The 72,089-nt window shown below is 39.5% G+C and overlaps 1 protein-coding gene across 1 annotated transcript; it reads right to left on the bottom strand.

Moving 5' to 3' along the window:
* Nucleotides 1–25,087: 25,087 nt before the first annotated feature.
* LOC118689563 (vitellogenin-1-like) lies at nt 25,088–68,317 on the bottom strand. Its single transcript, XM_036387903.1, is given in 37 exon segments — nt 25,088–25,394; nt 28,426–28,587; nt 29,774–29,933; nt 30,039–30,133; nt 30,714–30,811; nt 31,207–31,393; nt 32,093–32,228; nt 33,486–33,624; nt 34,144–34,286; nt 35,437–35,643; nt 36,643–36,840; nt 37,701–37,757; nt 37,840–38,096; nt 38,397–38,817; nt 39,452–39,621; nt 40,491–40,710; nt 42,242–42,386; nt 47,298–47,483; nt 47,596–47,689; nt 47,777–47,966; nt 48,220–48,339; nt 48,424–48,483; nt 48,485–48,526; nt 48,610–48,734; nt 53,031–53,128; nt 53,208–53,425; nt 55,467–55,685; nt 57,232–57,354; nt 58,428–58,593; nt 58,694–58,851; nt 58,957–59,107; nt 61,766–61,917; nt 62,599–62,760; nt 64,876–65,127; nt 67,571–67,722; nt 67,947–67,967; nt 68,278–68,317. Coding segments are annotated over 37 exon segments (5,643 nt in total). The 3' UTR covers nt 25,088–25,275.
* Nucleotides 68,318–72,089: the final 3,772 nt, after the last annotated feature.

The following is a 72,089-nucleotide window of genomic DNA, read 5'->3' as shown; positions in this document are numbered from 1 at the left end:
TGTGGGGAGCTTTGCCCAGCAGCAGCTCCTCAGTAAAGGTGCAGTTGGCTTTGTGTGAGCATGGTGTGATAGCACAGCCCTGGTGTGGTAGCACAGCCCCGGTGTGATAGCACAGCCCCGGGGTGATAGCACAGCCATGGTGTGGTAGCACAAGATTAATTCACTGTGGTAGCACAGCCCCGGTGTGATAGCACAGCCCTGGTGTGGTAGCACAGCCCCGGTGTGATAGCACAGCCCCGGTGTGATAGCACAGCCCCGGTGTGGTAGCACAGCCATGGTGTGGTAGCACAGCCCCGGTGTGGTAGCACAGCCCCGGTGTGGTAGCACAGCCCTGGTGTGGTAGCACAGCCTGGCTCCTGGACACTGCCCAGGGGAACAACCCCCACCTGTACAGCAGGGAAATGAGAGCAGCACCAGCACCATGGCACAGTGTCCCTGGAGGGGGTGTCCCTATCCCTTCCCAGCTCTTTCTGTGCAGGGCTGCAGCTCCGGTGCTTTCACAGTGCCCTCTGCTGCAGGAATCACAGCAGAGCCCTCGGGCTGCTCTGCATCAGCTGGGAAAGAAGGCACAGCTCAGGAAGGCAGACCCCAGCACCGAAGTGTGTCCATGTGCAAAGAAATCCCTGACACAGTAGGGGATTAATGTGTGGCATTTAAATTTATTTAAGAATTTTTATTTTTTAAAAAAGCAGAAAGATTTCTTGTTAGATTGCACAAGTATAGAATACTTACTAGAGATATTGTGATTTTTCTTGTAATGCTGAATCACTGAGGGTCTTAGAGAAGGAGAACAGAGCCATGTAGGAAGTGCACTGGATATATGTATATAATTTGTGTGCACAGCATGCTTTCTCATGTTCTTGAATGGTCTGGTAAGGAATAAAAAAAAGGAACCCTTAAGAAATTCAGATTAGAATTGGTTCAAATAAATTAGTTTCTTCTGCTGAAAGCACAAATATTGAGATAGATATGCATATATGCAAAGTTGATTGATTTCTTTCTTTACTCCTGTAACAATCAAGATCCTTCAATTGCAAAACACCTGGATCCAAACTTGCTTGGGGCTCTGCCAGCACAGGTATGTGTGAGGAATTGAGGGGGCATTTGGACACATTTCTGCAGCTTTTGGAGGGGTAAAGGTAATTAACTCTGAGGTCAATTTGCACAACTTGGCTTCAGGGCTTTCTTCTATCTAGTTGAAGTTTTCCCCAGAAGATGAAGAAACCTGATTTCCATTTTCTAAGGGAACCTGTGCAGAGGAAGGAGGAATCAATGACCCTGCTTAGGGCAGCAGCCACATCTGACACCCCTTGGGTATTGGGGAGCTTGTTGTGAATGGGCTGTGCTGCTGGGCTTTGTGTCTTGGCCAGGAGAGTCAAGGCAAGAGTCTGAGCCCCCTTTCTGACCACATCAACAGGATTATTAATTTCCTTCTGCTTTTTCACTGCACTGGAAGGGTGGCAGCATGTGAGTACTTCACCCACTTGTTCTTTTCAATTTCTGAGAGCATTTGTAGTAAGTGTTGAGCACACAAAATTATAGCTCTGTAGTGGGTGAGAAAGCTGCTTGCTGCAATCAAAGTGAGACAGACTCTTGACAGCAGACTTTGGTGCTTGCACAGAAGAACAGAATAAATGAGAAATGTTAGGAATGATTCTGACGACATCCCCAAAGCTTTGGGTGAATCTTGCCAGACCTCAGACCAGATGTTTAACCCTCCCATCTTCTTATGACATTGCCTCTTGTTAAGAAAGTGTACCCACATAAAAAAATACAGGGTTTTTCCATCTGGGACTGTGCTGAGACATTTCAGTGTTTGGTCTGTTCTTTGTACTTGCATTTCCTTCCTCCTTGTAGGGAATAATTGCCCCTTTGCAAAAAAATACAGCTGAACATCTCTGTACTACTATATTCTACGCCCTCTAATGAAAGCCTCAGAATATTTTCATATTAATAGTAAAGAACAACGAGTATGGACATGTTCCTTACTATTGAAATGTTAGCAAAGTTAGGAAAAATTAACGCAGTCCAACTCATGAATGAGGCCTCATCAAATTAATTGCTGAAATCTGGTTAACACAGGTTGATATTTTTGATTGTGCCACAGCTGGCTCGTATTTTACATAAGTATATTGTTCAGAAAGGGTTAGTGCAACTGATTAATAGTTAATAGTTACTTTTGCAAAAGCAGACCATAATGTTATTTATTACAAATAACATACAGGCAAGCAAATCACTATTAGCAGTGTATATCTGTACCTGGTGTTATATATTGGTTTGCTTTTAGCTCTCTGGAACTCAAGAGTATTCATGTGTAAAACCTGCTCTTGATATTTTAATTAATTAGTTTATCTAAACCAGTAATAGAAAGTGGAACCCATGGCTTTGGTGATGTCTGGTTTATTATTATCCTGCTACCTTTTTGGCAAACAATGCACAAATTTCATGCTGTAATAACTCCCCTTGGATTAGCTAAGGAGCAGAAGGAAGGGAAATGAGAAAGGATATAGAATGAGTGCTATGTTTGCAACTTGTGTTCACTTTTTTGTCCCCTGTGACAGTATAGATTTGATGTAATATTTAAATACAATCAAAGCAAAGTCATTGATACAATTTCTTTCTTGTGCCATGATCTATTTAGGCTGAATTCTGTTGACAGCTGAGTAACACTGTTACCTGCCAGTGTGATTACAGCAGTGTCCGCCTTCATTTTCAAATCCAATTTGCATTTAATAAAATGAAAGATGAAAGCAACCTGGCTGAAAGTGCATCATCAGCACCAGCTTGCTGAATAATGGATTTGAAAGACTGGAAAGAAGTCACCAAACTAGTTACAACGTTGGAGCGAATCTAGGTCAGAGAAACTTCAGCATGACTTATTGCAAGCCCATGACATAAATCATCCAGGAGAGGCCAGGGAAGACCAGCTCCTGAGCTTATTTATTGTAGAAAAGATTGGCATTAATGAGCTGGAGGAGCAGGACGCATCCATCTGGGCTCAAAACACCAGCATGTCCTTCAAGGCTGTCCGAAAACACTATAGCCAGTGTGTCCAGCAAGACCCTGAGCTCCAAACCAAGGGGGAGTTTCCTGCTGGCTGCAGTGTCATCCCAAGGTACCCCTGTCTCTCCTGTGCAGCCCTGGGGAGCCCCACGGAGCTGGGGGGGCTGAGCTGTGGCTGCAGGGCTCAGCTGCTGCCCTGGCTGGGGCTGGGTGCTGCAGCTGCTGCTGCTGTCACAGCTGGGCTCCTCTGGCTTCAGCTGCCTTCACCATCCTGTCCTGGCTCTGATGGTGTTGCTGTGGTGCTGTGAGGGTGGTGGGGCTGCAGCTTACTGCTTGTGGCAGTGTTACACATTGTGATGAAACAAAAATCAGCCCTTTGTGAAAATCAGCCCATTCTTGTACTGTGGTTCTTTCTAGGCACCGGCAGAAAAAATGTTTCAGCTTTGGTTCGTGTGGGTTGAATTATTGCTGTTTGCTGCCTTTGAGCAGAGAGGATTGAAAGTTTGTGGGCTTAGGACTAGCCTTGATTAAGGACTTTTTTCTCCTCTGGGATATAAATATTTAGTGCTCAGTTGGACAGGGATGTTTTCCAGCGCAGCTCAGTTTTCAGCATGATTTCCATTTCAGCTTCCATTTCTAAATCACAAAATTTTGCACTAATGATTCTGGATGCACAAGAATGGAATTAGTTGGATTGTGGGAGATTGGATATCATGACAACGTACATATGTTATTTTCTTTCCTTTATCTGCTTTGCTTGTAAGGGCTGTTATCTAACTGTCATTTTCCTGGCTGGATTTCCTGTTTTATACTTCTTGTCCCAGAGTATTTATTTCTCTTTTGTCTGCACCCAGTACTTGTAAGTGTCTTAATTTTGTTTTTTCTTGACATGCTCCTGTGATGCTTTATTTCATAAAAAAGTACACCTGGCAGGGAAGCTTTTTTTAGCCCATCAGTTCTCAAGAGTGTTTATAGAATAAAAAACTTCCTGATGTTTCTGAAGGCGTAAATGTGTTCAGCCACACCTAACATTCACAATTGCAAGTTATTTTAGTTTTTTTTTCCAGGAAATGATAATTATACAACAGTAAGTTCTTTCAAGTTTTGCTATTACATGTATTGCAAGGCATGGAGGAAGCTCTTTGCTTTCAAAAATTTATGTATCTTAAAAGGGCTATGACTTTGCTTGGTTATTATTGCTGGCACAGTCCCTATAATGCTTGTAATTTTAATAAGATTTTAAAAGTTAAGCTGTATAAAACATGCTTCTGAAGCAAGGAGAGAGGACTTGAATATACCTAAGCAGTGAAGATGGCAGAAAACCTGCATAAATCTTACTGGGAGCTGATGTAACTGGAACCAGGATGTCAAAACTTTCAAGGGCCTGACAGCTATCAGCAGGACCTTAAGTGGGGGGAAGCTTTTGTTCAGTAGAGCTGATGAACAGCTCACTGGTGTTAATAGGACACTTTTCAAGCAGTTCGAATTTTTGGACTTTGAATCAGGTCTAACATTCTCATTGAAAGTGTGATATTGCAATCCTTCTGTTGTCATCAGAATGACACCTTCTTCAGAGGAGATTATTTTCTTTTGGAAAGGGAGGGAGCCATGAAGGAAATAATTGATAGTCTTAAATGCTGTACTTTGAAAATTCAGGTTCTCTTTATAATCCTTACAGAATGAGAAAAATTACTAGCAACTGCACAATACCTACAGCAGACCTGATAATGGAGTAATTATTTTACAGAAGAGCACATTCTTTATTGCAAAGATGAGCATTTAATTCTACCTATACACAGCTTTGCAATAAAGGCAATAATTTCCAACAGAACATGTATGATTAAATGAGCAACTTGGTATAGAGTTGTCAATCTTGAATGTTCTGGTAGCGAGGAAAGAACAAGGACACCTTGTCTGTGATTATTGTTATTGGTGTGGGGGTGGACAGCAAGATCTTAAAAACAGTGTCTCAACTCACCTTAGGTGTATCCTTTAGATCCACAAAAGAGAATGGGGGATGAGGGGAATAAAAAAGCTAAAATGACTGCCTGCTTGCTGCTCGACAAACCAGTCCCTAGAAAAATGAAGTAGAAGCGTAAGATGGGCAAAATGCATTATCTATGCCTGAGCAGAATAATATGGAAGTAGTGAGAAAAAAATTAGTACAACTTAAAGTTTAGGAGAATAACATTATCTAAATTTACAGTGCCTTGAAGGAAATAAAGATATTTTAATATCTTTATTTTCCCCATTTTTAATCTGTGGGATTTTTTTTAATTAGTAAGAATTGGAAAAGTGAAGTTCTAATTATTTTTTTAAATATGCAGGAAATTATATTGTTATTTCTAAAGGTACATATGCGTGGATTAGTAACTTAAAAATGATTTTATTTTTTGCTTAAACTGATAATTGCATTAGTGGTTCATAATCTATTAATGAGAATGTAACTTTCATGTACTTTGGTTAGAAGACATGCTGCAAAGCAGAAAAAAAGCATTAGAGACGTGCAGTACAACCCTCAGTGTGCTTGCAAAATACATGAATGTAATGCTGTGGACCTGAAAGCAAATTTTTAGGAACAAGCATTTGAACTTCACAATTTATATCAATGCTGTGTCTCTGGAGAGCTGTGGGTCACAGCAGCAGGAACTGCTGTGCCTGCTCAAACTGCAGACCTGGGAACATCGGGAAGGTGACCAGGGCAGTGTTTCAGGGTAAGCAGCGTTTGCGTGCCCAGCACTGCACCCATCACCACACTACAGAAGGGAAAGGGAGTTCATTTTCTCATCCTTTAGATTTTACATTGTGTGGCATGAATTCTGATGAGCTTTTGCCTGTATGTTGTGTAACCAGTGGAACTATCTGCAACGTTTCAGTTTGTTGATGTTCTGTGGCATTGAATTCCTTGAATTGCACAGACTGCATTTGCATGAATTTTTGGCTTCTAACTTTTCTGTTATTTCTTACCTTGAACATTGTTTTGGGAAGAAAAAGGAGTGTGATCTCTGTTTTCTGAGCCCTGCTGCAGCAAGAGTTGTTTTATGGCAACAAAGAACCTGCAGAGAACTAGGACAGGAATGCATTTGTTGGTGAGCACACAACGGTAGCAAAACACCAGGGGCTGTGAGCACTTTGAATTTGCTCGTTTGTTGATCTGCTGTTGCTTGTGTGCTGTCCTCTTTGCTGAGAGAGGTGGGATCTGAATGCTTGGGGCTCTTCATCCTCCTGAGGGTCTCTTGACTTTTGAGGTGTTTGTACTTTGCTGCTTATGCTTACCCAGCTACTTGTAAGTGAGGTGCCAATGAACATGTGAAGGGACTCTGTGTTCTGTATATACTGAGTAAGAAGAGGTTTCTTAGTATCAGGTGTTTTTATGTAAGGTTTTCTTGTACAACCTGAGAACATTTGCTATGGGACATATTTTATTATAAAATGACTGTACAGATAATACTGATCTCTATTTAAAAGAACCCAAGCTATGCAATAGCATTGGGCTGGACTGGGCTGTATGTAAATACATTATCTCCCAGCTACCAAACTGGTGAATCCAGGTAATGGATACCTTTGTTCTTTCTTTGCAACTGGTAACAATGAAAACCACCTCATTTTGGCATCCTGCTATTAATTCTGTTATTTTCTGCCCCTTAAAGCTGCTGGTGTTTTCATTTCTGTATTGAAACTTACAGACCAAAGGGAAGTTCAGGATAGAGCCCAGCCCTCTCTGACTCCCTCCTGTTCATAGAAATGTATAGATAAATGCTATAGAGCTGTGGATTTGAGGTTTAAGGAAATCTAAGCCTCCACAGTAGGAAAAAGTAGCCCGTAACAAGAATATTTACCCCAAATCAGAGTCCAAAGCTGCAGACCAGATTGAGAGTGTTCACCCTTAGATTTGTAAATTTTTTTTCAACACAGATATGAAAGAAAACAAGTGGCATCCAGAGGAACTTCTCAATCCTTTTTTAATGGGGACTACAAGGTATGTAGGAGAGGAAGGCAAGGGAGTCTCAGCAAACCTGACGTCTTTAAAAACAAAATGGGTGAGCCAAGTCTATATAGATATTATATAGATGTGGAAAGGCTTGCATTTAAATTTCATACTGGTTAAATGCTGTAATAAATACACAAGAATGGGCTATGAACCCTTGAATTTTGTTAGTTCAAAATCTACTTACATGTTTTAGTGTGTATATATGCAAAGAATTGGTGATTGGGTCATTAATGTTACTGCTAGACATTTTGAGCCATCTCAGCTTTTCTGCATCCCATTCTCTGATTGGCTAAAATCGTAGTGAAAATCCATCCTTTCTCCAGTGATAGTTTTAAGAAGTGATGGGACATAATGAAACTGGCATCTCCCAGTTTGTGCAGAGTGGATGAAGACGCTTCTTTAGAAGCAAATATTGCATGAAGAAATACAACTTTGCAAAGAAGTAACCCCTATAAGAAACATTTTCAAGAAACACACAATGAGGTCTATCACTGAATAGCTGAACCCAGTGCTTGTGTTTATGAAATCATGCTTTATTTGTGAGAACCACAGTGATGACAGAGAGCAGGCACAAATCTCCATGGGGAACACTGGTGAGAGTGTAACCCCAGCCCTTTCTCTCCATCTGTAAGCTAGGGGACACACTTTCAAGTGACAGTAACACAAGAAATTAAAACATTCCCTTGACATCAGAGACAATAATTCAGTCTTTGTTTCCAGATGAAAGCACAGGCACTTGCTTGTCACTGCGACAGAAGTAATTTCAAAACAACAAGTGTTAGGGAGCACTCTGTGGGCTATGATGAACTACAGGTTTATTGCCCTTTATATATTTTGTATCATTTTTATTCTGCCTGGATTTACGTTACTCAGGGAATATTGGAAAGATTCTTTTAAAGTATCTGGGCCTGAGAGGAGATAATGTTGTATATATTTGATATAAAGTATAAGGATCCCACCACATGAAGATTTATTTTTAGCATACAGGTAGGTGTATTCAAAGAGACATTTTGATAATACAGAATAAGAGATGTGAAAACAGCCTGACCCTCTAGTCAGGATTTAGCAATCTGGGCTATGCATACCCGGCCAATAAAGAGTAATAACCTTGTTTGTGGGATGTTTTCTTGCATGGCTGAACAGCAGAGATTTATTCTGGCAAAGCTGTCAGTATGGAAAGAGCAAAGGGCAAAAGCAGGGTGTGATAGAAAAATAATTCAAACAAGAAAACCAACACCTGGTTTGAGTTGGGTCAACCCATATTCTAGTTTTGACACCCATGCACAAAGAGGAAAAGGCAACTTGGCTCAAAAAATGCAGAGATAAAACTGATGAGCTCCCTAAGGGAGGAGGTTTGCTGAAATTCCACAATTCAAGAGGTTTTTGTAGACATAAAAATGTCAGTACAACAGTCTGCTGTATGATCAGTCTTTACAGAAACTGTTACTTAAAACATGTCTATAAAATTTTATAAATAATGCAAAATATTAGTAAGGATGGAGATATGATTTTACTCATTCAGGGCTGACTAGTCTAGCAGTTTTTGATGCCTTTTTAATGCTTAATAGATGCAGAAAAAATAATTCCAAAGATAAAAAAAATCCTTGAGACTAGCTAAAGATTTGTCTTGTGTTTCTTTTCTTTAATCAGAAAAACAGAGATAAAACCAGTTTCTTTTACTCATTTGCCTTGTTTTTTCCAACTCTGGGCCTTGAATTTCAAGAACCAAGATTTCTTCTCAGGCATCTCCCTGACCTCAGTAGCCCTGACCTCAGGCTGGTGTTTCCAAGCACTGCAGCTAAAATGATAACAATATTAATGTTACCAGTAACAGGCATGGCATCTGACGTAGGAATAGATCTGTAAATTTTTTTTTCACTTTCATTCATGTTCAAGAGAAAAGAAGTATTTCTGAATTACTGGAATGTAATTTTTTATCTCTTCTTAATAAGAAGAGTGTCCATGGTTACCTCACTGCTGCCAATAAAGTCAAGTGTTGTTATCAAGGTCTGATTGTTAGCAGTCATACATTATAAAACTGATGGTGTTTATAGATGTTTTATTAGTCAAAATTATATTCCAGCTGAAAGGTTTGCTAAAGATGAAATTCCATTTCATTTTACATTAAACAGGAAAGAGTGCAAAGGAAAAAATATCTTATTAGAGACAATGCACTGTATGCAAGTTTATAAATTTGACCCTCATTTTGGAAACGAGTCTCTAATCTTGCTGTGCAAGCAGCACATGCTGCACAATAATAGCACAGCCATAACATCAGGTTTTAAAGCCTGCACATTCAGTGTGACAGACTTCCTTGGAAATGATCTAAATCTTGTGGAATGTGAGTCAAAGGCAGGTTAATGTTGAAAACCTCTCATGACCCACTTTGAATGTTGCACTGCTCTATCTCCAGGCAAGTGTCTGACATGGACACAAATTGTGTGGCAGAGAGTCCTTGCAGCAGCTACTCTGGACTGTGGCTGGGAAAGTGGCTTCTCTTGGGAACTAACTAAAGTAGATCCATGTTCTCTTAGGAGGTAATTTAGTTGTCTTTGATGCTGGAATTTTAGGTTCTTCCCCATTCCTAAGAAGTTCCAAGTTCCTCGAAGGCCAAATGCATCTATGCCCAAACTGCTTCAGTCAGATGGGATATTCCATCAGGTAGATGGGATATTGCACAGGCTGAAATGGGGGCTAATTCTCCAAGGACATACAAGATGTTTTGTGCTTCCAGTCAAGGCATGTAACTCTTGGTTGTCCTGATAGCCCAGAGGATCAGTAGTGCTCAGGGATGGGACTCCTGGAAGCTGCGGTGCCCAGAGCTGCTTCAGAAAGCCAGGGGGCAATGTCCTTTCCCCCAGACAGGCACTTTGGGTGGGAGGCAGAAAGCTTTGCACGCCTCAAGCTGCACCCAGGGAGGAAGAATGAAGCAGTGCCTCTTGCATACTCCCTGATCTTGTGTTGCTGACCTGCAAATGCAGCTGTCCAGAAAATCTCATCCCTGTTGTAGAAAGGGTAAGCGTGTTAGAAAAGACAAGGGCACATGAATTATAGCATACTATCAATTTTCAAATAATCTTTAGTCAAAAATCCTCGAGGATATTTATTCTAAAATCCTTTCAGTTATTCATTCCTGGATAGGGGATTCTCAATTTTGCTTTCTTTTTACTACAACTGAATTAAATATCACTTGAAACAGGGGGTATGATGCCCCAATTAAATGGATGACTGCTGTAATCATAGAACACATTTGAAATTAAACATAAAGGTTTCCTGTTCCAGGTGCAGGCAGTGCCATGGGTACCAAGGATGTGTACAGTCCCAAGGACTAATGCATAAGGGCAGTGCAGCTGCAGTAGTTACATCAATATTACTATTACACATAACTTCTCTCTGACCCAGGGAATACAATAGCTTGTACTTCAGTGAAATGAAGAAAGCATGTCTGCACTGTGCCATGGAGGGGCAGTGCAGAGACATTCAAGCTGCTGCAGAACTGAAATAATATCATTGCACTAGCACGTTGCAAATAACGTCTGCCAAGAGGACTGGCATCATTATCTAACCTAGTGATTATGGAGCTTGGCCAAGAGTGATGTATTCCTGGTCCCAGTCTCACTGTCCTTGATTATTTCTGGCTTGTATTTGTTTTTTAATCCAGATGCCATCTGACATTGGATATTTGAACATCCCAGGGAGCAGAAGCTGAGTCCCACGTCTCTTCTACTCAAATCCAGGTTTGTCCTCCTTTACAGGCTCTGCATTTTCCCCCAGGAAGTAGAAGCCATAGTTTCAGCCCTCCTCAGCAGGGAAAAGCCTGGAATTCAGGTCCACCACTTCCTGAGCAAATACTCTATTCGGGTATTATGCAAAAGGCCACGTCTGTGAATAAAAACTTGGCATACATTAAGATTACTCAAAGCATACCAAATAAATCAGGCTCTTCAGGAGGGACAGCTAGTTTGTAAATCCCAAGCAGCCTTTGTTGACAGAGAAGTGCTTAGATTGTCAGCTCAGCTTGGATTTTTCAGAAATCTAGTGCAAAATCCCTTTGTGTCTTCAGTTTTCATTACCCCCTGAGCTGTGAGGCTCAGGGTTCGTGTTTGGCATTCAGGATGAGGTGCTTTGCCTGTCCTGTGCACCTCTAGCAGCTGCACCCAGAGCTCCTTCCCTGTAAAAGGATTTGTGGCCAAAGAGCAGCAGTGCAGTGAGAGCAGGAGCAGAGCTGTTAGAGGGGAAGGCACCCAGTGAATCAAAATTCAGAACAGGAGACTGGTGAATGTATCAAGAGGGAAAGCACAAACAGATCCCCAGTCAGCTTACATGTTCAAAAGCTGCTTTTTTAAAAAAAAGGGGAAAAAAGGTTATAGATGGAACAAAGAGGTTAATTTAAAAAGAATTGTATAAGCCCAAATTTTAATTCAGTTTTGAAAGGAAGCAGCCTTTTACTGCACACTTGAGCAGTTAAAGTCTCACCCTTGTTAGCTTCCCAAAAAGTGATGCTTATTGCTTTCAAACAGCACTCAGAACAACTATCCAGAGGCTGTGGCCCATACCTAAGCAGCCAGATAGCTTAATAACAAGAGACAGCAAGTTCTTTTGTGCAGCTATACTGCACTTGGCTAACTGCTCAGGATGTCCTGAAAGATGATGTCTAATGTCAACAACATTTGTGTCTTGGTTCTTGTCTCAGACATGTGAAATTAGAAAGCCTGAAATGTCTGTCCTGGGTGCTCAGAAACTTCTTACTACTCTGGCATCTTTTCCCAGACAGTATTCATTCTCCAACTGAGTTACACTTTGGTTTATACACACTAAATCTATTTATGTGCTCATAGGATAAGGAGTGCCAGGGCTTATTTGCATTTGTGGTTTATAAAACCTGAACATGATTTCCTGAATGTGTGACAGTGCCCTGTATTGTCTTCTGATATGCTCTGAAAAACAACTTTTAGCCTATTCCTAAGACTGCTTACATTATTGTAAAGTTGTTGAGTTACCTCTAACAGAGCCAGCAGCTCACTACTGATTTTTCATTCCCTTGTGAGATGGTAAAGCCACTCTTTTTCTCAGCTGCATTAGTTGTCTCACTGCAGATAACTCGGCCCAGATTTACATAGGTGGTGGATGTCACAGCTGCACGTCCCAGTGGCAGCAAAAGGCACCCAGGAGTGCTCAGTGCTTGCTGAAAAATGACACTATTCAGATTTCAAATTTACCACTGCAAATTAGAGGAGTGGAAAGTATGAGGCAATGAAGGATGGGATTTATTTGCATTCTCCTGATTCCTGTATGCTGGTGTGACTAATAAATATATTTTGAGATCCCCTGAGTCTTAGTGAGAATGTAATTTTTTTTCCTTGGTCTTAACAAGGAAAGGAAGAAAATGATGGATGAAATTGGATGTCACAAATTTTATTTAAACATGCTGTCATCGATTTGCATTTTATTTCTTGGTCCAACTGGAGTAGGAAAATCCTGCTTTTTCAGCTCTCCAAGTTCTCCAGGAGTACCCCCTAAAGAGCTGATAAAACAAGTATGACAACTCAAGATAAATAATTGCTCCTGGCTAATTGTTTCCAAACTACAAATGCAGTCACATAGTCAAAAATCATCGTGGCCAGTTCATGGAACAGCTGTTTCATATAGAAATGCTGTGATTCATTTTGTATTCCTGTCCATTATGTGCTCTTGGTGAATTTAGTGCAATTATGTGTAGCAAAAGGTTATTATTTTTTTGAGGAAGGCACTGTAAGCTGCCATTTTCCAGAGCTGTATTTCTGTGCTGTATTATCCTCTCTATGAGAAGCAGCCAGAAGGTGTGTCAGAAAGACATTATCTTCAAAAACACATGAAAGGTGTCAGTCTGATTTTAACACAGTTTTGTGCAATTTATATTTGTTTTCTGTCACATTAACTGTTAACTGCCCTGTTTGGTAAAGATGCATGCTGATAGGAAAAAAATCCAAATGAGAAATGGCAGGATTTTCTAAAGAAAATTGCTTGAGAGAAATTTTACTGGGCTGTTCCTTCTGTTGCAACAAATAAACAAACTGCCATACCAATAGAAGGGATTCTGCCCAAATTTGGCTCTCCACCCATGGGAATGGATGTGGAACTGAAGCCACAGTGATCCTGTCTGCTAATTTTCTTGGGTGTTTGCTCTGTTATCTCACTTTCCTTCCTATAAAATGGGATATTAATTCTTCTTTCGTTCAGAGAATTAGTTGGGGTTTTGTGCAGTCCTTTGGTACTATTAATGAAGGATTTCCTCTGCAATTTAACTCATCTCTCCCTCTTTGCACAGACAATCCTCACTACACCAGGAACCTTTCTTTGCAGAGTCATATTTGCTGTTTTTCATTAGGAACTGATGAATGTAAAGCTGAGATTTTCCCTGAGAATCTGGAAGTGAAGCTGAAATCACCTCAGTGAAAAGTGAGCCAGCGTGGTGAGTTTTATATTCCTAAATTAGCACTGAAGAGAAGGGGAAAACTTAAGAAGTAATTTCACAGAAAAGCCTCAGTGTGCTGGTGAGTAGGAAAATAAAGTATTCTTCACCCATGAATCATGCTCACTCCTGGGGAGGAGAGATAGATACTTATTGCTCTTGCCATTTACCCTCTAGCCAGCTGTCTGAAGAAGAGTCATGCACCCATAGCCACATGTTGAAAATATCTTCTCTGCTCTCTTGAGTTGTTATAATGGTTAGAACAGAGAAGAATTGTGAAGGACTTCATTATTCTTCCCATTTAATTTTGTAGGATGCCCTTTGGTGCTTCTGCTCTGCGGTAGAGCAGAGTCATTCTGATTGATGTATACACCTGGTGGACACCAAAGTAAGGCTACCATTACTAAGAAATACTGACTTTGAAGTCATGAATTACAAAAAGAAGAAAGAAAGCAGTAAGAACATTTTGAAAATATGAAGTAGCAATGCTTACTAATTTAGCAGACAGAGCACAGAAGGAGAACACCAAAAAGCAAATAACGCCCCCTTAAAGTATGGGACTCTAGTGCTGGCAAGCACCAGTTCAGCCCTATCTCCCATGGATACAGTTGGATGCAGCAGCAGGAGTGTTATTTTCTCCCTGCATGATATGAGTCACTTCCACAGGAGACAATATGCAATCCTAAGAGCCAAGCACTAGGTGTTTCATATTTGCTGAATCTCTTGCTTTGAGTCATTGATTTCTTCACATCGAATCTCATCTCTGGCCCAGTTAGTGAGCCATTAAGTGAGGACTCTACTGTGTTGATGAAATAATAATTCTGTTTACAGAGTGCCTTCTCACCAAGGCACTGTAGGTGCAGCACACTGTCTGCTTAATTCACACTCTTTTAATAATTAAAGCTTTTCTACCTAATGCCTTTGTGAAAAACTGAATTCTTGTGTGAGCTTCAACCAGAAGCAATTGCAGAGAGACTTCCTGGGGAGCAGTTCCTAGAAGGTTGCCCATTTGTTTGGTGCCAGAGCAGACTTTCCTCTAGAATGAGGAAAACATTTCTTTCTTTTGAGGAAGGTGCTCAGGCCTTGTACTCAAGCACATCAGCTGAGGAGAACACAGTTCTACTCCATTTCTGCCATGCTTTTGTCCCATTAGGGATCGCCATACTCTGGATGCATAAGTTGTGTGACAAGTCAAAGTCTTTTTTCACCTTCTAAAAAGTTAAGATATGCTGAAATGATATTCATATTCTCAAAGAATAAATTGTCTTCTGTTAGCAGAGAAAAAAGACAAACTTGGGAAAAGTAAGAGCCAGCATGACTTGCTGCATCCAGCCCAATCCAGAACAGCAGGAGTTTACCCACCCAGCTGAGGAGAAGGAAAAAAAAATCCTGTTCATATGTTTTTGGGCAATCACCTTCTACAAAACTCCCTCTATTTTATTTTTCTTTAATTCTCATGCATAATTAGAGAAAGAAGAAGACAGGAGTGAGGTATGCTGGCTGCTAGTGATGTGCTGTCTCATCCCCTAACACCTGCACGCCACTGGCTTAGATGTGAGCAGTTCCTCATGTTCCACTTAAGATTCCATGGGGGCACTTGCAAAACCTGTCCAGAGCTTTTCTTTCCTGGGCCACAAAAGCACATCTTTGTATGCTTGGTGCATCTAATCCAGAAGGGAATAAGGTTTAGTTACAAAGGCAAAAATTTTGCTTTACCCTTAAGGGCTTGTGTCTCCTTTTTTTCCCTTCTGTGGACATTCATGAAGTTTTTGTAAAAAGAGACATTAGGGCTCTGTACCTACTTTGCGTGGGTGTAAAAATGGCACACAAAAAGAAGGATGTAAAGGATCACAGGTCATAGTCCTGAAGTGGCATTATTTGTGATTTGCATCTGTAGGCCTGCTCTTGGGCTAATACTGGGTGATTAATTAGATGCAGTGGCTGGATATAGCTCTGAAGTGACTATTTACAGGGGGATAGCTGAGAAACCAGTATGAAACATGGTGACTCACACCTGGCTGACATGACTTCCCTTAACCTGTGGGAAGGGCTCCCAGAAGCTGAAGCTCTTGTAGCAAAATTTAGACTTCAGGTCCCATTACTGCTTGTTTTTGAAGTATGCTTTGAACAGGAAGAAAACCTAGCAGGGAACAGATGATAGTCCATGTTGGCAGGAATAAATTAATTTGTTTCTTACACTTGTGTGAACATTGGCTTCAGGAAGCAGTGTCTGTTCCACTGCCATGGCATGTCCTTGGTGGCCATGGGAGGGGACCACTGACATGCTCAATAGGTTAAGCTCATTAAGCTGAAACATCTTGAAAGTGCCCAGCTTTTTTTTTTTTTTAATGTTCTTGTATTTCTGTTCTCTCTCCTTATATTTGGAAGGTCTCTGGCTTAGGGATGGTGCAGAAAGAGTAATTTCAATTCCTGTTGTGTTGTCCTAAACCGTTTCTGTGAAGGCAATAGGCTGCAGTAGTGGATGAATAGTTCTGGTGGCATTAGCCCACCTGTGAAGTGTTTCCTTAAAGCTACTGGGTGTCCTGGTGTCTGGCTGCTGCCAGAGGGCTGGAGCTCAAGTGGGAAGGGTCACCAGACCCCCAGGAAAGGTGTTGGTTGAAAGCAAATGTCATCAGCCAAACTGCACCCATGTGGCCCCATTGCTGGTGTGAAGGCAGGGGAGCAGCCAACACTTACAGTCTCCTCAAAAAATGCCTTTGAAAATATTTTCCTAAGATTTTTATTTTACTTCTATCACAAAAACCAAGGCTACAAGATAGTTTGAGAGCTCTTTAAGATAAATCCTTTTGTGCCTTTCCTACAGATGCAGGTAATTGCAGAGAGATTTGGGATCTGTCTAAGTCAGATCCTGCCCATTAAAAAATAGATCTCAGTGCTGGATTTGACATGCAGTGTTGACATCCTTCTTTTATAGTAAGTCAGATGATATGTTTAGCAGACAGCTACTTTGACAACTTTCCTTCTCAGAAGCTAAAGGAAGAAAATGCTGAAAATTTCCTGTAGCTTTTGACATTTTATGTGCTTGCTGAGCTAATCTTTGTAAAATCTTGATGTTGGGAGGTCACTTACTGATACCAGAGGCAAATGCAACTCCAGAGACTTCATTTCATTGCAGTTAGGGAGCTGGACCTCCTGTTAACAAAAAATATTGCCTTGCTTACGTTAAAGGGAAAACAGACTCACCACTTCTGAACTCTGATACCAATTCTGCAGGATCTTTCTAAACCTTCCATTTCCTTCCATTAGAAAAATTACCCGCACAAATCTTTCAAGAAATTATCAAATGAATACTATTTCCTCTTCACAGTTTAAATGACATCTTGAATGATTTCCTACACAGTTTTCTTTACTTTTTCCTCTCACTTTGCTGCATTACCTTCTCTATCCTGAATAGTTGAATAGCTAAACACCCATATTATGTGATAATGACTAACTCCACCTACAGACCCTGAAGCCATTATGAAGAAATATTGAACAAGAATTGAGCTGCCTCTATGCTCATTCAGAATGAGATGAAAGCCAGACAAGAGCCTTGTAGAGGAAGTCAGTCTGGATGTTTCATTGTATCACCTTCTGCATTAATAGGAAACACCTAGAGTGGGATCTCTAAAAGTTTTCTGGAAGCCTTTTGACTGGTTACTGTTAATATATTTTTTTCAAAATAATTCTTTTCCATAGGGTGTAAAATATCTAGATTGTTTTCGTTTGTATTGGTTTGAAGAACAACAATGCATATACCATATTTTTATTTGAATATATGAGGAGAATGTTTTGCTTGCTTGCAGTTATAAATATTTTAGGGACATGTGTAGTAAAGTGTCCATGTGTTTTGGGAGAGTTCCAACCATGAATATTTTTAGTGTATCTGACATCTGTGTCTCTGGTAGAAGATACCATCACAGTATCCTTGCTGAAGGTACAGTGGGCAAAGAGGCTTCTTCTCACAAAATCAGCCATAATGAAAACTGATTATATATTAATGTAAGGGATTTCTTTTGTTAAATGGCTTGGCCATGTTTGCCCTCTAGTGGCAGTGAGTTTGCAGCTGATGGACCCCCAGAAGTGGCCAAGAGGAGCAGAGAACATCACTGATGGATTTTATTTAACTCTGTTGTTTGTTTTGTGGTTCTGTTTATCAGCTTCTGCTGTGAGCACACAAGTGTACAGGGAAGGCTTCCTCTCACCTAGAGGTCAGGGTGAAGTGTGAGTAAACCTATTTCCTGCTGCTCCATTCCCTCAAGGGTAAAGCCTTTGAGAAGATCCCCAGGTCTCTTATCAAGGAGGTAAATGCAGCAGCAGCTGGTAGGAGCAGAGGGGGCTGCAGTTTGCTTTCCTGAGGGTTTGCTATAGGAATCTGTTCAGCATGTTGAGAAACACTTGGTTATGTAGTGCTTTCCTGACAACCCTGCTTATTGACTAACAAGGGAAAAATAAGCCCTATAAATAGCATAATGCAGAGCTCAGGCAAAGAGAAGAACTTAAAGTAGGAAAGGTCTTTTCATAGAAAAAAAATCTTCTGTGGATGGAAGAGGGTAATGAAACCCAGTAGCTGTGAAATTGCTGTGTGATCACCAAGCAAGAAAAGCGCTTGGTTTGTCATTCAGAAAAATTATTGCAGTTTTCAGTCTTGAGACATTAGAATAGCAAGGCAGATTCTGGCACAGATTTCCTTTCTAATATACTGTTTTAAAAGATCTATCAACATTTTTGCAGCAGAAGAAACTTTTTTTTCCTTTCTTCCTTCAGTGCATATTGATGGAGGAAAACAGCAAGGCTCATGTTTTCAGTCTTAGTGCAACTATAGAGGAAATGGTTGACATTTAAGGATGCTGTAATGAGGAAATTACCAGGTATTCTCCTGAGGGGCTGACTCTGGGTGATCCCACTCCATCTGTATTCCTTGCACCTATGACTCAGGGCCATTGGTTTTTAAAAAGCACTATTTATTACTTCTTGATTGCCTTAGGATGAAGTGCTTGTAGAATGGTGGAAGTGTAATGAGAGCCTTATTGGATGAGAGACTTCCCAAGCTAAAATATGAGTTTTGGCAGCTTGGCTAAACAAACACATTTCCAGCTAGCAGTTGTGAAAATCTCACACTGTCTCCAGCCCAGAGGTTATGCAAATGTAAGCTGTTGTGGCACTGCTTGTCTCTTCTGCTCCATATGGAGCTGCAGTTAAAAGGGGACTTGATGACTGGAACAATGGTGAAGAGATGGACACAATTACAGGAAATATTTCTATTGCTGTTATGGGGCTATTCAGGCATAGAGTCCTGATCACTGATTTCAGAACAAATCTGATGCATATACAAATAATTTAAAAAACTCCTTTAAAGTGAGATTTTTAGGGAGAGACAAGCTCAGGAAGAGCAAAAACTTACACATTTCAATTACTCTTTGGTACCATGCTGAAAACATGCAGCAGATGAATGAAGGTGACATTCAAATGTTTGTACTATAAAGGAGTTACCCCTAGAATTGATAATAGAAGCTGTGTAAGAAATGAGAAATCCTTCTTAATTATTTTTATATTTGCATTGACATGATATAGAACCATACCATACTCTGAGCTGTGATTCTGCTTGGCCAGGACAGGGTTTACTCTGTAGGTGTTTATGTAAAGCTGTAGATTTGGTAGGACATGGAGCACAGAGCTTTGCCTGTGCCTATAACCTAAACCATGACCTTTAATTCAGCCAGTTTGTGCCTAATCATTAAGAGCAAGCTGAAACGGGACACCAAATGATGTGCAAAAATGTAGTGCTTTGAGCTTCAGATCCTTTGAGAAATATAAATGAAATAAATTCATCCCAGCACTTCTGAAAAGGCCCTTTGTCCGCTGCCTGAGTGAAGGGGGTGAGGCAGAGAGCAGCCTGCAGGTGCTGCATGAAGAAGCCGCTCCCAGGGCACTTTGGGGCTGTCCCTGCGCGCCTCGCTCTGCGCAGGGGGGATTTCAGCATCCCAGAATTTCTCATGAGTGGAGCAATCCATTTTGTCGACCCACCAGCTGGCCAAGAGGTGTGGGCAGTGCCAGCTTCCCTGTCTGCCTGGTGCTAACCAGCTGGCCCTGGGCATGCAGAGGAGCCTGCAGAGCCAAGCTGCAGGCAGGAGGCAGCGCAGGGGAGCCGCTGCTGGCTGCGCTCGGAGCTGGCAGCCCTGCCCGGCCGGGAAGCAGTGAAATCCGTATGGCTGCAGCTGGGGAGCTGAGCACTTGGCAAAGGGGACAGCCTGCCTGCCAGATTTATTTTGGTCTGTCAGGCAAGGTCACCAATTAATTCCTCTGGAGCATTTCAGTTTGGTTGCATTAGGATTTTCCAATGTGAAGCTGTAGTGCTGTAGAGACTGATGCCCAGCTTCACAGAGGAAAGAAAAAGACTTAGATACAATGCAGGTGCTTATACTCAAGACTGAAATCCTTAATACTCCCTTCTATACCTTTAAATAGTGAAGTCTTTCACTGCCTAATTTTCACAAGCTGTAGAGCTCTCCAGCATCCTCAAAAGCAACCTTGCCTTTGCTCAGAAATGGTGGAAAATGCGCAGGGCTCAGCCCTTTCTCACACCTATGAAATGGAAAGTGTCACACAACTTGCTCTTTCCTCTGTATTCCACCTGTGATTATGCTCATGCCTATTTTCATTCCTTGATTTAACAGGTTGAGCAATCATCAGAGATATGAGCCTCCTTCCCTGGCCCACCCTCCCCAACTGTGTTCCAGAGCAGGCAATGCATGTGCCAAAACCTAGAAGGTGATTTCAGGTATGGAAACTGTTCCCAGGGAGCCCAGGGCCCCATGAAATGGGGTGTGTATGGTGACATCTTCAGCATTTCCTGTTCAAGTCTTGGTAGGGATTGGGCTGGAGGGAAAGATGCCTTAGATTCCACTGAAGTGCTTTATCTCCTTAATAAGGGAAGTGAGTACATTGCTCTGGGATGAGCACTGTGCTCTGGCTCAGACACAGGAAAGTCACAGAGACTCAGAATGCCAGAGGAAACGGGGGCACCATGACTCATGGTGTAGATCAAAAGGAAGTGGTGTTATTTCTCAAAGGTGAAATATTCAGAGATGTGTCTGCATTGAGGCTGCAGTAATGTAGGCAGGTTAATGCCACTGTGAGACAAGCACTTCTCTGCCACTTCTAGCCCCACCCTGAGCCCCTGTTAATCTCTTATGCCCATAGTGAATCTAATCTGTATATCATCCCCCAAATCATGAACAGATCTTGAATAGTACTAGTTTTGTTTTGACCACAGAAGCAGGAATCTGAGTAGAATTCTAGCATGTTAGCTTATTCAGCCCAAATTCTTGGCTCTCTTTTTTTTTTCTTTTTTTTTCTGTAATTATCTTTTTTATCAGCTGGCAAAAAACAAAGCGTCAAAGCAGCTCTAATTAGAGTAAATTCTCAACCACATAAGAGACAGATATGACCACAGTTACATTAGGCATTTAAATATTGTTTCTTATAATGTCTATAAGGAATGTTTGGTTTCTTTTTCTCTGAATGTTAAGAAGATACGTGAAGGTTAGGTGCCTGTATGTGTCCTGACCAGACCAGTGGACTCATAAATAGGGAAGGGAAACTGGGACTGCAGGAAGAGACAGGCTACAGATAATGAAGGGAAAGCTCTGTGATAGATCTGTCAACATAGATAATTCCTGCTTGTCAAACCCCATCTGAAAGGCAACTTAGAATTATTAGGCCATAGAAGTGTTTCCTGTGAATTACAGCTAAGTGAACTGCAAGTGAAAAAAAAGGGATAACCAGATTTTTTCTGTACTTTAAGCATTTTCAGGTACTAAAATAACAGCCTTCTTACACTGATTCAGGATGAACTGTAAGTACTATTTTTGAGCAGCCTTGGATTTTCTAAGTAAACTGTTCTTCCAGTATTGCTTACAGTATAATTATTGCCTATCCAGCAATACCAGAAATAAGAATGTCTTATGCAATGCCTTTTTCCTCTGGGGACAATGTAAAATGGTATTCAGAATAGTATCAAACTGTAATGTACTTACAGGAAAAAAAAAATCACATAGTAAGCAAGTGTGGAGATAATAGGGAAAAACACCCCACCCCAAACCTTTAATGGAATTTATGTAAAACTACCAGGAATATATCAGACCTATAAAAAAAAACCTCAAGGAAAAACATTTAAGCCATTGTAACTAAATAAAAAAAAAGCCAGTAGATGGCATGAGAGACCTTGAGATTCAACATAAAACTCAGACGGTCACTAAAAGCTACTCCTGCAACCTTCTGAGCTGTCTCTGGTTTTAGCCCTAACTACTGTATTTGCTGGATTCCTGAGGTTTCTTATTCATCAGCTGCACTTAGATCTGCACACTACATTTATTTTTAGGGACAACTGAAGTTCATTTAATAACTCATTCAAACATGCTGAGTAAAAGCCTGGCTCTGTTGAGTTTAACCATTGGTTTCAGTGGGGTTAGAATTGAGGATGTTTTTTTTAATGCTCACACTGTGGAGCTGGCATTTCATTTCCAGCAAGGGTCTGGTATTAGTGGTTTTGTCCTTTCCTATCAGTGCTGCTCCTTTCTCTGGAGCAGAATGATCCTGCTTTCCTGAGACTCACTGTGTCATTTAAAATTAGTGAATCAAAAGAGCCAGGTCTGGTGGACAAAAGGTTTGTTGTCTTTGTCTAGGACACAAAAGTCTGTGTCTCCAATAGCCTTTTTGTCTATCTGTCTGTAATAGTATCATTCAATTCTAGGCTTTTAGGAATAATCCACTAAGGTATAACCAAAACTGACCATGAACAAATTAAGTGTATTGTTTTGATTTTTTCCAAATGTATAGTTATTTTACAGTTGGATGAATCTGAAAATGAAAACCTTCAACTTAGCAATAAAATATACTCATGTGGTTGGGAGATCTAGTGGAAAAATTTACTTTTCATTTCTAGAATCACTGAAGAACTTGCAAAAGACATATGGGACTATAAATTCATAAGCATTTCTGACTCCATCAAGTAGGTAAGTAGTCATATCTTTCTGATGCAGAAAATGAGACACAGAAGTCCCCAGCCTCATGCAAAACCACATTACAGAGCTGCAAGGGCAGGATTAGGATGCAGGCCTGGCTTATGCTTAAGTCTGCATCTTTTTTCTGACACTTAAAAAGAAAGCAATACTAGAGTACCGTAATTGCAAGATTATATTACTTGGTTACTGCAGTAAAGTCCAGAATTCATTAATACATACAATTGAGGAGCGCTAGGAATGAAAAGTGGAATGCATGAAAGCTCAGCCTGTGTAGTATGCATTTTAATACTCAGTTGGGTACATAGTTTTGGCTTGCTTTATAAGATAGGACAGGCATGATTTCCAAATGAGGTTTAAATCTGGACTGCAGATATTCTCCCAGATGGGTTGGAAATGTCTGTGTGGTGCATTAGAAATTCCAGAAGGGCCTTTTCACACTTGTACTGCTAATGTTCTTAATTCCTTTGGCAAAATGAGCTGGTTCTCAGTCCTGCTTTGCTGTGCACACTACCAACCTCATGCTTTTCTAATGTTCATTACATTGTGATTTTACAGCTGCAGTGAAGCCTTTCAGGCAGTCAAAGGCATTCAGCTGTCCCAGCAAGAGGGCACTAAGGAACAGGAGCTGGCCAGAAAGGAAAGCTGCCCCTTGGAAGTGGAAATGGGAGCTGTGTCCCACCCATGCCCTGTGCAGAGCAGAGAAAGGTCTGCGCCTGGGCTTTACCTGCTTTCCCCCAGGGTCAGCCTGCACCCCAGCCCAGGCTGCAGTACTGGTGGGGTGATGGTGAGTGAATTCCCAGGAGCAGAATTTCTTCTCTTACTAATGGCTCTTTGCTGTTACTAAGGCCCTGTTTTAGTAGTTGAGCATGAAACTTCATTTTTCTTCTCCCCCTACTACCTTTGTCTTATCTGAAGTGGTTGACTGGCAAAAGTTTCTTTTTTGTAAACAAGAGGATTAAAGAGAGAGGTGTTGGATTAAAGATGACAGTCTGATCCTGTGAAAGTCAATGTCAAATCTCCCATAAGCCACAGTGAAAACAATACCAGCAAGAAAAGAGCTCTCCAGGTGTAAGACTAGTGTGATTTTAAGGGAAAGTGGAATGCAATATTCTTCATCTCCCCTCTTGTTTGAGGTATCTGTTTTGCAATCTAGCTCTTCCGATGAGTTAGGAAAACACAGCTTTTGTACAATTTGTGAATGCTTTATTAAAAATAAAAACACAGGGCAAGGATTCATGTTACTGGTCTTAGTTTGGATATCCATGCATGAAGAAAAGCTGTTGAATAGAGCACTGGGTATTTGCATATATTCTCAAACACAATGCACAGACAAAGGCTGGGGGAGGAGAAAGAGGCAGGTAACTGCCTTTTGCCTTTGTAGGTTATCCCCAGGAGAGAGGCTTGGGGCAGAAGCAAATAGCCTTTCCCCAGAGTATGCATCAGGCATCTGCTTTGAACAAACTTGTAATGGCTTACTCTGGAAGTAATGATATTATGGCTGTATATGGAGAAAAACTGGGCCTTTTCTGAGAGTTGGTGGCAAGCTGCAACTCTAGAGAGAGTAAAAGGAGTACCTCCTTACATTACTCACGCTTCTGCTCTTGAAAGAAAAGCACTGTGAAGTGTTATGCTGTAATTGTTCAACTATTTAGCCTTCAATAATTTTTCTGATAGATCAGTTTTTAGTTAGAAAGAAAAGCATTTTCTTTAATGACACTTTCCTGCCAGGGTTTGGGTTCAGCTGTGCCTTGCCCATGCTAAGGCTTCTCTTGGAAAAGTGTGCTGGCTGCTATTGACTGCTGTGGAAAACATGGCATGGTTCAGTGCACGGCTGATTTGTGACACAGGGTGAAGAGATGCCATTGCTTGGGGGTTTGAAGGTGCCTCCTATTCCTGGTCCCCTGGGTGGGAGGGAATTACCTTTCTGCACAGTGAAAGCTAGCAGATTGACTCTTCACTGGTTAAACACAGTCTGGCTGCCCTGCTTGTATTTTATTTTAGCTTTATGGTGCTATTGATCTTACATATCTTTCTATATATTGCTTTCCGGAGTATTTGGAATGCTACTTGATGTATTATTGTTCCCTGAAGTTTTTGAAGCCATCATTTTCATAAATATACAATAGGAGATGGTAAAGCAAAAAAAAAAAAGTTCCTATTCACACTTTTAGTTAGTTCATGAAGCAACAGCACATCCATTGAAATTTAAATGAAAATGGGGACTGTGTCACACACTATAGCTCTCTGGAAAGCTACAGTGGGAGTCTAGCAGTCCAATTCATTCCTTTGTAGAATGTACTAAGGCTAATGGTCTTGCTGGGAGTAAAATATATTTTTTTGCAGAGCGGTTCCAGGAACAGACGTTGCTCTTTACCAGAACACATAAAAGAAAACAAATGCTTACTGTGTCTTTAGTATGCTAAATATGAAATTCTTTGCACAATGGAATGTTAGCAGTAGCCGTAATCATGTTTTCCTTTCATCACCTAGTGAACATAATTTTATGAGCGGACTGCTGTAATTATATCTCAGATAAAAGGGAGCAGAATTTCTGTATAATGTTATAGTTGGCCTGATTGTTTTTTGATAGGGAAAAATAAAGAGAGACCACATGAATACTTATTTAATGAACATATTTATTAAGCAGTGCAGACTGTACATAATGCATTTGACTTTGCAGTAGACTTACTTCCTCAAAACACCTTTCTTAATATTTTACTACAGCTATTATGTTCCCTTCTTATCTGTCCAGCTATTCAATTATTTGTGTAGTATGTCTATAGCACAATGCCAAAACGTTTAGCTTAACTACAGCTGCCAGTGCAGGTACAATCAATGTCAGCATCCACAGACTCCACAACATCCTCAGACGCAGATTTCTTATCGCTGCTTTTCTGCCATTCCAACAGGCTTACAGCAGTTTCTGTCAGAAGAGTGAAGCCATTGTTAACTAACATCAAGCAAATTAACACATTTCAAAGAAATACTGTTTTGATGGCTGTCAACTCCCTCATCAAGTAAAGAATGAAATCCTGCCCTCACGACTGACATCTAACTGAGTCATTGACTTGGAACAGGATTTTCACCCATGATATAATTACTGTAATACTTCCCTAAAACCAAAATGAATTACATTTCACGAAACACAAAGGCAAAAGGAGGCTGTGAAAGTGCTGGAGGTAGCCCCTGTCAGTGTAAGACCACCACGTACCAATCCACATCAGCAATCACTTCTGTTAGTGCTGCATATCACTGGGTATTTCTGCTGACTATTTGTTGAAGTTCATTTCTGAAGGGTAAGCCCTTTGGAGAATTTTCAGAGGTTCATAAACTTCTAATTAAAGTTTCCCATATACTGTGAAATCTGGCAGAGCATTCTCAGTTGCAGTATTAACCTTACCACACTGCTTTATCAACAGCAGCTTGAATAAGCCATATTCCTTAATGCTGAAATAATCTAAATGGAATAATGATATTCATCCTCCCAATAAATATTCCTAGCTAGTTGGAGGTTTATCATTGCATTGGAAGAATATTAGGATATCCATTTAGATTAAGTTTGTATAATGAGAATGGATAAAGCTTTCATAATTTCACTTCCATTTGTTTTATTCCTTAGTTGGACAGTACATTTATTAAATGCCATTCCTCATCACAGGGAAATATGGACACTGCTGTATGAGTTCAGGTTGCATCAGTCACTTATCTTCTGAAAGGTTAACACTCCCCATGGCTAAATTACTGTCCAACATTAAGAGCAGGTTTTGCATAATAAACTGGATAATAAATATTTCCCAGAAAGATGCTGGAGATGCTTTTAAAAATGTATATTATATTTTCAGGCTGTGAAATGAGAAATGCTGTAAATAGTCTGAATTCTGTTTTTTATATACATTATGTCCCTTACTCTTGGCCCACTGTGGGTCTGAGCACATTCTTATCCATGTAGGAAATGGTTTCCTTGCAAACTGGATTGTGGGTGAGTAACTGATCCCCATGTAACTGATCCCCTTGTGGCATGTTTGAAATATAAATCAATATGTGGATTTAAACCTGGAGTGATGCCTGCCTCGGTCAAGTTCCTAGGGCCACAGTCTTGCTGATTTGAGGGCGACAGGAGAAATTCTGCATTCTTGTACTTCATTTTATCCTTGCTCCACTGCAAGTGGGGTCCTTGACAGTGATGGGGTCCTTGAATTTTGAAAGAGCAAACTATCATGTCTGAATTGTCATATAAAGAGTTGAGAAAAGTTCTTTGTCCTGTGCATGTGTGTTCCTAGATTGAGAAAGATGAAGATTTCTCCTGCTTCTACTGCTTCTCCAAGTCATTTGACAAAGAAAGAAAGAAAGAGTAGTTTTTAAGTCCTGGCCTTGTATTCCTATTGATCTTTAGTCTAAGAAAAAGCAATAAATTTAGCAAGCTAAAGAATGATAAATGGAATCCTTTTCTTCCTCCTCTTTTTCTGCTTCTTCTTCAGGAAAATAAATAAGCATACAAATAAATAAATAAATAAATAAATAAATAAATAAACAAACAAGGTCTTGATTAGAAGTATTGCCAGCAGACTCCCCAGTCTCTGCTTCAGTAAATGAACAAGAGAAGGCTGCAGTTGCTCTGAAAGCAGCCCTGGCTGCAACAACTAACATTTTTTTTTCTGATTTTCCTCTTTTCTCAAACTGTTTTGTGAGAGAATGAGACAGCTTTATTATAGCCTAATATTCTAAGGCAGTGAGTGGTCTGGGGTTGTGACACTTCAGAGATACAGACTTGGATACACAGTAGAAATCTGTGAAACATGGATATAACAAGATTTTGGAAGGATTTTTTGTAGAGGGTGGGTTTTTCTATTTATGAAAGAATGCATCTATTCTCATCTCAGGGAGCCACCAAAACTATTAACACTCTCTCTGTGCTACTTGTTGAATAGGCTGTGGCAGATATTTGACTATTGTAGAGAGACATCCTCTCTGCTTTTCTGGGCTGATTCAGCACACTGCTGATATAATAACACAACCAAAGTGCAAAGTTCTACACAGACATTTAAATTCAGACATAAAATACTCTGCCCTTTCCAGCCCTACTCAACACAGGGGTGCATTGGCTCCAGTGAAACTACGCTGGATTATCTCAGCTAACCATGGATTTGGCCAGCAATGGTTAAGAGAACAAACCACTTCAATAGATACTTCCTAATGTTAGGGTTCCCTGCAAGTTATAGAGGTAATTAATTAAAAGATTTAGGAAAGAATGCTCAAGAAACATCTGTGGGTTCCAGGTTGGATTTTCCTTTCATGATTACATAACTTCAGTGTGAAACTGTATTAGACAGTGCCTCATATCCTGGTATAAATGAAATGAGAAAAAGGAAAAGGCTTGCAGTTTTTTGTTTCTCTTTTTTCTTTTTCTTTTTTCTTTTTTTTTCTTTATCTGGGGCATGACTATGTGTGTATAAAATACCTTAAAAACCAAACCATTTTCTGTAACAATTCCAGCAATGTGGTTTTGCTGATGAATTGCACAGTGGCATAGCATGGCAGTCTAACTACAGCACTCATGTCACACTACCTGACTGACTTTCAATTGCCTTGCCTGCCCTGGTCTACACAAAATTGCAGGCTGTAATGCACATAAAAGGACTCAGTGTTGCTTATCTCAACTTTATGGAGATCCTGAAGACATGACAAATTTTATTTTGTGATTTTATTGATCGCTGCTGCCCCTTTTACCTCTTCAAATGTTTTTCTCAGATGATGCTACCTGCCATCACCTAACCTAGCTTTTAGCTGGCCAGCACTGTCAGCAGCTATAGCAAATACTAATGGGATTTAAAACAGCAGCTGAGAGAGGAGCCGGAGCAGTACAGGTCTGTGCATGGCTGTGCTGTGTTTTGTTCTTTCGAGTGCTCTGACAGCTCCTGCAGTACGTGACACACAGAGGGAGAAAAACACTGTACCTTTTGGGAAGCAGTGGAAGCCAACCTTTACTGAAGCCTTTTCACTTGGAGTACAGTCTTTCATACATTTCAGTACTGGGTCAACAGAGTAGCAGGTAGATTCCTCACCATCAATAGTAGGGTTTCGATTCAGCTTCACATAACTGCGCTGCAGCTTGCACCCTAAGAGGAAAAGGAAAGGTAGTTAAAATTGTAGAAATAAATCCCAATCGATCCTTGCAATAATAAAGGTCCATATTTTCTCTTCAGCTTTTATTAAAACACAGGTATCTGACAAACCATTTTTGCAGTACCGAGGTTATCAAGATAGGACAATAATAAGTTGAGGAAAGAGTCTGAAAGGGGAGCTATTTTTAAAATCTAATTGCACAATAGAACCCAAATGGAATCATGTATACTCAGTTTTTTAGAACTACATAATACACAGAAAATAACCTCTCATGTCTGAAAGCTATTAAGAATAGATACTGCAAGCACAATGGCTACTTCATTGCATTAGGAAAAATGTCAACCGTAGTGAATAGATAAAAAAGGGCAGCATTTATTTAATAACAACAAGGATAATTTTTGTATTGGATGATTTTTATAATGCTGCAATTATCTCACTAGAAAGGTATAATGTAACTTAACAGGATGCCAGCTATGACTCTGTTTTCTGACACACAGATAAGAATAATTCTGCTGCCACTGAAGTCAAGGAGAAAGCAACCATTAACTTCAATAAAATTATTTCAGGTCCAAGGTAAATGGAGACCTACCAAACAAAACTGTATTGATATTTTGGGAGTCTAACATTGTTTTTCCAGCTGCGTGTGAGATGAAGCTCTTTACTGTAGGACTAGTTCTAAATGTTTTCCTGAGATTGCACCCTCACGTGGTGCAGAACAATAATGAATTTTTTTTGCACTTTGGAAATTTACATGAGTGTAGGATCTGACACTCTATTCATAATCTGCACCTTGTGTGGTGAAATTAAGTCTGCAGACAACAGCTGAAACTGTTTTGATACGATGGTGAAAATCACACGATTTTTTTTCCTGTAGGAGCAAGATTAGGGCTGATTTTGCCTCTCAAGAGAAAAAGCTACTCAGCGTAAGAAATAAAACCCAATTATTTAACATTGAATTGCACATGAGACAAAGACTTTTGCTGGAGTATATATTCTCTATATTCACAAGCAGTGTTTTAAACAGTCAGTATTTAATAAAGTTAAAATGGATGCATATGGCTATTGAAATTTCTAAGTAAAAAGTATCTACTGCTTTAAAAAAAATATTTTCTAGCTCCTGGCAGAGGAAAAGTGAAATCATAATCTATCCAAGCATAGAGTTTTTCCAGATTCACTCACCACCAGAGCAGGTTTCTTCTAGCAGTACCCATGAATGAACAAACGCAGAACAGCTGTGTGCCAGCCTACGGTTTGGCATGAGCAGCTCATTTTCCTTTTCTCTGTCATTGTTACCACAAACTCCACAGGTCTTTCCTCTCATCCACGAAGCAACTGTAACCTGCAAAGTAGCACATCTTTGTAGTGAAGGCTGAAGTGTTGGTATGTCACACTGGCAAGGCGCTAGGCAGAAAGAAAGCAGTAACCTTGAAAGTAAGTGCAGTACCTTAAGATTTACACCATCAAAAGTCACCTTCTTCAGTCCGAGTTCTGGAACTTCCACGGTAACTGTTTTTCCATTTTTATAAATTTTAACATTGCCTGTAGAAAGATGGTGAATCATAGAGTGATCATCTTAAATTAATGGAGGAACTGTGTAACACAGGAGACACCACAATGCATTTTCCTTCACAATGATCATTTTGCTGCTACAGTTAAATATGTATATTTAAGTGGAGAGGAAAAACAAAAACAGAAGAAATAATATATTTTCAAAAATATTCTAGTGCTGTTACCTATAGTGGGAACTGACTTCTGTAGCTAGTATGCTAAATTTTGAAATTATAATGACAGTCGTGGTGCTCCAGCTAAATGTCTGAATTAAAGCATCTCTCTGTGACTATAACATGAACTTTTTTTCTGAACAATCACCAAGCTGGGTATATGATAAGAAAGGGCTTTATTCACCTGTCATTTATGCTGGAGGAGTAGAAGTAAGAGTATATATACTATAGGAATCATGAACATAAGTCACTACAAAACTTAAGAAAGTAGTCCTTAGTTTTCTCTTTGAATCAATTCCACTTATGTTTTCATTACACTGAGATTTTTCTGTGAAATTTATAAAATCTTGATATTTAGCTCCCAGGTCAGCCGTGGAAAACTGGGTATCACGGCTTACCTTTTGCATACTCAGAACCTCCACTGTGTGATAGAACTCGTTCTTCATTGTATGCCACAAGGAGAGACGAATTTGAGGCAGGACAGATTGTGATGTTCCTTAAGAAAAAGTAAAAATAAAAGAGAATAAATTAGTGGTTAAATACGAAAAGTATAGATATTTGTGACTATCTGAATTTGAATGAATGAACAAGCAGTTTTCTTTCCAAAGTGCAAAATTCATTGAGACTGTGGGCTTTAATAGTCAACCTTTAAAGAAAAGACAGCATGGGCACTTAGTGAGCAATTTATCAGATATTGGTGGTTGTGGAATTCAAGACAAGAGCAACTACACCATAGAGCCTCAGACAAGGATTCCTTCTAGAAATTCTTTCTTTCCCATATGTCTTATTGAGAACCAGTTTCAGCTAGAAACTAGGTATCTCTTACTCCTAGAGTGACTCCCTGAGAAACTTTGTACCTAATTTCTAAGCCTCAGTATAAATCACACTTACGCTGATGTTGTATTTATGTGAACCTCTCTTGAGAAAGATTGAGGATCAACCTTTCTTGTAGAAATGATGAACTTTGGGTATTCAGTACAGTCTTGAACCACCACCAGGTTGCAGCTTTTATTGAAAGAATATGAATGGCTTACACGATCAAATGTTTTGAAATCTCTCTCCCTGATTTCACACGTGGCTGCAAGAAAAAACCATAAATAAATGGCAGATGTGATCACTATAAGCGTTGCTGTGAAGTACTGAAAGACACCTCTATGAGATTGAACTACCCAGCAAACATGAAGAAAACTTCACCTCCTTGGCAGAAGCCAGAGTCTGTAAGGACATGAGAACACTACAAAATAGCTACCTGCTGTAGATTATACCAGTATCGATTTTGATTACGTGCCAAACACAAAACTCGAGCTAACAGGGAATAAAATGTACAAAATTCTTGAGGAACTGGATGCCATAACAAACTGTGATAAAAACTCCCCATTTCCCACAGAAGTGCTAGACACCAACCAGGAGAAACTTATGTGGCTCCTTTTTGAATAAAGTAAACTGGACAGAAAATATGTGGACTCTCCAGTGCCCATCACCTGACACCTCTCAATGCAGATCTGGCACTTTCTTAGGAGGGGCAAAAGACAACCTCTAGTCCTTGAAGACACAAGTGATTCCCAAACTCTGAATGTTTACAGTAGTTTGAAGCCTCTTCATTCACCTGCCAAAAAGCCTGCTTCTCTGTGAGGGAACAAGCTGCTGGAAGCAGGGCTACAGATACATGCTATACTTCCCTGTAAGACCATTAGAAGGAAAGGCAAGGCCCAGCCATGGCAGAGTATGATCTACACACATTGCTTATTCATGAGACAAACATATAAGTAACATTTACATTGATCTTCTTGTGCTATTTGTGAAGCTATTTCAGGCAATAAATTCCAGGCAGTGATATCTCGAGTCTCGTAAGCTGGAGACGGGCCTAAGGGCAGAGTGAATGGCAATCGGAATCCCTGACAATAAAGTGTTACCTGAAAAACCAGAAATGAAAATACATTAAGATAAATTGAACCATATGCTCAAGATATGACTGCAAAAAAACCCCACTCTTATCTTGGAAAAAAAAAACAACCCTTGAAGATGCATTTCTACAATTGCAGTTGTGTTAGTCTCGACAGCTTCAGCTTTTGTGAGAAATCATTATCATCTCTTCTAGTCATACTTGACTTTTTGAGAAAATTTTAAGAACACTGAAAAGTAACTGATAGAGATGAGTTTAAATGATATTTGAATTACTTCTTAAAAAATAAGCTAACAAGTTGAGTAACTGAGATGATGGATGTGTTTGGAAAAATGAATCTCATCTATTAAGGGCTGAAAACTGGCATGTTCAGTATTGGGGTAAGATCCTCCACTGTAGCTACAAATTATATTTGCCAAGAAAATCAAATGAATGCCTAATGCACTGACTTCCTCATGATCACATAGTAAAGATCCTGCAGTACTGAAGCACTGTGGTGGGTTAAAGACACACAAGTTTCTGTGTATGAACAGCTAGCTGTTATTAAGTTGCCAGAGATCCATAGGGGAAATTATAAAGAGGTGCATTGGAACTTAGTGGACAAGGACCAATTAATTAGTGGGACTCTGCAGACCAGGCCTGTGCAGGCTCCTGTAAGAGGGTGGGTGACTGCTCCAGTTTGGTTAGAGCAGAGTTGCATTTGTGGCTGCTCAGACCGGTCACATCAAGCACAGCTACTGCAGGTGTGGGACTGCAGTGCCAACACACACAGGTGCTGTTGTGGCTGCAGCAGAGTGCAAAGTGCTCTCAAGGCCTCCTCCATCTGTGACCCTTGTTCAAGAACTAGTCAAACTGGGTAAAAATGCATAAAGGTGTGAGTGCAGAGCAGTCATACCTGAGACAATTTGGTCTCACTGTTTTCTCAGAATGCAATTGGACTACAGAGCCTGATTTTGCAATTTTTGACTACAGAATGCAATTGGACTACAGAGCCTGATTTTGCAATTTTTGACTACAGAATGCAATTGGACTACAGAGCCTGATTTTGCAATTTTTGACTACAGAGCTTACTCTGCACTGGGCCAAAGCAGCACAAAATCAAGGGAGCTGTTGTATGTATTTGAACACCCACCTCCTATAGTCAGGTATATAGCAGATTCTCTAAAAGGGAATATTTTGCTTTTTGTTTCTTTATGTTGAGTGTCAAAACATTCTGAGTTGAAAATCATTCAATGTAAGGAAAATTAAAATAAAAAATTTAACGTACCTCAGGAGCTTTAATTACTGTATCAATTGTTCGTGGAGATGTTGCAGCTGCTCTAACTATGAATTCATGAGATGGATTTCTTTGATGTACTTCTGAGAAGCCCAACACGAGTGCTGCACCAGGAATGTATTGCATGAATCTAGAGATAAACAAGATGTGACAAACTCGGGTGCAGGAACAAAAGCACACATGGGATGGTGAGGGCTACTGGCAGATCCAAAAACTCAGGAAAAAATGGAAGAACTGAAAAGTTGAGGAAATATTACTTTGGGTCAAATTATATATGTTGATTTTATTGAGAAGAAATACACTGGTTTTATTTTGCCTATTTAAAATGGCTATTTTTTGAGACTGAATAGAAGAATATTTTAAAACAAAAAGGCGTTTTGAACTGAAATAGAAAATAATTTATTATGGAAAATGAAATCAAGCATACTTTTTAAATATTTGGAGGTTATAATTTAATATGAAATATGTGGAAAAACTAGAACACATCCATAAAATATTTGTGTACCACTGAACTTGTGGTTACCATCCAAGCACTGCCCAGACAAGTATTTTTGGGTTGAAAAATTTCATCCAGTTCTTTCAGTGTTTTTCAAAAGCCAAGTAGGGTAAAAAAGTCAAATAAAAATTTAGGAAATAATGAATTACATACTCTGTGCTTGTCTTTTTTATCCAGGATGGAAGCTTTCCCCATTGCACCTTCAGCTGTGCAGCTGGCTTCCTTGCCAGTTGTCCAGTGGTAGTCACTGCTTCTATCCTGTAATCCTGGCACTCCTTGCCCCATCTCAGTCTGGCCTTTGTAAACAGGGAAACAGTCACCCAAAGTTCAGAAAAGAATCCTAGAATGAACCTTGACCATTTCAAAATGCAAAATTTTCTTTCACCAATTTGTGCATCGATCCTTCATATTTCCAATCTTTTACTCTAAACAGGCTCACAGAGAAATTTTGATTTGCTCATGCAAAATCTGAGGCATGGTAGGAAAAATATTTTCTGGTCTGTGCAAAACTACATACACATGTTCATGTCTCAAAGAAGCTGCAAAAAGCATGTTGAGATTTCCTCAGATGTGGTAACTTCTATCAATATGTATTTTTTCCTAGAAGAAGACTGCACTATAATTTCTCTTTTCTTTCCCCAAGACCTCTTGACTTGAACCCACCCCACTTTCTTCAATAGCGAATATCATGCTGAATTTGTTAATCGCAGCTGCAAAAAGCAGAGATTTATAAATTGTTGCACAAACATCTCGTTCTAAAAAACTCATGGGAAGCACAGCACAGGGATATGCAAAACAAGTAAGGAAAGGACCTTTTCCTTCACTTATGATGCTCTCTTTGGCATCAACCCGTTACCCAACTTTGCTTTTTCCATCTTTTCATATAAATCCTAGGAAATACAATGTAAATATATTTGAGTTATGAGTCTTTTGAAATCACAGAACAGTCTGACTTGGAAGGGACCGATAAGGATCATCCAGCTCCATCCAGAAAGAGTTCAGCCTCTGAGTGAATGGCCCATACAGGGATCAAATCCAGTGTCCTGTCCTTAGTGTTAACACCACCCTGCTCTAAACAGCTGAGTTAAACTTGGGGTCAATAAATTATATACAGAAAACCAGGCAGATTCCCAGACAAGAAAACTCATAGTAGAACAGATAATAAATAGTGATGAAGAAGTCAATTTTTCAATTTTTTAAAATGCTTCTACTGGTTATATTTTGATTTATCTTGAAAATCAATATTTTTTGCCAGAGTTTGAAGTGTGCATTTTTTTTTGCTATCGTCTATTTTAATGGTGAAATATTTTCTGAAACTTCCTTAACTTTATGAAACATTTAGAAATAAGTATGCCTTTCCTGTTTAATACTCTTAATCAGCAGATTCTCTGTGCCTGCTCTGGGCTTTGTGGATGTCTCTCTGTGCAAAGCTGCCTGGGCACTTACCTGTGCTTTCAGAGGCAGTATCACAGCATCAGCACATGCTTTCCAATTGGTTTCAGCCAGCTGAACCACAACTAGTTGCACATCAACTTTGGCAGCATCAGAACGAACATATGCTGTGGCTTGATAACCTTGATTTCTGCTGTCACTCCTCACTGCCTGCGCCACAATCGTGATGCCAGGTGGAATTACGTCTCCCAGGAAGTTGCGCTGAAAAAGAGCCCCCGACCATCTGTGTTTAAGGATTCCTGTGTGCTCACCAGAGAGCCTGCAGGCCAGTTAATGTGCACTGATAGCAGGCAGCAGCCCTCGTCCTTCATCACTTTAGTTTGCAGTACATCTATATCCACAATAGTTAAGGATGAATTTGGTTGGAAGCCTTATTGTTCAAAGACGTGATTATTTTGATGAGGGATCCAAGATGCTTCCAAGCTGTCTTTGTACATATAGCAAGGTTTTGTTCATTATGGAAATGTTTCAAATAGTTGCCTACAATGTCTACTAGAGACATTCAGAGTAATATACACATTCACAACTTATTTTACTATACTACAGTTTCTTCAAGCCAATCAAATATTTTGAAATCCTGCTTAGTAGCAGAGTTTCCCATGACATTGCCTGCATTTGCAGAGCTATTTGTTCTATTATTATGTAGATACCTTTATGCAGTACAATTATAGAATACTGTGTGCATAATAAAGGTAAAAGCAATCTGTGCTTAATGGGCCTTCACATTTACCAATCAGTAATGTCCATGGAAAGTCTGATTTTAGTTATACTCTGCCTGCACTCATGACCTCCAGTCTACATTTAAAAATAATTAGGCATACGTATTTATTTCTTCCTCATTTTTACCTAAAGCAACTGATTTTGTATTCTGGGCTTTCACAGGAAAAAGAAAATTATTTCCTCTTTAACTCACAGCTACATTCCCTTCAACATGTATAATTTCCAAATCCAGGCTTTCACATACTGCAAATACCTTCAGAAATGAAGGAAAGGAAACAGACAAACCTGAACACAAGGAGATTTGGAAAAAAAAAAAAAAGAGTTTTTTGCGGGGGAAATATCTCAATGAACTTTGGCTTTCCATTTACAGACTTTTAGTGTCCCTCCAGAACCTAATACCTGGTTAGTGCCACCTCATCTACAGCTCCAGCTCAGCAGCCAGCTAAGCCTGGCTGCTCTGGGTACCACACACAGTTGTACCTCACGTGTCAGGCTGGAGCCATGGCTGTGGTGATGGATGCTGACTCTTTTGCTCCTCCTGGAGTTGTGGGCAGAATTTTCTCCATGGTGGTGGTGGCTGCTGCTGCTGCTGTCACTGCTGCTGCTGCTGTTTCTGTGGCTGCTTCCCAGCTCAGAGGAAGATGATGATGAGCTGCTTGATCCTTTATGATCTGGATGCTATGAAATAAAAATAGGTTAAAAATCTATGAGGCAGCCTCCAGTTTTACAGTGTAAATATCATAATCAGTGCTATCAGCCTCCCTTTATAGGTAACGGACTTGGACATATCTAGAGTGTTATTTTTATTTCCATGTATAGACATGAATTTTGTTGGGTTGGAATGTGCCTTGTATCCACCTTGACATCTATTGAAAAAAAGACTGCATAGATACTGATTGCAAATAACAACATCACACTGTTTGGGTCTAATGCTAGGGAAAATGAAAAGTGGCATTTCATAAGTGGTCAAATACATCCATATCCAGAAAAAAAACCATAATACAATTTTATGAATAATACTAGGAGGAAGGAATCATCTTTCTTTTTCACATGCAAGATATATAATAGCTGTACAGGTAACACCTACAAAAGCCACTTCATTATCACCCTTCTAATATATGCTAAAAATACCTCTGTGCCATAATGTGTACTGAACCTGGTTTCTGAAAAAAATCTGTGTGATGGTTTTGCCATGGCTTCCTAAGAACTGTGAACATAACTATTCCCATTGGAAGGTCCCGTTGTTTTATTATTCCCCCATGGTCTTTGTTAACCTAGTTTTGGCTGCATTTGTGTGTCCTGACCCAAATTTGAGAATTGCAAGTGCTGCAACACCAAAAAAGATGACGTGTAATAGCATATTAATAATAAATCTGCTTTTTTTGTTCATCAGAAATATTGTTATTGGGGGTTATAGAATGGTCAAGGGAAATGGTCCAAATAAAGCCCTTCAGTAACAGGTTTGATCACATCAGCTACCATGCAATGGTAGCTACCTGCAGCTACCATGGCAATGTGCACTTGAATTAGGCACCTACCCAATGGACGTGAGCAGACCTGAAGCGGAGACTGTATACTTTTGGAAGGTGATACTCCTGCAAAATTCACAAAGAAGTTATTACCTACGGGTCAGTCAAGATCACCTCCTAGCAGAAGTCAAAGTATTAGACATTTTACCCATTCTGTGGAAGTGTGACCACTGCCACTGTGAACTCGGGACTTGGCGTGGTTTGTCTCAGCTCCTTGGTCAGATTTGCTGCGCCAACGGGAAGCACCAGTGCTCTCACTGCTGCTGCTGCTACTCTGTGTTTTAGGCTTCTGCTCACGGGCACTTCTCTCTCCTTCAGCAGCACTGGCAAGTGGAAACGGTGTGGTCTTGGACTGCTTCTTAGCCTTCTGCTTTATACCAGATGCTTTGCTACTGCTGCTGCTACCTGCGCTGCCTCTGGTACTGCCTTTGCTGCTGCTCTGGCTGCTGATACCACTGCTTCTGCTACTCCTACTGCTGCCCTTGCTGCTCTTACTACTACTGCTTTTGCTACTGCTAATATTGCTCTTGCTACTGCTACTACTATTCTTACTGCTACTGCTGCTCTTGCTGCTCCTACTGCTGCTGCTCTTGCTGCTACTACTACTGCTGCTCTTACTGCTACTACTACTACTGCTGCTGCTGCTATGACCGCTGCTCTTACTGCTACTACTGCTGCTTTTGCTACTGCCACTACTGCTCTTACTGCTACTGCTGCTGCTCTTGCTGCTACTACTGCTGCTGCTGCTCTTACTACTACTACTACTGCTGCTCTTACTGCTACTGCTGCTGCTCTTGCTGCTACTACTGCTGCTCTTGCTGCTACTACTGCTGCTCTTGCTGCTACTACTATCACTGCTACTGCTGTCACTACTACTGCCACTGCTGCTACTACTGCTGCTTTTGCTGCTGCTGCTGCTACTACTACTGCTGCTACTGCCGCTGCCCCCAAATGGGTAGAACTTCTTTCCTTTGGCTTTGAACTGCCCTGTTTTCAGATTTATCTGGGTGCCTCCCTGTGATGCTCTGTCATCAGAGTCGCTGCTGGAGGGGCTGCTTGTTGTACTCTCGGCACTTCCACTGGCGCTGCTGGCGCTGGATGATGAGCTCCTGTGTTTTCTTGTCCCCTAGTCAAGGGTAACATTGGAAAAAATTATTTTTCTGTGTTCCTGCAGAATGGCATAAGTAAAATCAGATGCAGACATCTCTGAATCTCTGCTGCCTTAGAAGACAAGGTGTATGCTCGATAACATCTTTGCAACACATCACAATAATTCAAAGGCAATTTCATAATAATGTGTTAAACCCACACATAAGCAGAATACCCCAAACACTTCTGTGATAAGGAGCGCGTGCAGCAGTTGTTGGCCTCACAATGACATGTAACTGGTATCAGTAATGACAGTGCTGTAGCTGTCACTGTCTCAGGGCAGGTTGTGTAGTTGGTGTCAGAGCATTTTGCTGCAGTTGCAGTAGCTGTAAATATCAGACTACTTTTTTGGCCACACAACAGCTATTTTATCCCTTACAAGAGATTTTCAGAAAAGCATGCAAAACCAACCTGCTCCTTCTAATGTCTTTCACTTGCAGAAAGGATGAGTGCAAACAAAAGACCTGCTGAAAGACTTGTGTATCCAAAAGTCTGTCTTTAATTTCCTTTGGCATAATATCTAAACAAAGGAAGCTACTTAGTAGAAGGAATAAAAATAACCTTTGTGTAATGTCTCCCACAAATTCTGAAGTGGAATTTCGCAGCAGTACCTGATCATCAGTGTCAGCAAGGATTTTCTTCACTTTTTTAATTGCTTCTTTTCTGGAAGATGCTTGTGCCTCTGGATCTTCAAATGTTACTAGACGTATCATTTTTGTAGGAGCTTGGTCTCCTGCTTGAATTGTGACTTGTATTTTTTCAATAGGTGCCTCAGTGGAAACTGAAATTGCATGGCAATTAGTATTATTGTTACTATTAGCAACTGAATGAGAGAATAGGCCATAATTTATTTAGCCATTTTTTCTCAAATATAAATGTTCAGTGATTATTATTGGTATTGACCAATTTTGTTAAATTTTTTTCCTAACAGCTAAAGCATTTATTAATGGCAAATAAATTTTAAAATATTACCATGGTACTAGATTCTTTCAGGTCAATAAACAGAATATCAGCAGATTTAAGTCAAGTGAATTGGATTGTTTAAAGAGATAAACCATGGGTTAGAGAATTAAATGTCAGACAGGAATTGAGGCTTAATTCTTGAATGCTAAAGAATGGCCTAATGGTTAGGCCATTAGTTTGATACTTAGAAGACCTAGATTCAGTGGCCTGCTGTGCTTTTATTTCTTCTGATCATGGATTAAGACATTAAGGACTAGATCCTGGCAGGGTTAATCCATAATTCCCTTTTAGAGTCTGGGTTTTAGAATGTAGCTACAGGACACTGCATCAGATCTGTTGCCCATGTCCAATTGCTTCGTGCTTGCATCCCAAATCCAATGATTCAGGATGCATCAGACACACTCTGCAGGCACAGATCAGCTCTGCTTGACGCTGGCCACGCTGAGCGACATTGCTGGGAGAGCTGGGAAATTGCTGCTCAGGCAATGGGGGAGAAATGGATCCCTGCTGTGAGCATAGACTGTTGCCAATACTGGCTGGCCTGGTTCTTCTAATTGTAGACTTAGTGGTACTTAAGATGCAGAAAATACATATGCACGTATACGTCTGTATCTGTCTTTATGTGTGAGTGTGTGTATATACACACCTCCACCCACTATTTTCTCTTCTGTGCCCACTTATATTTACCTGGCTTGAAGCTGATTCTCAGGGCATGCTCTCCAACCAGGTAATAAAGAGGCAGGTTTTTGATAAATGCTGCGTGCACGCTTTTCTTCTCAATGCACACTTGAACTCCAAATGTGCTCGCATTGAAGCACACGGACTGAACAAATGGCTCTTTTTGGGAAGAGGAGCGTCCAGAAGAAAAGGGATTTCCAGATGAAACATCCTCTGCAGACTGCCTACCCTATTAGATAGCATACACATCAAATGAACTCAGACAAAAATGAGAGTAATTACCTGCACATTATGCATCATATTTTGGTAGCAGTACCTGTACTCTGCAGGGGGAATTAACCAGTTTATTTTAGATACCAAGGCAGTGACATAGAACAACTTAGTTCTAAAGTGGACAAAATTATCATCTGAATGGGTTGATTAGACTACCTACTGTAAAAAGAGCTTCAGGTTGTAAGAATGGGAAATTATATCAAAATTAATTTTAAATATTTAATTTTGTTTCCCTGGAATATTAGACAGTGTTTACAGGTTCTTGATAAAACTGACTGTACTTTAGACTGACTGGAGTTTTTTCCTTTGATTTTTGATGTGTCAGACAATAGAACTTTCAACTATGTCCACAAAAATTCTGAGTCAGATGAGGTCTAACGTGAATGTGACACTATATCATTTAAATGGTCAAAACATATAATGTATTAGAAATGTCCACGAAAACCCATGTAATTTACATGTGATAAGCAATGCTTAGAGAAGAACAAATTAAAATTAAATAAAATTGGAATCAAATCCATGAAATGAAAACTATGATTTCCTGAAGCAATGAAGCAAATACCTAAAGACACAATAATCACAAGATTTCTTTTCACATATAATTCATGTTTGCAATTATTTTTTTATGCAGTTTATCATATCTCACAAGATTCCAGCCTTGCATGAACCCTACCAAAAAACCCGGAATTTCTGGTGATACTGAGAAATGCTCCACTCAGTGCCATTTTTCAGTTGCTGTTCATTTAAGAATAACTGCGGAGTGCCGAGTTTTCAGGAAGGGCAGCACAGAGGCACAAAGCAGAAGAAAGCTTGTTCCAGGATATTGGAAAGTGCTCTCACTGATAGCACGTTTGTCTATTGACTTCTCCATAGGAAAGTGCTGTTCTTGTCCTCCGTTCATCTCTTATTTTATCTGAAAACCCTTCAGAGTTGCAGGATAACAATGAAACCAGAACAGGACAGTGTATTCCTGCCTCTGTTGGCCTGAGTGAATTGTCACAGCGATGCCTTCACAGCACTGCCCAGCTTAGAAAGCCTATCCCGGCTTTTAAGGAAACCTGGCTCAGGAAGTCATGACACAAACTGCACTCTATCCTCGAATCAGGTTGCTTATAAGCATTATATTTGGCTCTCTAAGTCAAGCAGTGGAGCATCATGTGGAACATTTGTGACTGCCCCAGGAATGTGGTGCTTCCATAATGGTTGTGAAGTATTTTAAAGATCGTGGGCCTGTAGATGGCAGTGCAAAATTAATTACCAAAGAAAACGCTTTTGCTTTAGACAAAGTGTTGCAAGTTTGATGTATGACACTCTAGATTTTAAAATAATGTTACTATAGGGCTATTTGTGTTATTAGATTGAACCTGACTTATTTGAGTGAATCAGCATTGGTCAGAGATGAATTGTAGCCTTTCCTATAGAGAAAATAAATGGTTCCCTACTGTTTAAAAGCCCAAAAAAGAATAGCCAGACAGTACATCATTTACCCCAATGTTATCAGTCTCTCCTGATGCAGAATCTGAATTGAAGGACATCTTCATTATGTCAGGTACTGCTTCAGGTAAAAGAACGGGAGTCATCTTACTAGCAGCCAAATCCCCAATATTTCGTGTAACAGCAAATGTCTTAGACCTGCAGAATAAACATTAGAGGAAACCTGTATTGATAAAGCACTGCTGAGGAACAGACCTGAATAATGCCTTGTAGCCTGCACTCAACAACAAGTATCATACCTTGCAAATTGCTTTACAGATATTTACGGCATCCTTCCTGTTGTGTTTTCAAGGACTGCTAAGAGTCAAGAAAGACAATCTCAGGGGCAGATAGCCCTGTTAGAATTTTAGAATCATGTGTACAGGTTAAAAACCTTTCAGTTGATTGAATCTTCATACTCTAATACCGTGAAAAACAGCACGCTTAGAAGCCTGGCTGTGGATTACATTATTAAATTTTTGAGTCTCCTATTTTGAGCTCCTGGACTTTTAAATTTTTAAATTCATCTTCTGTGTGTTCACTGCAGTAGCCTTAGTTCTAACTTCTTTTGACATTGTATTTGAAAAAATACTGCCATAACTTCAAAAAACAGCCTGGGGACTGGTGGCTACTGAATGCTGTTTCCTGTGCAATTTTTATTAGAGCAGAATTGAAGAAAGGAGTGTGAAATCATGAAACTAAGTGTCTCCAGCTTGATTTAAATTCACTAATACTCATGGCTTGGCCATGGCTTGGCAAGAGGTCAAGAGAGTTGGGCAGGAGGGTTAAGAGCCTATTTATGTAAATCTGTCTGGTACATTGTTTCCAGTGTTGTCAATTCTAAGTGTAGTAGTCAGGATCCCAGATAAGTGATAGAAGGTGCAGCATCAGACTGAGGCTCTCATGGCAAAATATCCTGAACCCCTGGCTTCATACCCACATTTTTTGTGGAACTTGTTATGGTGCTGTGAATATGGTGCTGAGTTTTGTTTTGGGTCAGAGCAACATCTCGAATGCTGAAACGCTTTTGAGAGACAAAATCCTACTTCCCTCAGCTATTAACACTGTGCTAGCTCTACCTTATTAGCCATTTATCAGCTAACATCCACCTCAAAATTCCCCATGTGCTCTTTCTCAAGGATGAAGCTGATCTCTTTGCCCTGGGACTTTTGTGGTCTGCCAATGGAGGTAGCTGCTGTGACAGTGAATGGAGATGGTCTCAAAATGGTCTCTATTTTAATACGGCCCACACTGTACTAGCCTGAGCAATTCCAATCTAACCTATTTGAAAGATGAATTTGTATTCATTTGATAGCCCTCTCTTCCTCTTGAAGGCTCCTACCGTGCTGTGTGCAATGTAAAGCACACAATTGCTCTTCATGTGGAACACCTCAATAAAACGTGTGTCACCTGTGGGCTTTGTTTTCTTTTCCATCTCTCTCTTTTTTTAGATAAGGACATGACAGCAACGCTCCACGCTGGGTGATAGGAGAACCTTGAAGAATGGAATCTGAAATAAAATATTCTCCCTAACAAGCTGAGGGGATAAAAGAAAATACAAATCAACTTGCATTTCAGATAGCTCATCTGGGTAAAGAGACAAAAAGGGAAATGGTTTTATTTTAATCCCATTCAATAATTCAAATGACCACTGAACTGCAGGCTGGATCTCCAAGCAGAAAGCCCTGGGGTTTCTTTTCCAATTTTTTAAGTATTTTTATGCCAATAGTCTACTCCTGCCACCTAATGAAAGCGAAGGATCGATTCCTCCCTGTTGAGCACAGAGAGCCGACAAATGTAGCTGCATCACAGGTGACACATGTCAATGTCTGCAGAATCACACGGCACAGTAAAAATAGGCTACAAGAGCCAGCTCTGGTGCTTTAACAAGAAAAAACAGTCACAAAGAAGGCCTAAAGCTATGGTATGAAAGAATCCGTTCTCTCTGATCCCACACAAGGGAGAAAAAATAAAAAGGAGATTTTCCAATATGTATTAGTGCATTTTTTTGGATGAGAGAAGAAGCTGTGCTATAATATAAGCCAAACTCACTGCATGGGTAGGGGACAAGCAACTCAGCTGTGTTGGACACACTGATGCTTGAGAGAGTGTGGCCTTTGAGCTCTCCTGTCCCCCCTAGCATGGGGACAGGAGAGCTCAAATGTCTGTTTAAAACAAAAAACAATCAACAAGAGACTATTTTTCCAGGTTTTAAAACAAAGTGTGACATCACATGTAAATAAATGAGCAGTGCTTCCCAAACACACCTTGCTGCCTCAACAAGATCACTCTCTGCATTCTCTGCTATACATGGTGTAGCCATGTTGGACAAAGAGATTTATAATTGGCTCATCTTACAAATAAGATGCCTATGTGAAGCAATTTCTGCTAATCCTACAGCTAAAATAAGCAAAAAACCTTGTGATACAAGCTCTATTCATGATTATGCATATACTTCAGTAGGCTGTCATTATGAATATGTGTTATATTAGCAAAGTGCATTCTCTGGCAGCTCTCCATATTTATACTTTAATCACAGAGCTCTAATTTCCCCTGAAATTTATTTGATTTTTACTTCTTGTAAATTTTGTTTAAAAGTATGTTGAAGTAGCCATCTGTAGTATACTAAATAATTATGTTAAAAGAGCCTTAAAAATAACCATTATTTTAATTAAATTTTGATAGGATTGAATTGAAACACATGCTATATATTCTCTCCGTAGTACGATTAATTACTGTGCTCTGATTTTTTCTATAGAGAGTTGAGCCCATAATGTGCTGATTTGTCTTGGGAATGCAACATCTCTATCACCAAAGTTTTCTATTTTTTTTTCTTCGTTTGAGCCTATGATTACTAACCTGAATTTCTCTTTGGCTCTTGAAAATTTATATAAATCCCACTGCTGTGACAGGTTATAACCTTTATAGCGTGTAGGATATAAATGAATCTAATGCTATTGAAAACTGTTTGCTTCCTGTGTCTGAATGTGAGAGATGATGGGGAAAATAATACCACATCCTGTCTAACTTTAATGCCATGGGCATGTAGAAAGTAACCTGCTGACCATCAAGACAGTGCCCAATACGAAAATATTTTGAACAAAGCTTACAAACATATGAAAGATCAATAGCTTTCTAGAACTATTTCTTTAAATGAGGTATTTAAAGCTAACAAGGGAAGGTGTCACAATATCTCTAAAACATTGACTTCAATTGGATCTTTATTATTTGGTAGATCTATGTAAAAGGAAGAAAAAGACGATGTTGAATTAAATTTTTTAACTCAGTCTATATAGCTATATATATCTATATATTTATATATCTATATATCTATCTCTTTTCTGTCTACCGTGCCCTGCTTGTTTTTCTTCATGCCTCTAAGATTTTACTTTGCTTGGTCTTTGACCTCCTCAGTGATGTGGTTCAATGTTACATTCTCTAGTTATTGCTTTGCCTTCACTTGCACTCATTGCTGTTTCATTGCTCCATGTGGTTTCCACTGGCCATTTGTTTTGTAACAGTGAATGGGAATGCTTTTTGGAGAGAAATTGATGGTGCTAGAAGTCATCTAGTGAGTATTAGCTTTCTCATATACTTGGCATTATGGAGCTATTTCCAAGTGACTACTTCACTTTATAAATGGTAATGCTGCAGGGTCTAGATCAGGGCTTGTGCTGGAACTCATGGGCTTCTCTGCTGTAATACCTTGTTTCTGATACTGACTTGCTTTCTGCTTAATGGCAATGCATTTAACCCTTTCTGTGTCTCATTTGATCTCCCCTTAGGTCAAAGGAGGAAAATATTTTTTATCTATTTGCAGGGAGGATCCTTCTACTAATATTTCTCTCTGCTTGAGGCTCTAAACTCCCCATCAGTATTCAATACTCTCATTTCAGTTCAGTGTGCTTATTGAGTTCATTAATACCTGCCTCCCTCTCTCTAACAGTGGGAACTAGTGAGAGTTGCTGCCTGCTGTCCCTGATGACCTTAGGAGCAGACTGTCCTGGACTCCATAAGAAACTGAACAGAAAAAACCCATGCAGCTAACTTTTCATCTCTGAAATGCTGAGACCCTCCCTACCCCTGCATGGACAAAACCTTATTACAACCAACACTTGATGGAGTGGAGGAATTGTCTTAGGGAGGAGGATGAGATGTCAAATGCACGTCAAATGGTCTGTGACTATTGAAGGACAAGGGAAAAGAATGATTAGCCTAACTGGTGGCTAAATGGAGGAAACCTGCAGAGCATCTCTGGGCCAGCAGCCATGAATGCTAATTGCAGCTGGATCAAGATACTGATCTCTTTTGTTACGGCTGTATTCCTAGAGCAGAAGCTTGTTAACATTTCAGTGGTTTGTATAATCGCCGATTTCTGTTGTCAGTGAAGCTTTTTCCTTTGTGAAGGATTTTCAGCTTCTCTTTCTCAGGTTCTTTTTTCATGTGTGTGCGTGAGAAGGTTTTCTAAGTTTGGTCTACTGCTTTGATTCCTTGGACATATTCTTTCTGTTTCCTCCTGCTCTTTGCATTTGTATTTCCATCTGTTTTCATTTGTTTGGCATCTGGCTACAATAGTTTTCCAGAGTGTATTGTAATTGCATGCACTGATAATAAATCAAGGGGACCTAACAGGTAAGAAAACCAAATGGCAGCCACAGGGGAACAAAGTAAAAACATAAGAAACACCGAACACTATGCTTCAAGGCATCTAATGCAAATATAGGTGGGTTAGCTGTTCTAACTGATAGGATTCATCTGGCTTATATCTTACCTAGTGTTTCCAGTTCAAATATTTGTATCAAGATAGAAATTTTATGTAATTTGCGTTTCAGATAGCTTATGGATCTCAACAACTGAGATACAGTCCTAAGGAGGATTTTCAGGTGAAGACCACAGAAAGTAACACATGTTTTCAAGCAAAGCTTTAGTGCATGTCACTTCATTTAAAATAAACATTAACTATACCAATCACTGCCACTTATCCAAGCTGTAAGTCAGAGACAAGATTCCTAGATGTATTTGGGTGACTCTGCTTTGCTACATAGAAAGATACTAAGTGCTGTGTCTTACCTTATGGTAACTACGTTGGTCTCATCTTTACATGGCGGGATTTCAATTTTGATATTTTTTTCCCTCATCTGGATAGTGGCAACGACATTCACAGGTACATGAGCACTCATTTTGGTGCGTGCTTCCAGCCCTGCCTGGACTGTGTGTGTGTTAATTCCCATTACAAAGGTCACCTCCTTGGCCATGCTGAAAAGGTAGAAGGAGGGTATAATTATGTTCATGCAGCAATCAGCTGTTGAATATTTATGGTCTCCGTCACTTGAAAATATTTTTATTTTATTTTATACTAAATACTTACCTTAGACTTGTTTTGGATCTCAGCCTAATGTTGGCATTTAGCAACTCAGTCAATCTGAAATCAGACTTTGGAGAAGGTGTAATCTGTGCTTGAACTATTAAAAAAAAGCAAAGAAAGGGTTAAAAACACCCTCCAGTCTTAGCAAAAATGTTTGTATTGCTAAAGCAATGAGCTATGTTACCATTTCCTGCCACTTTTGTGATAGAAGAGTAATAGAAGCTGGTCTCTGTCGGGAAGCCAGTGCAGGTGGGCACAATGCGGCGGATCTCAGAGGACAGGAGAGCTTTGGTCCACTGCCTCCCTACACCACTTTGAAGGCTACTGATTATTCTCCTTAATGAAGGGATTTTTTCATCAGATCCATACCATGCCTGCAATTACAGAGTTCAACATGTCTAAATAAGCAGAACTTGAGTATCATGATCCGTGTCATTAACTATGCCTCAGGGGAAATTCTGTCAGCAATGATTATAAATAATCCTGATCAAAGCTTGACCTTATTTGCCTTGATTAATACTAGTGACAAAAAACCCAACCATGGATTTATAAAAGGGAGAGAATGTATGAAAGTAACAGTATTTTAGAGATTTTGATGCTTGGGTAGTTGTGCTTTAAAAATGATACCTGCAGTGCATTTTGGATGGCATTTTTATCAAGTCCACCAAAAAACAGCTCTTGGCCAAACATCTTCAAGTAGCCTGATGCAAAAGGTTTGTCGCTGGAGAATGCCTTCCAGTCAGAGAGCTGTGTGAGAAGATGAAAAAATCCTGATTCTTCATAACATCTGAGAAAGCAATATCAGAGATTTTCTTTTCCCCCAGAATTTACCGTTTTCAGGATTTTCTTGAAGTCATAGTCAGCTTCCCAGTCCCTGTCAGGAGTGTAACCGTTTGGCAAACACCTCCTGCAGTCCTTCAGCTGTTATTCCTACCTGTGGGAAGAAAAAGTGCAGGTGCAAGTGGATGATGGTTGTAAGAAGGGTTTAGAGAGCAAAATGTGGGTAGACCCAATTACCTCCAAGGGATCAGCCACTCTTCCAAGGAAATGTGCCCGTAGCTGGGACATTGCTACAGTTGGAATTAAGCTACCTGCATCATTCAATACCAAATATTTAGCTGCCAGCCCGCTCATAAGGAACTCTGCAGAGAAATAGGCAGTAAGACACAGCACAGTTAGTTCTTAGGTCAGAGTGTGCAGATTATATTTATTTACTAATTTAATAAGGAATATAATATGAGCAAGGCCAGAAAACTTAGCTATAGAACTGATGCTCTAAACCAGTTATAAACAGAATATTCTGAATTTTTTAAGTAATAATGGGCAAACCTACAAGCTCACTGGTCACTGCATGGTGGTTATGCCATTTTTCCAGTTGCTTTTGCTGTATCATAGAATCATAGTATAGTTTGTGTTGAAAGCAATCTCAAGGATCATCCAGTTCCAACCTCCTGCCATGGGCTCGGGCACCCTCCAGTAGACCAGTTTGCTGAAATCTGCATGCAAACCTGGCCTTGAATACTTCCAGAATTGGGGCATTCACACCTTCTCTGAGCAAGCTGTGCCACTGTTTCATCACCCTGACAGTAATGAATTTCTTTGTGATACCTAATATGAACTGATTCTCTTTCAGTTTGAATACATTCCCCCTTATCCTGTCACTCCATGCCTTGAGTAAAGCTGGTCTCCAGGTCTTTTGCACGCTCCCTTCAGCTGCTGGAAGGCAACAACTGGGTCAGCCCAGAGCCACCTCTTTTCCAGACTGAACAGTCCCAATTCTCTTAGCCTTTCCTCATGGGAGAGGTGTTCAACCCATCTGATCATCTTGCTGGTCCTCCTTAATACTTGCTCCAACAGGTCCAAGTCTTTCCTGTGTCCCAGAGCTGGATGCAGCCCTGCAGGTGGGGCTCACAAGAACAGAGGAGAGGTGCAGAATTTTCCCCTTGTCCTGCTGGTCTGGCTTCTTTTGCTGCAGCCCGGGACACAATTGGCTTTCTGGGCTGCAAGTGCACATGGCTGGCTCATGTCCGGGCTCTCCTTCTGCAGCACCCTGAGTCCTTCTTGGCAGGGCTTCTTTTGATCTGTTCATTCCCCAGCCTGGATTGATATGGAGGGTTACCCTGACCCACGTGCAGCATCTGGCACTTGATCTTGTTAAAACTCCTGAAATTCCTATGGGCCCACCTTGTGAATTTCTCCAAGTATGGAAAATATGCCTGCCCATATCATTTACATCCAGTCACACTCTGTAAAATCAGCTTATGAAATGCTTTTACGAGACGTCATTTAGGGCACCTTGACTAAGGAGATGAGAAATGAAAACAGATTTGCCATCCTTTGCTAATAGTTCAGTGAAAGTGATACAGATGTCCTGTAAGGACAGATGGTGAGCTATAGATTTGTCTCTCAAATGACTCAAAAACTATTTAATAAATCTAGTCCCAAATGCTGTAACCCTCACATGAAATGCACCAGTTGTTAAATTATTGGTAACTACTGAGTGAACTTTGTGCAAACAATTTGTTTCTATTTGTTTCTCTTTTTAGATATATCATCCATAATGTTCTTAGGTACAGATAATCAGTGCAGAGCACAGTCAGGAATTCTTTGCAGTTCTGGGACAGTTAGATCCTGTCCTGTTTTATGAGTTAAAGTAATCCCTCTACTTTTCTAAGTTTCCTTAGGTTTCAAGAGGAACAAGGCTGACAGGATTTGTAGTCATCCTTGTGCTTCCTTCTAGCCCTCCTCTCCTGTTCCTAACCTTCTGGAGAATAAGGAAATATGTATGAACTGTAATTTTGTCTAATTGCCTTCATTGTTTTGCTGTATGAATCTACTGTGCTATCCAAAGTGCTGGGCACTATCTACCTACAGCACATGAGATTCAGAAACAGCTCCTGGAATCAAGACACAGGTATTTATGCCACCCCACTTTTGACAGAGGAATAAGTGGAGAACATTCAGTAGATAGATGATGATCATATTAAAAAAAACCAAACAACCAACCAAGTGGTGCCACACCGGGACATTACTAGTGACTTGACAGAAAACTTAAAAATGTGAAGACTAATTTTCCTCTGCATGAGCTTAGCCAAGGCAATGCCAGGTGTTTTCTGGACAAGACACTAAAACTGAGGCACTGTACTTTAAGTGAATTTGTTAATTTTTTTATGCTCTTACCACAAAACCTATTAAAAAATCCATAGTAATTCCTGATACTTAATAAGAAGTATTCCTTATAGATGATTAAATGATTATATAGAATTCATTGACTTGAAGAGAGCAGGAATATTTTCCATACCTCTGGCATTACATAGTGCTAATGCTCCAAGAATATACTTGCCATTTCACCCTGAGTTTGATGACAACTGCATATATTTGATTAATGTCTTACCCCAAAGATGGGGGAAAGAAAACTTAGTGAGGAAAGAAAGCAGTCTATGGTACATATAAACATCAGTACACAGTTAATTATATGAATCTGTGCATATTGAGAGTCAGATTCTCACAGTCCTCACACTGAGCAGAACCTGAGTCACCCCTTTGATTTCAGCAGCAATGGGTAGAGCATGAAGCACTATTTGTGGTGGTCATGTGTGACAAATTCCAGAGTAGAGATAGATTCAGCTGACATTATTTCCTGTCATTAAAAATTCAGCATCTAGCACCACAAAGATCTGTGATGCTGGGGGCAGATTTTTGTTTTTATCAAGGAAATAGGTACTGCATTACAGCCGTCACTATGGTAACTCTTCCAGAATGGACTCACAGAAAAATATTTTACCTGTGGCTAGTGGAGACAAATCAAATTAGAAATCCTCTTCCCATGTTAGTGTAGTAGGAGATTGACTTAATTTAGCTGAGTTATGCAAGTCTAAGATTAGCATGTGTGAGAAAAAGATCTTGTTTTTATTTTTCAGGATGAGGACCTACCTATCCATGGTAGCCAAATTAATGACAATGGTCTTCACTGGGAAGTAACAGCAATTCCCTGATGTACTTCATTTCCAGGCTACAGCCAAAATAAAGTATTCCATTTCACATAGCCTCCCTCATACATATTGCACCCTTCTTTCTCACTGTGTGAAAATTTAGATGGCTTAATTTTAAAAGCAAAAATTAGAAGACAAAATGAATGCCTAAACACAGAAACACATATCTTCATATTAACAGAAAATGTATCTATCCCTGAATGTATTTTAAGTAGTATAAATGTTCATGTGGTGTATATTAGTGACTGTGTTTCTTTGGGCACTTGCTGTCTCCATCATTGAGGCAGCAATCACATGTATAGTGTATTACTGTGATTCTTACAGAATGTATTATATTTATTTCTATTATAGCACACATTAAATGGTCATGTAAATCCCAAAAAACTGGGGCAAGGCAAGAATAATATTTGCAAAAGTCTTTCAAACCACACCCCTGTTTCCAAAAAGGAAGCAGCAGTACTTGTACACTCAGCACTGTGGATTTCAGATGTTTCAGAGTGTCTTAATGTTGATTATTTTGAGAAGAATCTCAACACATACCAGTGAATGACAAAAGTTCTAAACACATCTGGCTCCTGATAGATAAATAGCATGTGTAAAGAGACTGTGTTTGGAGCTATAATCTCCTAAGTCTACCAGCTACATATGCCAAACCGCTGAGGCTGTCATGGTCATTTACATAGAGGAGTTGCTTAAAAAATCTACTGAGAAAAATAACATACATGGAAAATAGCAAAAGCTACAGTGTGGACCAGCAAAACCTCTCCTCTAATCTGGTCCTTCCCTACTTTAACTGTATTTTCATGTGTAACTCTGATGTAACTGGTCAGTCTCCAGATACCATGCATGGATCTGCTCATTCTAGTAAAGAATCCTGGTAGAAAGATGCAAGAAAAATCTTTAGACAATAAACCTGATGTAGCTGCACATGGGTGCAATGAATTGTCACATCTGAATGTTTTCAGAGTTTTCTGTTTCACTGGGCACAATTGTTGGGGTGAACAGTATTTAGCATCACATTTGGATGCAGCAGGAGTTGTAGGTGTTCAACACTGGTAGAAATTAATCCACTTCAGCAGCAATTTAGGTCCCTTCTGTTTGTTTGGTGCTGAACAATGGTATGAAATTGTTAAGCACCACTGAGAATACAGCATTTCATACAGGAGCATGTGCCTCCCTGACTAATGAAAAAGGAGGGTTAGAGCCCCACAGGCCCTCTGGTAATTTCATTCTGGCAGTGTACAATGCAAAACACACAGGGACATAAAAACTCTTCAAATGGAGAGCCTGAGATTCTCATATTTTTTTTCACTGAAGATAGGAAAACATGGAGGAACAACATGCAGCCTAACAGCTGGCTAGGAGAATTGGGCTTTCATACTGTACAATTATTTTCCCCCACATATTCACCATTGTATGTTTTCTACAAAACCTTCTGGATCTTACCTTTAAAGATGCTGAAACGGAAAACCTTGCTGAACTGATATCCAGACCTGTCAAATTTGGGACTTAGTGCTCTGACAGCCATTCTGCAGGCAGAACCCCTGGAAAAGTTTGGTGAGCACATTAATATTTCAATTAGCTTGCAACAAGTGCTTCTCCTAGGAAGGGAATTTTCCTTACAGCACTTGAAGATCTGGATCTGTGCTTCTACCCAGGGCCCTCAAGTGAGAGTAGATGAAACTTGCCACTTGCATGCTAGGCTCCTTCAGCACAGCATCAGCTAATGTCATCACGATTGGAAGACCTGGCTTGGTTTCCAGTAAAACTGCTGCAGCCAACATTCGGATTCGAGGATGAATTTTTTGGTTCAGGAAAATCTCAAGGGTAATAGCCTGGACCTGATAATAATAGATATATCCAGTTTTACTGTCAGTTTGAACATTTTGGTAATAATCACCCAACACCTGTGAATGGTCTGTTTCATCAATAGCACAGTAGAAATTTGGATTATTTAATTATTATGGCAACACTGTAGTTTCATAGTCCAAGGGCTGAAAGAAGCATTATGGTAATGTAGTCTGACTTCCTACACAATCAAAGCCAAGGAACTTCACTGGATAACTTCTACATCAAATCTTTCATACTTTTTGAGCTATCCCACTCTAGGTAAAAGAGATTTCATGAATTCATTACATACCTGAGAAGTGATTTCAGTAATCATTTATCCCTCTACATAAAGGTACAACTTGTTTCTAATAATGTGATCTTCTGGGGTACCTTCTGCTAACTAATAGAATAAAAATGAAACAAATAAAACCCAATTTATTACCAGAAATGTCTATGCCATATAGGCAGCTTAAACCAAAATTCAATGCAATAAATGTAATTTCCTTGTGGTTGACATGTTTGCCCTCAGCAATATTCACTACCAAGAACAATTTTATACTGGAACTTTTGCAGTTTCCAGGGGGGCACAGGAGCCTTTGGCCCTAACTTTGAAATGGATGTGGATGATGTGCCACTGTTCTGGCAGCCCTTCTGCACAGCCCTGTCCTGCCTGGGAGAGAGCACATCCATGAGCTGTAATGAAGAATGACCCAGGAAACTTCAGCAAACTTTGGAAAAACCCTGACTGGTTTTATGAATTTGAATATGTTGATTATCAAATGTCAATGTAGATGAGGTGATAAAGATGCAATAGGCCTAAATTTTCAAATTAAACAATAAAAAAGGCCATGAATTATGTAAATTTAGTGCAAATATGGGCGTGTACCTAGCTGCAAGCCAGGAATTGAACTGTTTTTTGAACCAAAAAAAAAATAGTGGCCACAATCATTAACTTGTTCCAGATCACTTCTCCCCAAACTAAATGCAAAGAAAATGAAACTGAGTGGTCTGGGGCACCTGTGGAAAGCCAGGCCAAAGAGCAATCAGAGATGCAGTGTTGGTCTCAAACATCACATTGGCTTTTTTTCTTCCCCAGAAAATACTTTAACTTCTACCCTTGCAATTCTCTCCTATCCCTCCCCTGCATTTCCCCATCCAGCTCCTGCACTCCACTAAATTGTTTCTTTATTCTTTTGGTTAAAAGCATACTCTGGCTCACTATTGTCTGTGGATCAATACATGCACTCAAACTGGGAGGCACATGCAAAAATGAATATAATGGAAACACTGATACTGATTAGTAGGTGAATAGTTAATGAAAGCTTTTATTTTACTTTTTATATTAAGAATTTACTTATATGAAACAAGAAATTTCAACATTAAGAAAAAGATCTTGAAAAGCTTGAAAAGGTTTCCATTTAAAAGCAGATTGCTTCACTATGAAAACGATTGTAAAGTGATGTCTGTGGTACAGAAGAGTGTGCTGGTGTAGGCTTTGTATGTGAGATCTAATAATTATCTCAGTCAGGGACAAAAGTCACATTTAGTAAATGCTCTGTTTATGACTTAAGCCCACACAATGTCTGTAAATTTGTAATTAGGATGCAAACCCCTGGTATCTATTTACAATAAAATCCGGTCTTGAATTACGATTAGATGTGACACTCAGTATTAAATGTCAATTCTCTGAAAACCTTGTTTTGTGGTTCTCTCACATACCAAAGGTGAAGTAGTACTAAACACATTTGGGTCAATAATTTAGTTTTCTGTCTAATGTCCTTGGAAATGAAATGTTTGCAATGGAAATACTGATTTGTCTTCAACAACAATGAATGTACCCTTTTAATGGGATTTTTTTGTTGCAGTCTGAAATACTGGAGGTTAATGTCAAAAGAAATAAGACATGCCTACCGAGGAATGGCTAAGTATTTTTTTATTTAAATAATGTTATCTTTAAAAAAATAAATCTGCTTTTCCCTCATCACCCATTATCTGTTAGCAGCTTTGTAAGTGGAAGTCAGAAGGGCAAAGGAGGCAGCTTTGTTTTCTTACCATTTTGGGGTCTTTCAGGCCTATGTTTTTCAGGGCCATCACAGCAGTCACATGGACCCTGAGTGGCAAATCCAAGGCACCAGCTGCATATCCTGGCAAAAACTTCTTGATGTGCTTGATGCTGGCTGGATGTCCTACATTCCCAAGGGCTTTCAAAGCCAGGGAAATTTCTTCTGTGCTAGACTTGCTCAATGCCTCTCCTGCAAAGCCATGAAGAAGCTGAAAAATGAAAACAAATATGTTGAGTTCAATTCCAGCTCTTATCTATATTCCATTCACCAGCCTGTTCTGGGGTTTGACTTCCATAATTTCAGTTTGTTCAATTCATTTATTTTAAATATTTTCAAATTCTTATTTTTCCTCATGAATAGAACATTTTATTCATAGAAGGTGCACTGAGCAGCTTCTTCTCACTATACCTTAAAGTTATCAAGTAAGATTTTTAAAGGAAAAATAACAGCTTGGACCTAGTGTCCACTGCCTTTCAAGTAAGTTGGGAACCCTGAAATAATGCTGCTTGAGCATCTCTCTCTCATGGTTGAAGATAGGTGCAAAAATACAGATACAGTTAAACCTTCAGACCCTTAAAATGATTCCTGAAGATATGGCTAGTGTTGGTTCCCTTAACCAGCTATGAAAGCCTTTTTCACTGTTGATTAATAGATGGAAAATGAGATCACTGCCAACAAATAGGTAATTTTACAGCCTTCATTGTAAGCAACTGCATCACACTTCTATTAGTATGGCAAGATTAGAAGTAGTTGTCTGAAGGCTGAATAAGAGCAAAGAACTAAATACTAACAGATAACTGTTTTAAATGAAAACAAATGGCTCTAAAAAAGGAAGTGAGATGTAAGAGAATAATTTCAATACAGATTGTGTAGTTTAAAATAACACATTTGAGATCCCTTGATGGTGCAGAAACAGTCTACTTGATATTACTGATCAAATGAAGGGACACTGGAAATGCATTGAATAAGCCTAAACAATCATTTGCTTTGGGAAAGAATTTTCATTCTTTGACACAGGGTTTCTCAGATTTATTAATTAGCTCAAGAGCATTGGTGGCAATTGTAACACAGGAGACCAATGTAGGAATGTTGGCCATGCCTATGTACTACAGGAAAAACATCAAGTCAGGCACGCAGTGTAATTGGAACACCCTGCTCTCACTGGGGATGGTGGATTGACGAGTGCCAAAGACTAAACACACATTTCTCTTTCCTTCGTTGTTACTGGCTGAGTGGTTGGCTCCAAAAAACTTGACATGCATTTTTAGAACTGGGAAATGCTATTTAATGACTGCTCAAATTGTTTTGAGGCCTGCTGATTAAAAGCAGCGTAGAACAGGGAGGGTATTACTGCTGTTATAACAACCTTATAGCCTATATTGATGACTGAGCTCTGCTTGTGGCTAGGATACATTAATTCTTACAAAAACCTGGGCTTTTGTATCACTTAGTTAGTTTATAAATATACATAATACCTATATTTAAAGTATTTTTGAGCAATGTCACGGGACTTCATTAATAATTGGCAACAGAGCACTCAGAGACACTCAGATAGAAAGTGTTATGAATTGTTTGCTTCTTCGTCTCACTCTCTTTCGTGTGCTAATCTAAAGATAAAAATGCTGTATTTAACCAACTGGGGTTCCTTTCCCCAAAGGAAGCTCTGTAGTGAAGCAAGCTACGGCTTTCTGAATAATGAAGAAAGAACTCAAGGCTTAATTTTTCTTTTAAATGATAAATAAGCCTGTGGTTACCTGGAGACACTCGGAGCAGGAGTCTGAGGAGGAGCACTGCTTGTGGCACAGGGACGCGTAGCTGAGGTGACAAACCTTCCCAAGCACGGAGCTCGAGCGTGGGCAGTGCTTCTTTACTATGAGCTGGGGAGAAGGCAGCTGGTTGTTACTACCATTAATGAAGAGAAACATTATTGAAAAATATGTTTCTGCACAATGAAAGACAAAACCGGGCTTTTGATATTTTTTTTGTCGATGGATTTTCAGTTAATCTGTGGATAGCGCTGTATTTGACAGCGTAATTGTAAAGTAATACCAAGTAACATCTGGAAGGCAGATCTGTTTCTTTTACAGTGTTTCACATTTAAATTTGGCATAGCCTATAATCCAAAGGGAAGAAATCACCCAGTCATGGAATGGAAAAATGCACATTATTGAAGAAACATTCATCATGTTTTGTGATTGCCTCAGCTATAGGTACAATGAATTTGAGATTTGTTGTGAATGGACCTCATTGCTTGGGCAGACAGGAATATCTTTTATAAATGCAGGAGCTGACAGGAGGCACCAGCCCACTGGTTTCTTGTGTGGGAAGCAGAGCACCAGCACACAGTAACAGTTGGGCTGTCAGGGCTTTCACTGGGGGAAAAAATCTAGTCTGGGGTTCATCATCTCTACTTAGGGTAGGCAGAGATAAATTCTTGCATCTGAGACTGGATTAAAGCCTGTGTATACAGAAAAAATTGCAAAAATAATTAGTCTTCCTCCTACATGGCCTACACATTGACATAATTCCCTTGGTTTTGACAGATCTTCTCAAATTCATAGCCATCCTTCTAGGACAATTAGGACAAACACGTGGATATAACAAATATGTATTTCTTGCTCCCTTGTCTTTGTAGACAGTCAGAGAACTAATCTGATATAACTTTAAAGTACATTTGGAAAAAGAGAGACTAGAAGCCACTGTTTGCAGCAATAACCTCTGTCCCTGAGGGGTATTTTAGTCTTTATTTCCTGTTTCATTCTGGACTCATTTTTGCCCTTTTGATTTGCATTCTCCTCCCCTTAAGACATGCAGGAAACAAAGCCCTTTCAACCTCGCTAGAGGATATAAAACCTTTATCATTTCAAAGCCTTTGCTATCTTGTCAAAGGAATAAATACAACAGATGCTAGAATCAGCAGAGTGGTTTGAAAGTGTTTAGAGAATCCCACCGTTGCTTCCTCCATCACATCCTGAGTTGGAGTGCTGGAGTGCAGAGCCACAAGCACTGTTTGAGTCACTTCCCAGCTGGTGAGCTCCTGCCTTTCCATTTTGTGCCGCAGGAACATGAGTGCTCGGTGACTGGCCACTGCAGGAATTATATCCAAAATGTGGCGCCTGCAATGGGAAAGGTAAGCAGCATTTTCCAAGTCTGCCTCTGAACACAGGGATCCCAGAGGGTCTCCAGCAGAAGCAGTACCACCTTTGCTGCCTGTACCTGTAGGCTGGCCGACTGGAGAATCGCTTCCACACTGATTCGTAATTCTCCTCGTTTGCTGCGCGGAAGAGGTGCAGGAGCTTGAGAGCCTTTGCTGGTGCATCATTGGGAAGCTGGTCAGAGGTGGCCTCTACTAGTTCTTGGAGGCTTTCCTCTATCTGCAGAAAGATGAAAATGCAGGAAGACCACATGCAGTGTTGCATTGTTTCACATGCAGGGATTTAAATCTCCAACAAAGAATCTGTCCAGTTGCTGGGCTTTACCTCATTTTCCACATCTTTTATTTTAAATAAGTGGACAGGAAGCTGAAGCAGCTCACTGCCAAACTGATACTGAAGAGATCCACGATTCTGGTACTCTTTTGATGGGACCTCTGCCCTCTGCTTCTGCACATCAGTCAAAACAAGTTTTTGCCTGGAATGGAGAACCCCAGGAAGAAAACATCACAAGATGCAGGGTACAAACTAAAAAAACCCCAAACAAACAGTAATTCTGCTTCCCCATACTGCAATGCAGCTACAATAGGTTTTGCTATTGAGGGCATTTACAGCCAAATGCATTTGGACATGCTGCTCAGAACCATACTCTGAGAAGGTGTGCACTTGTCCAACAGGGCTCAGAGCAGAGCCAGCCTTTGCCTTCCTTTGGGAAAAACTGGGCTTGAGAATTTATGGAAGAAGAGGGAGGTGAGAAGTTGTGGCCTGAAGAATATCACAGGAAGTACTTGCTGTGTCTTAAGGAGTAAACTATGGAATCTAGAAAAACACAGATGGGAAACTTGCTCAGAAATTACAATTTAAATTTAAACATTTTAAGAAATTCATAAAAGCTGTTATGTGTCTGTGTCTCTCCTGAAAGCTTCAAATGGAATTGAAAGTTTTTAGATACAATAAGAAATGCTACAATCTTTTTACTTGAACTATTACAATTCCCTCCACATTTTGTTTGGTAAGCTGAATATCCTGGGGACTAGAGAAGAAGGTTCTCATGAAGCTTTAAATTGGATTTTAAAAGAAAAGGACCACATAAATTCAGGATTAGTCTTTGGAAAAGTGCTCGACCTTTTGAAAACTTTTTAAGAATCAACAAACCTTCATCATTTGTTATTAAGAATAATTCCAATGAGAGACTGTCTTTGTAAATATTTGCTATCTTTTACAATTTCAGCTAAAGAGATGCAGCCTATCCCACCAATTATGTTTAAAATGGGTCATTTAGGACACTATAATAAAGTTAGGTATTTGTACTGAACAACTGAAAACATTCCAAAAGCAATATTGCTGTACTACAGAGTCTCTCGAAATCTCTGTAGAAAATTGGTGCGTTTATTTCGGAATCTCTATGATCTTCTGTATCATTTCTATTCACTCCTTCCATATGGATTGCAGAGAACTGCTGCAGAAAAATAGCATATAACTGCTTTACAGACAAGCCACTGGAATTTGAATAGAAACTGCTACAGAATCAGTAGAGATTTTTTTCTCTCTTGAAATTTTATACAATATTATTGAAAGGGCATTTGGGTCACAAAGTAACATCAGGTACACTCAGGCACATTTAACTCCCCCTTTCAAATCCTGATGCATCTATTATGTCTTATTTTCATTGTTTTGGGAAGAGATATATCTGCCTAGAATAGATGAGAAAATGCTGTATTCTGAAGAGAAGAGCAAATGAATGCTAAAGATATTGCTAAAATGGCGAGACAGGAGTGAAACCTCTCTTGGCCTTGAAAGGTGCTGCAAGAGTCTTATGCTGAGCAGGTCTGAAAGCTCAGCTCCAAGTGCCTTGATAGATTACTTTTTTTTTAACAGAGAATGCATTGTGGAAATAACTTCTGAAGACTTGAGTGAGATAGTCACATCTTCCCAACTATCTTATATTTGTCCCCGTCAGCTGGGTAATGATAAAAATGCAGAGAAAATGGGAAAAGTAAAGGTACTACCCTTCTGAGAGCTGAGAAAGACCTTACAGAAGCCAATCTCTACAGGCTTCACAAGGAGAGTGTAATGCATCATAAATCCATTGTCTCCAGACTAATGCCGACTCACAAAAACCTATAATTTAATAAGAACATTGCAGTTGTGCCTATCTACACCTTGATAGCATAGATATTAAAGCCACTTTCACTTTTTGTTTTGGTTTAGTTTTGTTTGGTTAGCCAAATTGAACAGGTTCATTATATATATGGAGTTAATCAGTCAATTACTGACACAAACTTTCTGATGTTGCTGTTTCCAAGAGATCCTTGCAGAAGCTAATGGAGCAATGAAGATTACAGCAGCTGTAGAGTGGGATTGAAGAACACCTTCTGCACTGTGACATTTATGCCAAAAAGCCTCTCCCTTCAGTAGGGCACTCCTATTTACAAAGTCCATAATTAAATAAGGAGCTGAAAATTTTTTCAATAAATGAATTTGATAGATGAAAAAAAATTAAAATACTGAAAGTTTGAGTGCTTCAGCTAGGGACACAATTTCATAGACAAACATATTCGTGTTTTACCCTAAATTTCTTTAAGAAATATGTGAAACTTGCTGTGAAAAAGTAAATGCATTTAACATGTCTTGTGCCCAATTGTTTTGCAATAAAACCCAATTTCCTATCAAGAAACAGTTTTGGTGGGAGATTTGCAAGCTGCCCATGGTATTTAGGAATCCAAAGTCCTATCTAGGTTTCTTGTGAACTAGTCTCCAAGGATCTCTTACTGCATTATTATTTTCCATGGAACTCTCTTTCCTGAGTAACTGTCTTTCAAAGTATTTTGCTTCAAATATATTAGTTCACAATTTCTCAGATAGAATTATATTTGTTTTGGCTTTTATGGCATAAATCAAATATCCCTGAGAAATAAAATAGTCAAGTCCTGCCAAGTTTAGCTAACAAAATTTGGATAGAGATGTGCATGTTTCAGATTTACAACTAACAGTGACGGTTGTTTTTATGAGCTGTTTGGGATTTTATGTAATTAAATACTGGCAAACAATAGGCTGTGGAAGTAAAGTATTTATTTCACTTACAGACCTTCACTCAGATTACTGGATTGCTGAATTAAAGCAATATGTACATTACCTTGCTTCTACAATAGCATTTCCTCCTGTTATCTCGTTGAAGGGTGCAAACTGGTGGATTTCCTCAACATCAGCTTGTGTAATTACAGCTTCACTATGTGTATATTTAATTTTGTAATTGTAAGTAGCAGTTGCACGAGAATTCTTGTTCCTCTTTATAATATATAAAAAAAAAAGAAACAAAGCAAATAAAAAGTCATTGAACTTTGAAATTCTGTGACTAGAGGCTATTACATCACCCAGTAAACTCATTTGTTTTCCAGGGCTGTTTTGTTCATTGGCCATAAGAGCAATCAGTGTGAATTCTGTGCACTCACTTGCATGGGAGAGGTCAGGCACGCTGCCTGTCTCCATTACTTTTACTGCTAAGAAGTGTTAGCTGCTTTTTCCTTTTCCCAAATCTAAGTAATTGGTCATTCCCTCGAGAAGCAGACACATTTTTCTGAGGAGAGCAGCTGCATAAACCACTCTATTTCAAAGACAGGATTATAATAAAATTCAGCAGTACCTGTCTTGAATAGCAGAAAATGGACATCGTGACTATTTTTTTTACTCAACAGAGCAGGTGAACTAACTCATGCTGATAATTAATGGTTTCCAAGCCAGCTAGCTTGAGCTAGCTCAAGTGTGCTTGCAGTACATTACAGGGGGCAGCCCAGACCTCTGCTTCTCTGTAGGATCATTTTCATACAGAAAGAAAATATTGACAACTAGATACAGCAGATCTGATTTTCCTCTCATTTTTAGTATTTCAAATTAAGAGATTGTGTGGATATCAAATGGTGTTCTGCATAAGAATTTAAAATACTTTTACATAATACCACTCTGATTTACCTGCTGGCAGGTCTTGCATGGATGAGTGTATGCTGATCCTGTGACAATTTGAACTTTCTCTTCACAGCTGTCCAGGTCCTTGGATTTGGTCACATAGACTAGGTTTGCTCTCTTGTTTTCCCGGATTGCATATGTTGTGTTACAAATACCTCCAATCCCAGCCTGGCAAAAATGAGAACAGGATCAGGATCACTATTATACAAAGCTTTACTTCACCTGTTTAATTCTGCATTTTCAAAACTACTAATGGAAGTGAATGCTTTATTTTTTCCTTATATTCTTCAGAAGCAAAATTGTAATGATCATTACTTTCTTCTCTTTTTTACAAGTACCGTTTCCAGTAAGCCAAATCAGAGTTACACTGAGAGAACTAAATCTCCCCAAAGCTTCACTCAGAGCCTCAGGAAAGGGGAGTAATATTTTCACTTAGAGCTGTTGATTATGAAATATGTTTTGAGAAAATATTAATGAAAAAAGTGTCAAAATAATTTGATCAGTCAGAATGAAATCTTAACAGCAAAGTATTTCAAGGTTGGAGATGACATTCTGCCCTCAAAACTTGCTTTTACAGAGAGCTTACCAATGCCTATGGAACAGGCCTTGCAATATCAGGTGATCTGTCACAATATGACCAACAATAATTAAAAAAAATTCAGTATAACAGAGTTTTGATTATGGGTCATCTTGAGTTCACAGTTTTAGCTGAGCTCTTCAATAATATTTTGAGCATATACATTTATAAGAGCTTTTAAGTCTCCACAGTCAGTGAGATTTTTGTAGAGGAAAAATGCTTGATTGCATTTGAGGAGGAAGAGTTATTTTCCTGATTTTTTTATTATTGTTATTTATAGCATAGCTATTGCAGAGACCAGCTCTGGGCTATGTGAGAGCAGAGAAATGGTCACGTGGTGTTTAGGAAGGAAGACGTACCCACTACATCTTCAGCCTAACAGAATTCCCTGAGACACTGTGTCTTTGGCAAAGGCTAGAAATAGGAATTGTCCAAGATTTCTGGAAGCATTGCACTGTGCAAATACAGGTGTGGGTCTCTGCTCACTGCAGGGTATGGCAGAGACATCCAGACTCTGTCTGGCCCAGAGAGTTCACTGGGATGGAGCAGACTCCTGCCCAGCTGAACTGCACAGCTCTGTGCGGTTTATGGCCAGCCCAGACACCCTGAACCCACAGGATGGGATGTACACCTTCCCAGGTTAGTCCTTTAAACCTCTCTGCAACTTAGATTTTGGGACTAATAGGGTTTATCTTCCTTTGTAGAGTGACTCAAGATTGTCAAGCATGGGTGCCAAAGCTCATTAATCAGTTGCTGGCTGAGAGAAGCAAAGAAAACTTGGAAATTATTCCAGAAGGTGAAGCCACATCTATTGCCTAGTGGTGAGAGTATAACATATTGCTAACTGAATTAGAATTAAGATGTGAAACTAGATATGAGAAAATAGTGTTGCAGAACATCCAACACCACCACATGGATTGTTATGTGCAGAAAACAGTGTGCAAAAAATTAAATCATCTAGCTCCTTTCCCTGAAACAATTCTACTTATGGAAAAATTAATTAAAAAAAATATAGAGTTACTCTGGTTTAGAGTTCCAATAAAAATAACATGAAAGTACAATAATTTAAAGGTTTTTGCCAATCTCTGAATTGAATGTAGTCTAATCAATGTAAATATGGTTTCAAAAACTAAACACATTGCAATTTCTGTGGTGAATAGTAATATCAGATGATTGACCTTGACTAATATATTACAACTTGAAAAACAGTGGAAATTTCAACAGAGCATCAACTGCAACTGTCAAAGCTGTTATGGTAATGTTATGACATATATACCATTTTCTTCCTAAAAGAGGAGCTAGAAGAGATTAAAGTATATATGATTGGTAGAAAAAGTCAAATTACTGTTATTTTGACTTTAATATTAGACTGTATTTTCAAGCATATTCTGTACAGTGTTCCCATTTTATGTAGGCTTCATCTTTCACAGTTTGCTTTCTCTGTAATCACAAGCCTGATTTTCCAAGGGTTTAATTCTGCAAATGTATTTTCTGGAATGCTTTCATCAACCAGTTTAAAACTATGCTCTTCTGTTGTCCTGTTTAAGTACATCTCCACCAAATGTTGTCCCATATGAAATTTAATCATGATCTCCCAAGCTTAGGTCTTTCTTATAAGTGAATTTTATGACAGGGATGAATACAGAAAACGTGGTAGAAGACTCTGAAGTGAAAGTTTATTTATTTACAAAGGCACCACAACTCACCTCCTGCAGACTGTATGAATTCTGCGCCTTCTTTATGCTCAGCTCCAGCACGTTCATAATCCCTCTGTAGATGTTCAGACCATCATCTGACACAGAATCAGGAGCCATAATGTTCCCAACGTGGCCATTGCTGTACTCAAACTTGATGGGGTTACTGAGCTGCCCAGTGAGGACCTGGGTCAGTTTCAGGGATCGCGAGAACGAGCTCGCGGGCCAGGCACCGTTGTACTCTGCGGCTTCGATCGAGTGAATCTAGGACAAAGGGGGAATAAAACTCCTCTTTCAGTTTTTTCCCCCCCAGTTAACTTTTTTTTCAATACACACAAGCATCTAGATCTTCAATCACATCAAAAATAAGCTTTTAAATAACACAAAGCTTCTTCAAACGGGAAACTTAGAAGTTTTCACTTAGCATAACCAGTGTCAATACACACATTTCTGTATATAAAATGAAAGAGAACAATGCAAATGGCTGATATTTCCACAGCCACTGCACTCTGTTCTGTTTCACAGAAAATCCATATTGACAAAGGTTGACTTGTGCAAAGAAATGAGCCAGAGAAGAGCCACATGCAGCAGGTTGCTACCCGAAAGTAGTGTGGAAGAACTGCAGGAAATTGCAGGAGAAAGTTAATGTTGCATAAAACATCATTAACTCCTGTTGTGAACTCTGTCATTTCCCTCACTGGGGTCACAGAGCACAGGCAGCAATCTGAAACTAATAAACACATGGCCTCTAGGCCAGCCAGACATGCAGAATTAGTTTGAGCAGTGGACAGCAGGTTACAGAAATTGTCCTTCCCTACGCGTTTTGCTGTGGAACCAAAGGCTGAGGCACTGGCTCCAGCCCCACTCTGCACTTCACACTCCAGCCTCAACACAGGGCACATCCAAACAAGTAGAAACTTGTGCTAAACTATGCATAACTTGAAAAATTCCTACCCCAGAGAATAGGCATGTTTAGCTTAGTTTCTCAGAGGACCCTTCCCTTCTATATATTTTGACAATTTAAAGAGACTTTTCTCTGACACCTCAGGCTGGCGATGTGGTGCAAGACACGGATTAATTTCTCAAAAAGCCACACAAACTAAATCCTCATACAGCAAACCACCGGAGACTGCACTTTCATATTTATTTTTGTTATTGTTGGTGGAGATCACTGCCAACCCCAGTAACTGAAGCTTACAGGGATGGCTGTTAGAGAGTAAATCCCTCATGCTGCCTCTTGGACATGCTTCTGGCATATTGCATACAGGCAGGTTTGGGACTGCTCTGCAGGGTCAGGGCGAGGTAGTTTTCCTCAGCCCTTGGGGCCCAGGCAGGTCTTAGGCTGTCTGCTTGGTTTTGAACACAGCTGGCAATTCTTACTTGTTGGTTTGTGATGAAAAAATTGTCAGCTGGAAACTGCCCAGGGACCACAGCTTTTTGTTTAGGCTGAATGTGAACTAGCAGGCTGCAGATGAAAGTTTAATTCCCTGAACCATCCCTCCAAACTGTCTAATTTAAATATAACAGCAGCAAAATAAACTTTTCCCAGAGAAGAAGGGAATAAATGTACTATTACCTTTAGCTTAGAACTTGCCCAAAAAGTTATGGTTTTTTTTCCTTTTCTCCTTTCCTTGCCTGAAATTATTTCTGAAATGGAAACTTTTCAAAAATGCAGTAACACCAGTAAAATGATGTTGGAAAGTTTTAGAGAACAGGAGTCAATTTTTGGTGAGGACTCACCCTGGCACACCAAGAGCCATTTAGGCAGGAATGAAGGAGGATCTGGGATAAGGACAAGACTTCTTCTGCCTCTTTTTGGCAGGGAAGCTTTCTACTCACCACTCTAGATGTGTGACTCTTATTTCCTTGGCTTTTTTTGTTTTGAAATCCATCCCCTTAAATATGTCATGGAAAAGCAATATTTCCCATCTAGATCTATTTTAATTTGAATTCACAAAAATACCTAATAACAGCAGGCTAATTCAGGGTGGAAGGCTGCAACATTTACAAGCATTTACTAGATGGCCACCAGTCTTTTTAACCTACAGTTTTCAATATGCCAAATTAAAGCTTTTAAAAGTAACATTTTTCTTCCCTGCATACACAAGGCTAAGTGAAATTTGTGTAAAGCAATTGAGGTGTGCATTTCTCTACAATCATTATAAGCACATATAGGCTTCTGTTAAAGACAAAAGTGTATTTCACATAATCAAAACCTTCAGAAATTACTCAGCAAGCAGTAAAAACATACAATTGAGGATGACAAAGAATGTCACGCAGGACCCTTCAGAAAAAAGAAGGATAACATTAATTATGCTAAATATTGAATCACATGCAACTACTGTTGCATCTTTTATTGCCTTGTGTCTGCTTGTTGTGAAATCAGTTGATTAAATAATCCTAGGTTGTACAGTTTGAAACAATTGGATTGATCTACTAATAAATAATTGTGCATTTCAAATTACATTCCATTTTTTCCCTGACCACAAAGCAGAAGAAATCCTTAAAGCCCAAGGTTGGCTTGAGCTGAGAATTACCTTGCAAAGTGCAAATAGAATTTAGGGCACTGTATAAAAAATAACAGAGTTAGTTACATTATCCCTGAGTAAGCACAACACATGATGAAACCTAATAACTTCACAAAAGCTTAAAAAAGAAGCTAAGTATGATGAGAATTTTACCTTTCAAATTTAATATATTTTCTTACCCTAATAAGACAAAGTTTTGGCCCAATACCACTAATTTCCACTTTACTTTTTATTCTTATTCCAGCTCTTGCAAGTCCTTTTTCTGGAAGTCCACTGAGAAGCGTGGTTTCATAATCAAATGTATAAACCTTGTTTTCGCTGAAATCGGGTTCTGCAAAGAAGTGGTTTCCATAAAATATTATACACAATGTACAGAACATACTAAAGTACCTGCATTAGAACGTATGGAACAAAAAAAGACAAATTTGTTCATTTTGCACTGCACCTGAACTAAATTAGCTGTTGTAAAGCTATATTAAACATTGATACACTTTTCAGATTCTATTTTTAATTTCACTCATTATAATTATATTAGTTGATAGGAAAATTACTTACGGTAATTAAGATGCTGGCTCCCTGAAAGAGAAGAAAAAATAGAGGAATGAAATGACAAAGAAAAAAAAAACACCTTAAAATGTGAATATACTGTAGTATAAAAGGCTATATCTCATCTTGCACATATAGCATAACCCTTTCTAATTAACTTTGCTTCTTATTTCAGCACCAGCCAAATACCCTTTTTTCTTTAAACAACAAAAGAAGTAATGAAATATTTTTTCTACAACATGTTAAAGTTCACATCTGCCAGTGAACTATATTTAGGTTCTGAAACCTTTTCCTGAATATACAATTTTAAATTGATCAAAGCACATAAGTAGATACTTACCCACCAGGGTTAAAACCAGGGCTAATATCAAGCCCCTCATGATGGGGATAAAGTAAAGGTGGATGTGATGGGTTTCTCTTTTATAAAGGCATGTGATATCACATGTTTCTTTTGGCACATTAGTTTGACAAATAAGTGCATTCTAGAATGCATATTGATCAATCCCAAAATAAACATTTCTGAGGTCATGAATGCTGACAACTTCAAATCACCTCATGAGTTCAGCTACCTTACTTTCTATGTAGTTCACCATGTTTGTGAGCCCTTTGAAATCCAGCAGAACACCTTGGCAGGTATATGCTGGAAAAGAGATTTAATTTTAAAAACATCCTGCTTTCTATTTTCCTCCATTTTTCTACATTTTATTTATACAGTAAAAAACCACCAAAGTTTAAATTATCCAAATATAGTTCCTCCATCATAACTGAAATAATTTAGATTTCTTCCAGTCATGTCTTCAATCTCTTGATATTTTATTCGTCATAAGGGTCACTGCTTTGGAGACAAACCTTGCTCACATTGAAACTCTACTTTTAGAGGAGAATTTGTGGTTGATTTTACAGATTTAGGCTTGAGACACCTTACAGCTCATAGGCATGCAATGAGAAACTGCCTTTCCGTGGTGCTTACCATATCTTGCTACCCACACCTGGAAACATAAAACTTGTCAGTATGACCATCACATTAGCCTTTGGTTAACAGTGAAAGTTTATACTAAGAAAACAAGAGGGAAATTATTCTCTTTGTTTATAAGAAGAATCTAACAAGAAGTGAGTTAAATTTCCAGAGGTCCTCAGTGAGTTGGGACCATTGGGAACTTCTCAGTAGGTTCTCATGGGGCTTTTTCTGCTGTCCCACTTGGGGAAATACAACCAGAATTTCCCACTTGCAGCAATAACATTTAGATCAATCCTTGGTAAAACCACGTCAGGAGGGAGTTTGCTCCCTAACTTCAATTATATGTATTTTTTCACAAGTGTTTAACATTTACTTTGAATTTAAACTTGTCTTTTGTTCAAATGATAAATTAAATATCATGTAAAAACCCACCTGCATACAAAGGTTACTGAGGGGGCAGGAAGGAGAGCTCAGGAATGTCTACCTGGTATTTCCATGAGGCTGTGGGAGGTGCAACACAGCAAACACTAAGTTCAGGCAGCCAGGCTTTATCCTCCAGGAGGGGAACAAGGATGTGTCTGCTGGTGCTGTCCATCAGGGAGGAGAAGGGTGTAACCTAAACCCAGGTCCTGAGGTCCACCTTCAGGCCTGAAGACACATTTATTGCAGGCCCCATTAAAGAGTCCTTTACATTATTGCTTCATTTACTTGGAGTGATGCCACCTGACTGAGGAATAATGAAGTTCATTATTGTGGTGCCAGGGCACCTGGGCTGGAATCAAGGATGCAGTTTCATGGTCCCTCTACCCCATCATTGCTCCACCAGGAGTCAAAGGAGGGCTCCTTCACTACCAAGACCTCCTGAAATTTTGAGGATTTTAATATCTCAGCTTTGCTTCATGAAGGGAGTGATACAGAATTGTATGGGTAGTCAGACCTTCCCTGGAATGAAATCTGTCTAGCAAAATATTTAAGTGTATCACAGACATATGAACCATTAAAAGGGATTAATAATTGTGTTATGGTTCAATGTGAGCTCAAGAGGTGAAAAATTAATTGCACACAGATTTTCCTGTGAGCTGTGACAAGATACACCATGTTTGTGAGCCCTGTGAAATTCAACAGCATACCTTGGTGCTGTGAGTTGTAGTCAGAAACATCCTTACAAACAGCTACATGTTTTGCAGCCAGCATGGAAGTAAATGCACAGCAGCAAAGTAATACTGTAAATGATAACATGCAAAACTCCTGCTTCACTCACCCTGCTCATCATTGCCACAGCTTGACCTCTGCAGTAATATTGTGCTATCATATTGAGCTCAACTAGCTCCATTCCACAGGGCAAAATGTATAAGATAAAGTACAGAGCTGAATGAGAAAGAATATTTATTTAAACGTTGTTACTAACAGCTCATTGAAATACTGCGTGAGGGACACATACATATTAAAACTACAGAACTACAGCATTTTTCAAGTTTAACAAAAGGTTTTATAATTAAGGTGTAACATGAATAAATTTGTTCTAAATGGGTAGTGAATATACTGCATTTCTTTTTTCTAATGAAGCACACTGAATCTAAACTTACAATCACCATGTGGATACCTGATTGCAAAAATAACAACTATAATAATTAAGATGGTGCAGGCTGCCATTTTCTCTTCATTTGCAGCATGTACTCTCTCTTTTTAATAACTCCTCTCTACCCAGGCTTGTTTCCTTGGGGGAGAAAAGAAAGTGATCTCAGAATTGCTGTACCCATTATTACTTTAAAAGAACTACAGAATAAATGCAGTAAGTAGAGAGGAGACACAGCTAGAGTTTGAGGGTCACAGCACTGAGCTCTAATCCTTTCTTCAAAGTAGACACACCATTCCAGCTAGTTCTGAGGGAATAAACAGGAGATCCATCACTTAAGGGAAATGGATAAAAGGAGGAAAGGTAAGAGGTACACTTTTTAAAGGCAATACAATTTTTCTTAAACATTCAACAGGTCATGTTAGTGAGCAAGAAAACACATGAAAAATAAATAATCCACAATCAAACAGGTCCTCCACAAGTATCCAAGTGCCTAATTTAGTTGCAGAGGAAGGAAATTTAATGTGGGCAGAGGCTTTATACACAACCTCTATCTTTTCCTTTATTTCTTCTTTTAGGCATAAACAATGAAGAAAAGGGATTGTTAAAAAGCAATGGGAAATATCTTGGGATTTTTTTTTCTTTTAAAGAAGAAAATATATGGTGTTGAGTGTTACAGAGAACGTGATGGCTGTATTAGGAGTGCAATAATAGGAGGTAGACTGCTTTGATTTTACAGGGCACTTGCACCATAAATGAAACACGAATACAGCCTAATTAACCTGATTAGAGCTATTGCTTCTACACAGCAATTGTCTTTACATAACACATTCTGCTTGAGTAACAGAGTCTTATTATCTGCTGTTGTACTGCCATGGATAGCTCTGCACTCTCCTTGTTCTGTATTCACATTGCTGAATTATGGTGCAGTGATGCCATTTCCATCCTGCTAATGTATAGCCTAATGACAAAGCAGAGATTAGCCAAACAGCTCCCAAGCACCCAGAGCAGGTTAAAATAGATATAACCAGTTGGCTAGGAGAAGAGATATTTAGCCTTCAGTTTTCCTCATTTCAAAAGATTTTTAAAAGGAAGCTTCACACCTATTTCATATTTAACATTCCCTCCTTGAATTTTTTGCTCAAAACATTCAGCATTTGTAAGAGTGGCACAGCCTCCAAGATAATGTTTGATACTCTCTCCGGAGACATCGTCTAATGAATGAGAATGTGTTCAAGGTTGGGCTAAATTGCCATATGCTTATTCTAGTACATTCACAAAGGCATTTTTTTCCATTAGATTGCTTTAAAAGGAGTTTTGTTTTACTTTTTTTTTGACTGTTTTTCCAGTTTGATGCTGGCACACCACCACTGGAGTGATAACTGTGGGAATTGGATACAAAGTTTAAAAATTAAAACCCGCAGAAAAGCTATTTATATGTTGTCTAGCTTCTGATGTATGCATGGTTTGAAAGATACTGTTGGTCTAGATTAATAGAATAGCTGTAGAATTTTATTTTGATAATTTTTCTTTTTGCTAATATACGCTGCTAAGACAAAGACACATTTTGGTGCATTTTGTGAAGTAGTTGTTGGGACTGTTCCTAAGGCCAAGTGTG

Source organism: Molothrus ater, chromosome 9 (assembly GCF_012460135.2).
Source record: "Molothrus ater isolate BHLD 08-10-18 breed brown headed cowbird chromosome 9, BPBGC_Mater_1.1, whole genome shotgun sequence".
Taxonomy (NCBI): Eukaryota; Metazoa; Chordata; class Aves; order Passeriformes; family Icteridae; genus Molothrus; species Molothrus ater.
This window is presented reverse-complemented; position numbering and strand designations above follow the sequence as displayed.